Raw genomic sequence first — 72,089 nt, 5'->3', positions numbered from 1 at the left:
TATAAAACAAATTGTGACTTGTCCAAGAACGCGGAACCTTTTAGAAGTCCGGGGCATGATTTCCTGACATGAATTACAAAAAAAAAAAAGGACAAGATTCTCAGGGGGGTACGGCCCTGCTGCAGTATGGATGAACTCTTCAAACCAGAAGTACAGAAAGTCTACATCTGGCTTGTCCAATGTTGACCTGACAGGAGGGCGGGATGTAGGTCAGTGATGGGTCGCGGTTTGTTTTTCTCGTTCCAACCAGTAGAAAGGCCGTAGCCTAGATGCTGTCCTAACGCCTGTGCGTGTAATGGATCGCTTATTGTGTTTTCGAAGGAGCCTGTGTGATAGCAGCTTTCTCTGTCTCGTTCTCTCCCCTCTTCTTGCTCTCTCTCTCTCTTCTTCTCTCTCTCTCTCTCTCTCTCTCTCTTCTCCTCTCTCTCTCTCTCTCTCCTCTCTCTCTGTCTCTCGGTCTTCTCTTTTCTCTCTCCTCTCTTCTCTCTTCTCTCCGTCTCTCTCTCTCTCTTCTCTCTTTCTCTCTCTCTCTCTCTCTCTCTCTCTCTCTCTCTCTCTCTCTCTCTCTCTCTCTCTCTCTCTCTCTCTTCTCTCTCTTGTCTCTCCTCTCTCTCTCCCTGCTCTCCTCTCTCTCTCTCTCCCTCTCATCTCTGTGTAACTCCCCCTGCTATCTATATCTCAGTCCTCTCTCATCTCTCTTTACCCCTATATCTATTCCCCATACCCCCTCATTCGCTCGTTTTGTACACGAGGGGCTACATACACTTTAAACCCCTATCTCGTGTCCCCTTCTTTTCTGTACTGCCTGTCCGTCATTACAAACACACGGAGAGTTATCTTCTGCCCGGTACTGCCCTGACACCTGCCCACCCAGTGATTTACTGCCAAGCAGATTGCTTTGTCAAATACTACATTGTTACTGCATTACTGCTCTGTCTGTCGCTATGAGCGGTCACTCCTGGGTCACGGGTCATTGACCTGGATGTTCGTGACGCACAGTCAGATATATGGATTAATCGATCAATCATTTGAAGGTTCAAGCACGTTTGTCGTGGAATCACTTTCCGATTTGTCGGGAAAGGTGGACTTATCGCAGAGGGAATGTTCGCGGGCTACAAAGGTTAATGCATTTGCAATTGTGTCTTTCTTTGCCTCTGAAACCTTTTTTGTGTGTGTGTGTGTGTGTGTGTGTGTGTGTGTGGGGGGGGGGTGATGGTGGTGGAAACATTCGTCAGTTATAGGTAGCACTATACTACAGAACCCACTGCAGGGTCAAAGTTCGAACATCCTGCCCAGGTATTGGTAGTAAACGTGTCTTTATCTGTAGTCCCTTGTCGGCGGACCTATTGGGTTATTTCTCGTTCCAGCCAGTGCACCACGACTGGTATATCAAAAGCCGTGCCATGTGCTATTCTGTCCGTGGGATAGCGCATATAAAAACTATATTTAAAAATGACCAAATGTTTAACATCCAATAGCCGATGATTAATAAATCAATGTGCGAGCTGTTTAACATCCAATAGACGATGATTAATAAATCAATGTGCGAGCTGTTTAACATCCAATAGCCGATGATTAATAAATCAATGTGCGAGCTGTTTAACATCCAACAGCCGATGATTAATAAATCAATGTGCGAGCTGTTTGACATCCAACAGCCGATGATTAATAAATCAATGTGCGAGCTGTTTAACATCCAATAGCCGATGGTTAATAAATCAATGTGCGAGCTGTTTGACATCCAATAGCCGATGATTAATAAATCAATGTGCGAGCTGTTTAACATCCAATAGCCGATGATTAATAAATCAATGTGCGAGCTGTTTGACAATTAGCCAGCGAGCCAATAGTTAGGAATAAATTAATAAAACAAAATACATATTTTAAATCAATATAAAAAAATACATTTAAAAAACCCAAAATAAAAATATAATAATAAAAATATATATCAATAAAAAAAAAAAAATAATAATAAACTATAATAATAATAATTTTAAAATGAAAAAGAAAGAAAATATGTTATTCAAGTAATTTTTCAACATTTATGTTTACTAGTTAGTACCAGCTGTATACCTATGCTTTGTGCATCTAGGGATGAGACGTAGCCCAGTGGTTAAGCGCTCGCTTGATGCGCTGTCGGTTTGGGATCGACCCCCGTCGATGGGCCCATTGGGCTATTTCTCGTTCCAGCCAGATCATCACGACTGGTACATCAAAGGCCGTGGTATGTGCTATGTTGTCTATGGGATGGTTCATATAAAAGATCCCTTGCTGCTCATCGAAAAGAGTAGCCCATGACACTTGACAAAACTCAAGAAAGAAAGAAGTGGCATATACGGCTTTTACATACCCTGTATAAGCTATTTGCTGGAGCCAACATTGGCAGGTACTCTGAAAATTAAATGGTTGGGTGGACCAATATGGGTTTGCCTTGATGTTACAGGACTAATCGATGCTGAGTGAATTTGTATGGGCCTACATGTATATCTGAACAATCTTACCACGTATGGTACATGTATGTTGTCTTCATTGCACGAGAAGGTGCGGGATCCAGCCTATGCCTCACAACTGATATATATTAAAACATGGTAGTTTTGTGCTGTCTTTGCAAACGTGGATATAAACGATCCGCTGTTGCTACTGGAAAAATACAGCAGGTTCCTACTAAGACTAAAGTTCACAATTATCAAGTGTTTGACATCCAGTAGCCATTGATTAATAAATCAGTGTGCTCTAGTGGTGTCACTGAACAAAACAAACTTAGCTTTAAGTTTCGTTGCTTGAAAGATAAAAGATACCCTCAAGGGTTAGGGTCATGTTTAGAGGAGATTAGTCAGAATATCTGCAAAACATTATATTTTTTTACGTTCAAGTATGAACCACAAAACCATTTGTACACCGGCCTCGGTGGCGTCGTGGTTAAGCCATCGGACATAAGGCTGGTAGGTACAGGGTTCGCAGCCTGGTACCAGCTCCCAACCAGAGCGAGTTTTAACGACTCAATGGGTAGGTGTAAGGCCACTAAACCCTCTTCTCTCTCACTAACCACTAACAACTAACTCACTGCCCTGGACAGACAGCCCAAGTAGCTTAGGTGTATGCCCAGGTCAGCGTGCTTGAACCTTGATTGGATATAAGCCTGAACATAAGTTGAAATGAATGAAATGTATACAAACCATGAATGAACAGATTCGCGTTAAATTGCTACGCCTTTCATGCTGTGTACAAAACGATTCAGTGTACTTCTAGGAACGGCAAAAATTATAACGTTGACTCTTTTTATATTTTTAATTAATGTTTACATTTCATTTTCAAAATACAAAATGCTACGTTTTCAAAAGAAAAAGAATGTTTCATCATCTGCAAACACAAAGAACCAGTCTACACCTCACTATCTGTTATTCCGATGGATTCACGTGTCTGTGCAACAACATTCTGTGCGTAAACCCTCTCGGTTTTTGTGGACTCTTCCAGGACAAAATAAACACGATCTTGCTGGTTCTGACTACACTCTGGATCACCGCAAACGCTAGAGACGGAAGTAAGAGCAGGTAACTCTTCTTGGGTGATTTTCTTAAAATCGTCTACGTCATCCACAGTCCAGTATTCAACGTCGTCGACGTCTTCATCTTTTGCAATCAAGTGATTGGCTAGACAGGTCACGTGGTCGGACGGACCCGACTGTTTCGTCACGTGATTGGTGGGTGTGGTTTGCGAGGTACTACTATCGTCGTTATGTTCTCTGAAAACCGGGATTTCATAGAGATCATCGTCCGTGGGCATGGTGACGTCCTCTATCTGTGTGTAGATTTGGCCTTGTGTGAGATGGCGGGAATCAAGTGTTTCACGTCTGTCGGGTACCGCGAGTTCATATCCCTGTTGATCGAGATAAGGTCCAAACTCACCATTCACCTTCTTGTCACGCCCCCACAAGTCTCTACAATAGACAAATAGTACAATGTTATAGTACACGATATTAAAGTTGAACGCTATTATGTCATCATTTACTGAATGCAAATACAAACGTCTAACGCCATCTTCTCACTCCAGAGTGTTACATGATGGAACAGTGGCCATTTTTATCGTTTGGTCCATTTAATTTTTGTTTTACAACAACGTCTAACGCCATCTTCTCACTCCAGAGTGTTACATGATGGAACAGAGGCCATTTTTATCGTTTGGTCCATTTAATTTTTGTTTTACAACAACGTCTAACGCCATCTTCTCACTCCAGAGTGTTACATGATGGAACAATGGCCATTTTTATCGTTTGGTCCATTTAATTTTTGTTTTACAACAACGTCTAACGCCATCTTCTCACTCCAGAGTGTTACATGATGGAACACAGGCCATTTTTATCGTTTGGTCCATTTAATTTTTGTTTTACAACATCATATGCTACTATTTCGGTAGAGGTCTTACATGTGAAGGTAACGGATTCCACCCGCCACTTCCGCAGCTCTCTCTCTCTCTCTCTCTCTCTCTCTCTCTCTCTCTCCCTCACTCTATCTCACTCTCTCGCTCAAAATCTCTCTCTCTCTCTCTCTCTCTCTCTCTCTCTCTCTCTCTCTCTTCCTCACTCTATCTCTCTCTCGCTCAAAATCTCTCTCTCTCTCTCTCTCTCTCTCTCTCTCTCTCTCTCTCTCTCTCTCTCTCTCTCTCTCTCTCTCTCTCTCTCTCTCTCTCTCTCTCTCTCTCTCTCTCTCTCTCTCTCTCTCTCTCTCTCTCTCTCTCTCTCTCTCTCTCTCTGTCCCTCACTCTATCTCACTCTCGCTCAAAATCTCTCTCTCTCTCTCTCTCTCTCTCTCTCTCTCTCTCTCTCTCTCTCTCTCTCTCTCTGTCCCTCACTCTATCTCACTCTCGCTCAAAATCTCTCTCTCTCTCTCTCTCTCTCTCTCTCTCTCTCTCTCTGTGTGTGTGTGTGTGGGGGGGGGGGGGGGGTTCTGTTAAATACGAATAATAACCGTGTATGAGACAACATAGTTTAGATGTTACACAAACATTTCAAGTTTTACCTGTGTATTCCACTGTATCTGGACGTGGTGTTTTTATAGTAAACATCTTTTCCTTGCTTCGTGTCGCGAGACTGGTGTTCAGCTTCGTCAGTGACATAAAACGCTCTGTTGTCTACTCCTACTACTCCAACGGCGCCATCCTTGTTTTCTACGCAATTTCCCGATCTCGCTCCACCCTTCGTGACAGTCGCGTTTCGGTACGCTTCGGCTTCGTTGTCGCTCGTAGCTCTTTCGGCAGTTTCCGTATTTTGGTACACTCCGGCGTAATGGCCGGTGATGTCGTAGTCCGGATTGGTGACGTCATACTCTGAAGTGAAGCTAGAATCGTCGTTAGATTCGTAGCACAGCCCTGAATCTAGGGATTGGTTGTCGTATTCCGGTTCTTTCGTCTGCTTCGGCTGTTTGAAAGACGTGAATTTCTGTACGACGAACACCAGTTTATTTTTCCTGAAAATAGGTTGCAAGAAAATGGCATCATTAACACAGTTTATGATCTACGACATTGTATGTACCAAAAGAATAAAAATAAATAAATAATACAAAATAATAATAATAAATATTTAAAAAAAAAAAAAAAAAAAAAAAAAAATATCTGATATGCTCCTCAGATGTTTACAGCAGTTAGGAGCATATCAGATTTTTTTTTAAATTTTTTTTTAAATATTTATTATTATGATGATGATGATGATGGTGGTCATGATTATAATGATGATGGTGATGATGATGATGATGACGACGACGATGATGATGATGATGTTGGCTGTAGTAACAGTGATGATGATGATGCTGATCAAGGATATTTCGCTGTAAGAGTCAACTTTAAATTTGCTCTTCCCTTTCATGGGTTGGACAAGCTTAAAAAAAGGAGAAGCATTTTTGTATATGATAACTATTCCGGTAGAAACAAAAAAATGGGTGGGCCTTGAACATCTGATAGGTCAAGAAAAACAAAGTAGAAAGGCATTTGCCCATAGAACAAATGCCTGTTGTAACTTAATTTGGAACCTTGGCCACAGATTTTCGAAGCTATCTTAGCGTTACGATATAGTAAAACCGTCGTAAGTTATGACATCACAACTTCGCTTGTCATACCCTACGACGGTTTTACGATATCGTAGCGCTAAGATAGCTTCGAAAATCTGGGCCCTGGATTATATTTTCTCGATTGGCTAATCCTCAGAAGGAAAAAAAAAAATATATATATATATATATATATACATTTGGTTAATCTTTGGAGAGTTCGAGAACCGTTTTGCATGGTGTATGTTTACTAAGTACTAGTATTTACGTATGTAGGATAAAAGAACCTGGACATTTTATTTTCCGGTTAGCAAGTTTTACCACTCATTTTTCTTTCTTTCGTTCTTTCTTTCTTTTCGGGGTTTTTTTTTTTTTTTTTTTTTTTTTTTATGTCAAGCAAACTGAAATTATAAACAAAATCGACGTGTAGTATTGGGTAGGGCAGGCTATAAATGAATAATTGAGATTTACCTTTTAAAATAGCAGACGAGAATCGTTCCAACAGCTAAAGCTAACAGTATTGCAATGACAGGAACGGTAACAGCCACGATGTCTGGAAAATAAGACAGGAGAAACAGGAACAGCAATAATAAAACTAAGTAGATGCGGATGATAAGGTCAATATATACATGTTTCCGAGATCCCAACCCTACTTAGAAAAGAAAAACATTTTTTTTTCTCCTTTTTTTTCGATATACACTTTTATGTTCGAGTATTTATTATAGTCCGTTTGCATCAAAAAGGAACCGATGAATCGGCTTATAACTCTATAACGAAGAAAAAAATCTAATGTAAATAATAAAAAAACGTTTCTTATTGCAACCGTCATTGTAATGAATTGCACGTGCAGCCCAGCCTTTAGCCTGCATACCAAGGGCCTAATTCACTAAACTATCGCAACTTTGCGACCTCGCATTGCAATGCTAAAGAATGTTTTGTTGTCTAGCAGAGCCTAAAATACCTTTGTGAATTAGGCCCCTGGGGTCCCGCGGAGTATACGTGAACATGGGAGGAGGGAGCACTGTTATGTCGATGGCTCGGAGGTGGGACTTTGAGGGCCCGAAGGGTCTAAAGTTGTTCTGGAGGATGGGGGTGTTTCTCCACCGAGAAAATGTCCCAGCATTCTGAACATAGTAACTGGAAAAGATGGGGGGTGGGGATGCCCCCGCGGCTCCCTTGTCCCGTGGCCCTTGAATACTTCGTATCGATTACGTAAAAGAAATAATTTTTAATGTTTATGACTTTTTCAAAGTTGAGAATGAACTTGGAAGACCATTCTGTCTTTTGACAAAATTGAAATTATTATTTTGTTTTCACGTTCCATGAAAAACAAATTTTTTGCCCTTATTATTTCTTTTTAATCTACATGTGTATTCCATTTATTATTATTATTATTATTATTATTATTATTATTTGATTGGTTTCTTGTATCACCATTACGCTAATGCTGCAATGTCCCGTGATAACGTTAAGGTTATCCGTGCATCTCTGTTTGACACCCAGTTTTAGTAAGAGTTGCTTCCCTTTCCTTACGGACTAACCACACGGTAAATTACAGTGACTGGCATCATTTACCTCGAAGAGATTCAGTGTGCGTGCGTGTGGGTTTTGGCGTGGTTTTGTATACATGTATGTATGTGCGTGCTTGTATGTGAGTTGTGATTTTGTCTCTGTATGTGCAGTTATGGAAGAGCGTGTGCAGGTATTTACGCGGGGGTGGGGGTGGGGGGGGGTGGGGTGGGGGTGGAGTAGGACCGTTTCCCCAGGAAAACCGGTAACCGATAGCGTCAAAACCGGAAACCGGTAGCATCAAAACCGGAAACAGGTAGCGTTAAAAGCGGTACCCGGTAGCTGTATCGGTCATTACCGGTTTTGTTGTTCTCCGACTGTTGTTGCTGTGATATCGATCTGGTTGACACTGACGTCATAGTTGTTGTTGTTGATGACGTAATTGTACTGGCTGGAGTACTTGTAGGTGGTTTTGCTTTAAGTATTTAGAAATAAATAATAAACAAAAAATCTACAAAAAAAATCGATAAATCAATAAATTGATGATACTAATAGAAAGGAAGGGTCGAGTTAATGGAAGAGAGAATAGATTGAACATAAACTAATTGAAGAAGAAATAAAAAATAACATGAACAAAAGGCCCCTCCAAAATGATTGAATAAGAAATATAATTACATAGATAATTATATGTGTGATTACAGGAGTACATGCAAAAGGAACGGATGAATAAGTAACTAAATGAATAAGCAAATGAATGAATAAATAAAAAATTAATAATCAATCAATCATTCAATGCATGAATGCACGAATGTATGAAAGAATGATTGAATCAATGAATGAATACAAAGCGATTCTCTGGTAAAAAGTTCACCTGTTGTGTGTGCGACTTTCTTTATTTCACAAATGGCCCGTAGAGTCCAATCACAGGGACTGGCTTCTGTTCGAGTGAGATTCAACCCGAGAACGTACTCGTTCAAACACGCCCTGTCGTCACTGTCAGCGAGCCGAACAGCATTTAACACAGGTGTGCCTGTCGAGGTAAAATAACACAGGTGTTTTTAGAGTCGCAATTAACACAGGTGTCCCTGCCAAGGCAAATAACACAGGTGTTTTAGAGTCGCATTTAACACAGGTGTGCCTGTCGAGGTAAATAGCACATGTGTTTTTAGATTCACATTTAACTCAGGTGAGCCTGTCGAGGTAAATAACACAGGTGTTTTTAAAGTCACATTTATCACAGGTGAGCCTGTCGATGTAATAACACAGGTATTTCAGAGTCGCATTTCACACAGGTGTGCCTGTCAAGGTAAATAGTACAGGTGTTTTTAGAGTCGCATTTAACTCAGGTGTTTTTAGAGTCGCATTTAACACAGGTGTGCCTGTCAAGGTCGTAGCACATCTGTTTTTAGAGTCACATTTAACATAGGTGAGCCTGTCGAGGTAAATAACACAGGTGTTTTTAGTGTCACATTTAACATAGGTGTGCCTGCCGAAGTAAATAACACAGGTGTTTTAGTCACATTTAACATAGGTGTGCCTGTCGAGGTAAATAACACGTGTTTTTAGAGTCGCATTTAACGTGTGCCTGTCGAGGTAGATAACACAGGTGTTTTTAGAGTCACATTTAACACAGGTGTGTCTGTCGAGGCAAATAACGCAGGTGTTTTAGAGTCGCATTTAACACAGGTGTGCCTGTCGAGGTAAATAACACAGGTGTTTTAGAGTCGTATTTCACACAGGTGTGCCTGTCGAGGTAAATAACACAGGTGTGCCTGTCAAGGTAATTAACACAGGTGTTTTTAGAGTCGCATTTAACACAGGTGTGCCTGTCGAGGTAAATAACAGGTGTTTTAGAGTCGCATTTAACACAGGTGTGCCTGTCGAGGTAAATAACACAGGTGTTTTAGAGTCGTATTTCACACAGGTGTGCCTGTCGAGGTAAATAACACAGGTGTGCCTGTCAAGGTAATTAACACAGGTGTTTTTAGAGTCGCACTTAACACAGGTGTGCCTGTCGAGGTAAATAATAGGTGTTTTAGAGTCGTATTTCACACAGGTGTGCCTGTCGAGGTAAATAACAGGTGTTTTAGAGTCGCATTTAACACAGGTGTGCCTGTCGAGGTAAATAACAGGTGTTTTAGAGTCGCATTTAACACAGGTGTGGCACTATCTATATTTATATCTATTCCTAGTGGGGTTTTTTTTCTGTTTTTGAATTGTGTCGAGGTTTTGTTTTAGAGTCGCATTTGTGTGCTGTTTTGTATTTGTGTGGGTGGGGGTTTTTTTTGTTTTGAATTTGTTTGTTTGTTTGTTGTTGTTTTTTTTGTGGGTGGGGTTTTTTGGGGGTTTGTTTGTTTTGGGGTTTTTTGTGGGGGGGGGGGGGGTTGGGTTGGGGGGTTTTTTGGGGGGGGGGGGTTCTTCTTTTTATTACGGTGTGTGTGCTTGTTTGGTTGGCTGCTTGTGTGCCTTTTTGTTGTTATTGTTGTTTTTTTTACGTGAGGGGGTCTTCTTTTGTTGTTTGTTTGTTTCTGTATTGTTTTAATTTCAATTTGTGGGGATTCTTTTGTGTGTGCTTTGGTTGTTTGTTTTTTGTTTTTGTTTTTGTTTTGTTTTGTTGTTGTTGTAAGAACTCGTAGCAGCGGACTTACCGTCCCTCCATAGTAATTCGCTGTCTCGACTAAGTCCCACCCAGTAAGCATAGCTCTGCCAGCTTTGACCTATAATATTTTTGATGGACGTCATTCTTTCTGGCGTAAGCTTCAGAAGACGGCACGATTGGTTGGCCTGAAACCAGGTCTTCTGACTTCTTCCAGAGCAAACATCCCCACTGCAGTCTGTAACACAGTGTAACAACTGGCAACAGTTTAACTGTTGTCAATAGAGCAGCATCTAATTAAGTTAATTTGTACACCCCCGTTTATTAGTCGCGGATACAGCAGGGCTCCGAAGCTCCCAACGACACTAGTTTTGGTCAGGTGCTACCCAAATGCATCACGTTAATGTGCTGACAAAATAAGTTTCAAAACTTGGCAGTTGCAGAACATTTTTTAATTGATTTGGATCCGTGATTTACTACATTCATATGAAGGGTATAAGATATTATTACTGTGTCAGTTGCAAACATGTCACTTCCAAACATGTCACTTCCAAACGTGTAATATTAAAATTCTCTCTCTGTCTTTCTGTGTTTCTGTCTCTGTGTGTCTGTCTGTCTGTCTGTCTGTCTCTCTCTCTCTCTCTCTCTCTCTCTCTCTCTCTCTCTCTCTCTCTCTCTCTCTCTCTCTCTCTCTCTCTCTCTCTCTCTCTTTATGTTCTTCTCTTTACCTTCCATGTGTATGTGTGGTGTGTATTCACAACAATATCTGTCCTTACCTTTTCCTTCCATGTGTATGTGTGGTGTGTATTCACACAGATATCTGTTCGTCTACTTACCTTCCATGTATATGGGTGGTGTGTATTCACAGAGATATCTGTTCCTCTTTTTACCTTCCATGTATATGTGTGGTGTGTATTCACACAGATGTCTATCCCTCTACTTACCTTCCGTGTATATGTGTGGTGTGTATTCATACAGATATCTGTTCCTCTAGTTACCTTCCATGTATATGTGTGGTGTGTATTCACACAGATATCTGTTCCTCTAGTTACCTTCCATGTATATGTGTGGCGTGTATTCACACATATATCTGTTCCTCTAGTTACCTTCCATGTATATGTGTGATGTGTATTCACACAGATATCTGTCTCTCTCTTTACCTTCCATGTATATGTGTGGTGTGTATTGACACATATATCTGTCCCTCTCTTTACCTTTCATGTATATGTGTGGTGTGTATTCACACAGATATCTGTCCCTCTCTTTACCTTCCATGTATATGTTTGGTGTTTATTCACACAGATGTCGGTTCGTCTACTTACCTTCCGTGTATATGTATGGCGTGTATTCACACAAATATATGTCCCTCTCTTTACCTTCCATGTATATGTGCGGTGTGTATTCACACAGATATCTGTCCCTCACTTTACCTTCCGTGTATATGTGTGGTGTGTATTCACACAGATATCTATCCCTCTATATATATGTCCCTCTCTTTACCTTCCATGTATATGTGTGGTGTGTATTCACACAGATATCTATCCCTCTATATATATGTCCCTCTCTTTACCTTCCATTTACATGTGTGGTGTGTATTCACACAGATATCTGTCCCTCTATTTACCTTCCATGTACATGGTTGGTGTGTATTCACACAGATATCTGTTCCTCTCTTTACCTTTCATGTATATGTGTGGTGTGTATTCACAGAGATATCTGTCCCTCTATATATCTGTCCTTCTCTTTACCTTGCATGTACATGTGTGGTGTGTATTCACACAGATGTCTGTCCCTATCTTTACCGTGCATGTATATGTGTGCCGTGTATTCACACATATATCTGTCCCTCTCTTTACCTTCCATGTACATGTGTATATCTGTGGTGAGTATTCACAGAGATACCTATTCCTCTATTTACCTTCCGTGTATATGTGTAGTGTGTATTCACACAGATATCTGTCCCTTTCTTTACCTTACGTGTATATGAGTGGTGTGTATTCACACAGATATCTGTCCCTCTCTTTGCCTTCCGTTTACATGTTTATATCTGTTGTGTGTATTCACACAGATATATGTTCCTCTATTTACCTTCCGTGTATATGTGTGGTGTGTATTCACAGATATATCTGTTCCTCTCTTTACCTTCCATATATATGTGTGGTGTGTATTTACACAGATATCTGTCCCTCTATTTACCTTCCATATATATGTGTGGTGTGTATTCACACAGATATCTGTCCCTCTATTTACCTTCCATGCACATGGTTGGTGTGTATTCACACATATATCTGTTCCTCTCTTTACCTTCCATGTATATATGTGACGTGTATTCACACAGATATCTGTTCCTTTCTTTACAGTTGGCGACCAGAGACACGTCCAGGTCGGAAGTCCAGTAACGCATGCGCACTGAGGCGCATCTAGCCTGTAGGTTTAACGTCCACTCAGATGAGACGTCGAGTTCTGGAAAAAGAAATGTTTTATTTAACGACGCACTCAACACATTTTATTTACGGTTATATGGCGTCAGACATATTGGTAATGACCACACATATACTGAGGGAGGAAACCCACTGTCGCCACTACATGAGTCAGAGAGAGAGAGAGAGAGAGAGAGAGAGAGAGAGAGAGAGAGAGGGGGGGGGGGGGTGGGGGGGGGGGGGGGGGGAGGGGGGAGGAGGAAGAGGAAGAAGACAGACGGAGATATAGAGAGATGAGGAAACCTTTTATTTTCAGTAACAAATTTAAACTACCCTTGACCGTAACTTCAGTCTGCCGTGGAATCAAGATTTAATTCACATTACGTGATCCTGGTGAGTACGCAAGTGCTCTACTGATGTGGTTAAACGAAATAAACTGTTAACTTTTTTGTCGTTAATTCGGAAGCACTATATGATTTAATTCATTGGCTAGAATCAAGTCTAACATACTTGGCTCGCGGAGTGTACTTGACGGGAGTGTGTGTGTGTGTATGGGGGGGGGGGGGGGAGGCACTGTTAGTACGATAGACTGCATGATGAACATATACGTATTTGATAGCTTGAATCTGTTGGAGGGTTGGTGTTGGGGGTATGCATCCCAAGAAACGTGTGAGTATCAGGTGTTAAAATACAGCTTTTCCAATCGTTTGAACAGTAACAGGGAAACGTAAGGGGGGGGGGGGGGGGGGGGGGGGGGGAATTACCTCCGCAGCCACGCTGCTTTGCCGCCCATGATCTGTCTTCTTTTTCTGTCTTAACATATCGAGTATGACATCAAGAGTACCAGCTCTATATTCAAAGGTTATTTGGTAATTTTTAGGTATAGTCTTAGAAAGTTAACTCGCTATAGTTTTTCATTAGTAGCAAGGGATCTGTTATATTCACCATCCCACAGACAGGATAGCATATATCACGACCTTTGATATACCGGTCCTGGCTAAACCAATATAATTCAGCCGTAGTGCACTGGCTGGAACGAGAAATAGTCCAATGGGCCCACAGACGGGGATCGATCCTAGACCGACCGTGCATGAGGTAAGCATTTTACCACTGGGTTGGAGTACTACATACCAAGTCATCTTCAAGTGAACTGACCTTCAGGCGTTTTGTAGACAGAGATGCCGGCTGAATCACCACAGAACTCGTGGAAGGTCCCTCGACACCTCTGTTCCTGAGTTCCTGGTGTACTTAGCAAACTTTGGTCGAGATTCTCAAGACAGAGGTATGTACTGCCCTGCAAAATTAGACAGATTATAAGAACCCGTATTGATTTTGAAGAAAGTCAATAATTCTAATACGTTGATTTATTTCCAGACTACTTTCTTCATCTGCTTCTCAGAGTCTAACATTTTCTTCCAGACCGAAATATAAGAAGCAAATACTGTTTCCCATTCCACGAAATGAATTTTCGAAACGACTGCCTTCAGAGATCGTATATCATGGCAATACAATTACATTATATTTACCCAGTTATACACCCTATTTAGCAGCGATATGACGTATTTAGAAGTGATATGACGTATTTAAAAGTGATATGACAAATACAGCAGTAATAAGACGTATTTAATAGCGACGTCACATGACATATTCAGCAGCGACATGACGTATGTAGTAGTGATATGACTTATTAATCAGTGATGTGACGGATTTTGCTGTGATATGTCGTATTTAGCAGCATCAGAATATAAAATTAATGGACTACCTTGAGTCCCAGGAAATCGCTTTCACATCTTCTGTGTGCCGTGTAGACGTCGTTCCATTCACTGGTGTAGCCCTCGGCATTTTCCGTCATATTCGCACGGAGATAGCCGATGTAGGTATACAGACTGGAGCCGTCTAAAACAAGAAGGGAAATGAGAACAAATTAGTGGATTCAAGTCCTATGTTTTGGTGTGGTGTTAAGTTTGATAATTAAGAGGTCATATGATAGCCTATCTTATATGCATATATTGTTCGCTATCGGTAGATCTATATGGATTTGTAAATGCAATGTGTGCGATACGTGCGCAATGAAATAATCGTATATGGTGTATATGCCCAAAACTCAAACGCCAGACGCATCAGACGCAACAACTGGGCCGCACACACGCGCCGCGTCCAACTATATACGCCTTAAAAAAAAGACACCCCCCCCCCCCTTCCCCCCAAAAAAAACAACAACAACAAACAAACAAAACAAAACAACAACAACAAAAAAACCCCACACCGAACAAACGAATAAACACAACAAACCAAAATGAAACAAAAACAAACTATTTTAGAATCCCAATAATTCGTTTAAAATGTTTAAACTTCCCCCAGGGTAACAAATTAACAAAGTGCAACGAGACTAAAACGATGGCCAAACTGTGAATTCAAAGGAATTATTTTAGTCGTGACTGGATTACTAAAACACTAGCCGGCGACTCTGGTGTATGTAATGGTTAAATCATTAAGACTTACGTCTGGTAGGTACACTGTACAAGAGTCAAATTCCTGTACCGTTCCCCATCCAGGATGACTTTCAACGACTCACTGGGAAGAGGTAAGACCAAGACACTAAAGATATACCGGGGGGGGGGGGGGGGGGGGGGGGGGGGGGCACGCTCGTCCACAATCAAACTCTTTTTACCCACCATCTTTTATAGTTTTATAACACGACTCCACCCACACCCTCATAGCCCAGTGGTAATGCATTCGCTTGATGCGCAGTTGGTCTAGGATCGAACCCCGTCGGTGGACCCATTAGGCTATTTTTCGTTCCAGCCAGTGCTCCACAACTGGTGTAACAAAGGCCGTGGTATGTACTATCCTGTCTGTGGGATGGCACATATAAAAGATCCCTTGCTGCTAATCGAAAAGAGTAGCCCATGAAGTGGCGACAGCGGGTTTCCTCTCTCAATATCTGTGTGGTCCTTAACCATATGTCTGACGCCATATAACCGTCAATAAAATGTGTTGAGTGCGTCGTTAAATAAAACCTTTCCTTTCCTTTCCACCCCCACCATGTCCTCCAATGTGGGAGACTCGCCAATATAAAATCCTGGCTGCACCAATATAAGCCACTGTAATGGACGGGTAACCAAGATACATAAAGTTTGCGCCAAACAAGCCTAAGCATGAATAATTAGTAAACTTTAGTAACATTATACCGTAATAATTGATAAACCTTAAAACTTTATAACATAATGCGTAAACAGAATACTTCCAACGTTTCGGCAGTTTCCCGTTGCCTTCATCAGTCAGCTGCAATTCACAGTAACTACGTAATGCCCAATTCTGGTATACCGAGAAACGATCATTTCTAAGTATACCAGAATGCCGAAACACTGGGAGTATTTTGTAACGTATTTGATAAGATATAACTAATTTTCCCTCGGTTTGGGAGTTTCGTGCTGTATCTTATAATTTAAGAATTAAAACAAAATTAATAACCTTGTATGTATAGGTACCTAAATCAAGGTTGATGTTGTTGTTTTGTTGGGAGTTTTTTTTGGTTGTTGTTTGTTTGTTTGTTTCTTTTTTGTTTTGTTTGAAGGAAGGAAGGAAATGTTTTATTTAACGACGCACTCAACACATTTTATTTACAGTTATATGGCGCCGGACATATGGTTAAGGTCCATACATATATTGAGAGAGGAAACCTGCTGTCGCCACTTCATAGGTTACTCTTTTCGATTAGCAGCAAGGGATCTTCTATATGCACCATCCCTCAGTCAGGATGGCACATACCACGGCCTTTGGTACACCAGTTGTAGATCACTAGTTCAAGTTCAAGTTCAAGTTCTTTATTGCGTTAAGTTTTCCAACTTATCAGCATTATAACAATGAAATACAATATTATGTACAATAGTGCGGAACAATGGTGGAGAATGACTTACATGAATACATACACATATACCGATAAAACAATCCATCTATATCTATATATAAACAATCGGCAATATGGGTTACACAAATATAGATATATTAAGTTGTTTGTAGTAATAGCATATCCCTCATTTTGTTCGCCTGTATTAAGTATTTGCCAAGGTTATTTATCTCCTTATTGTTTGTAGTTGACAATAGCTGTATTAGTTTAAAAACACTGGAACCAGTGTTTTGTTTTGTTTTGTTTTTTAATGAATAAAGTATTTAAGTTGCGAGTCGTGTACAACGTTTGTCTGTAATTAAAGTCTGGTTCCTATAAAAGCTGCAATACGCCAGTGATTGACGCAGATCCACGCAGACAAAAGAACATGGCGGGACGTAGCGCAGTGGTAACGCGTTCGGCTGATGCGCGGTCGGTCTAGGATCGATCCCCGTCAGTGGATACATTTCGGTTATTTCTCGTTTCAGCCAGTGCACCACGACTGGTATATCAAATGCCGTGGTATGTGCTATGTGGTGGGTTTCCTCTCTAAGATTATATGTCATAATTACCAAACGTTTGACATCCAATAGCCGATTATTAATAAATCATTCTGCTCTAGTGATGTCGTTAAACAAAACAAACAAAAGAACATGTTTACAAAACACTTCCACAGATCTAACACAGACGTATGTCATTGTGTTCCTATAGAATTTGTTTGTTTGGGTTGTGTTTTTTTTTTGGGGGGGGGGGGGGGGGGGGGGGGGGGGTGGGGGGGGGGGTGGGAGTGGGGAGTCAGTCTTCGTCATTCTGCGTCGATCATTGATGTGTTGCAGAGTGTATGGAAACAGTCTTTAGAAATATCAAATATCATAATACGTCATACTGCTCGTTTAATGCGCGGTTGGTTTGAGATCGATCCCCGTCGGTGGGCCCATTGGGCTATTTATCGTTCCAGCCAGTGCACCACAACTGGTATATCAAAGATTCATTGCTAATAATGGAAAAAATTTAGTGGGTTTTCTCTCTATGACCAAATATTTGACATTCATTAGCCGATGATTAATAAATCAATGTGTTCTAGTGGTGTCGTTAAACAAAACAAACTCTGTGTTATCTTTTGATTCTTGCTTCTTTCTTTTTGTTTCGTCATCATCTATACTATTTACAGACTCACTTTCGTGTCTTCAAGCTTTACGAAATATGAAGCTGGACCATCACTTAATTGGGATGGTGATACGAACATGTGTCTTTTTAACTATTGCCAATAAAGACATTGTAATTTGTTGGGTACCCAGCCATGTTGGCATCAGGGGTAATGAAAAGGCAGATTTAGCTGCCAAGTCTGCTTTGGATTTTAAATATTGTATCAACCAATTTATCTTTTCGACTTGGCAACGTGATTGGAACGGTGCGGTTGCGAACAAGCTCCCTGTTATCAAGCCGGTCTTTGGAGAGTGGCAGTCCTTGTATAGACAGTGCAGGAAGGATGAGGTAGTCTTGTGTCGTGCCCGCATTGGTCATACCTATTTGACCCATTCATTTATTTTGAAGAAGGATCCTCCACCTCAGTGTGAGCACTGTCAGTGTACTCTGACTGTACGCCACATTTTGGTGGAGTGTACCCAGCTGAAAGAAATTCGAAAAGATGTATTTGTACCACGAACTGTGATGGAATCCTTTCGATTCCATCCAGAACTTATTTTACAATTTTTACGTGATACTGAATTTTATTCTAAATTTTAATTATATATATCTGTGATATTTGTATTTTTACACATTCCTTTACACTGTGTTTTTATTTAACTGTTGAATTTTTATATTGATGATGATCATCACATTGTGTTTACATTTACCGTAGTTTAATTCCTAATAGCCGATGCATTTTTCGTGCTGGGGTGTCGTTAAACATGCATTCATTCATTCATCTATACTAAGAGATGAGATAAACTAATATTAAAAATCTCTGTTTCGCTTTCATTTCATTCACACTCATTTTCGTAATTATCTACACCTAAGGTTCAAGTATGCTGTTCTGGAGACACACCTCAACTATCTGAGTAGTTAGTGAGAGAGAAGTCTGTGTAGTGGTCACAAAGCTACCCACTGAATCGTTAAACTGGTATCGGTTGGTAACCGGTATCGGGGAGTGAACCAAAAACCTTCCAATCTGTAGTCTGACGGCTCAACCACTACTCCACGGAGCCACAGGCGCATTGGGGAGGGACTGGGAGATCGAAACCTCTCTCAGCTAAAGCAAATTTCTTTCTTTTTTTCTCAATTTATTTTTCGACCCCACCATAAACATCGGTCAACCCAGTCTAGTTCCGCCCCCCCCACCCCCCCCCCCCCCCACCCACCCACCCACCCACACACCGCTAAAAATCCAGCACACGCGCCTGGAAGCATATGAGACCGCTTTGAGATAATTTTACGACATACCCGTCCACTTCCAGGATGTATAGTATTCATGCGCGTCGAGCCAGTAACTTTGCCCAGGAACCAGTCGTTGTTTAACAACCGCCTCAACATCCTGGCTCTTGTGTGTGTAGAGGTGTCCGTTATAAACAGACTCACACGACTGGACTGCATCGTGCCACGACAGAGACTGATTTAGCAGTTGATACTCCACCGGCCCTTCTTCACCGGAAGTTGTTCTTGGTAGGTTTACACCTAAAAATAGTTCCCTGTCTTGTAAATCATAAAATATGTAACGCGTCATGTATTATCAAAAGAATTCATTCATTTTTTTTACAAAAAAAGACTTATAAATATAATAACTTCTTTATTGCTGCGATTATGCAATATATGTTTTGATTTTGTTGAACACATACCTTTAATTTAATACCATACAGTCATAGGTAAAGGAATGTATATATAACTTAAAAAAAAGTTCGAATATTGACCCATGTGTATTTAGCTTAGTCGCCATCTTGAATTAAAGATGGCTCCCAAAATTGTGAAGAAAAAAATGCCAACAACGGATTTCTGTTTCTTTGGGATATAAATAATAAAAAATACAGTTATTCCAAATGTAGGGGAAAAAAATGCAAACCCCAAAATCATGACATAACAGTCCAGACTAGTAGATCGTCGCAGATTGTCCGTCTATAGGTAGTACCAAACCAAATAACTTCCGGCTGGGTCAAAGTTTGAGGTGCACCCAACTTTTGATAGAGAAGTGAACATCACAAGTCCTGTGATTGGTGATACATGTCAGTGTGTTGGTTGTAACAAAACAAAAAACGTTTTATCTGGGCAACAAAATGTATGCAATTTTATTTCATCTAGTACCACTGTGTCAAGTAGCCTTGTGCTTGAAACATGTATAGGGTACCTGTAAAAAAAAAAGTACTCGAATTTTGTGCGGAACTAGGGTAGTCATAGACGCTACCCGTTAACTCAGAAACAAGTAGCTTGACCCCCATTTTTTTCTGATTCACTTTAAGTGTGAGGGGTTGTAGCATTTATATCCGTGGCGTTTATGTTGATTGATACGCTGCAGGTAGGAGTTTTAGCCACACATGTTACTCTTGCCGTCTATGGGATTTGATTTAGTAGTATACACCCTTTAATCATAGTGTTTATGCGAAACATAGGCGTACGGGCTCCCATTTTAGTAGGAGAGGGGGTGGGGGCAGGTTGGTGTTTGCCTGAATTAAATGAAAACGCCCGAATCTGAATAACAATATTTATTTACTGCCAAACAGCTATATATGGTTGCGTAGGAATCACTGCATATTTTGCGTGGACTACAACTAATATTGTTGTTAGAATTACGAAAATACGTGGTGAAAACGTTTCAATCCACCTCATTTTGACTGAATATCTCTATTGGTTTTGCCCGAATTTGAAGGGATGGGGGGGGGGGGGGGGGGGGCAGATAGTTGCCTTCCCTCTGTCTCGTGCATTTGTGATTCGACGATAGAAGACATATTTTCCTTGTAAATCAGGGATCTATTATAATTCACAAAGCTCCCTTAAGCTCGCTTTAGCAATAGCGCGTCGTGTTTAATTTGCAAGTCTTTTTGCACTGCACTGAGAGGGTGCAAAGTTGCGAGAGGTTTATAACCCTAACCAACTCCTATACCTTCCCGCACTGGACTATCATCATTAGGATTGGATGACGCACTTGCAAATACTCACCATATTGAGGTTTACTTGTTTCACCGAGTGCTAAATACACACATTGAATACACATCCAGATACACACCATCAATGCTTTTTGAGATGACACTTTCATACTCATAATAGCGATTATAAAACTGTCAGTGGTTTCCATACGAACGACCGTGAGTGTATTGTCAAGTCCTCTGCATTATGCCGTTTCTTCAACGCTATATGATTTTCGAGATGATGTTTTCAAACTCATAGTAATCATCATATAATTGTCAGCGCTTTTCAAAGAGCTAAGCGAGTCCTTTTTTTTTTCTTTTTTTTTCGTAAGTGCTCTGTATTAGACCAACTCTTCAACGCTAAATGATTTTCGAGATTCTGTTTTCGGTTTGATAATAATTACATCACTGTCAGAGCCTTCCATATAGATATACATAAGTTGTGGCTCATTTATATTGGCTAGTCGTCTGGTGTTATGCGCCAACGTTAAATAATCTACGAGATGCTGTTTTCAGTTTCACAATAACAATGAATTTTATGTTTGTCTGTGGTTTTCATCGGCTGGGCGCAAGTTGTAATGGTAAATCCTCTCTATTAGGCAGACACGTCAACGTTATATGATTTTCAAGATGACGTTATCAGATTCAGACTACTAAATGATGTTTTCGAGATGATGTTTTCGGTTTAACAATTATTCTAGTCCTGTTGGTGGTTCCAATATAGCTGGGCGAGTCTTTGTGACAAGAATACGAATCAAGACAAATCTTCATTCAATCTTACTGGCAAATCCAGAGCTCTCCAACGTTAAATTATTTTCTAAATGTCATTTTTGATTCCACAATAATGATGATATTACTCTTGGTTCCCAGACAGCTGAGCACAATTCCTACTGGCAAGTTCTTGGAACTGGAACATACTCTGTACGCACGCAATACACACACGGGAATATTGATTCGGTGAATCACGGGATAAACGTTATCTGATTTATAGACGCTTTCGAATCACCGTTATTGGATTAGGAGTAAGTGACAGTTACAAGTTCACAAAGTTTAAAGAACGTGTACGAGGTAAGCTGTTCATAGAGTCTGGATATTACTGTATGGTAGTCTATAATTAATTAGGAACAAATCCGACGGGTGGGGTGGGGGTGGGGGGGGGGGGGGGGTGGTGATTCGCGTCACGACACCCTGATCAAAGCGATGCTTTATATCTTAAATATATTTTCCGAGGAACATGCTCGCCTCAGTTTTAGACTTTCCTCCAGGTATAATGTCCTTCACACCCGTCTGTTAATTCGCCTTCAACGATGACCATTGGTTTATTTTTCATTCCACACAATGCACCAATAATAGAAATATCAAAGGCCGTGGTATGTACTATCCTGAGGATAGTATCCTCTCTGTTGGATGATGTAAATAAACTAACCCTTGCTACCAACAGAAAACTGTAGCGGGTTTACTATTCTAAGACTTTAATTATCAAATGTTTGACACCCAATAGCCGATGATAAATAATTCAATGTGCTCTAGTGGTGTAGTTTAACTTTCCAACGATTGAGATGTATTACCACCTAACAGCCCCACCCACTCCACCACACCCCGCTTCAGACGCCAACATGTGTTTATGATAAAATGCTCTGTATTCTATCGATAACATTCTGAACGAAAACACATCTTGTGGTCTTAATACATCACGCTGTCATAATCTGTCTGATAGCGAGTGGCAATATAATCTGTTTCTTCGTGTACAGCACGGTAGTATTGACATATCTTCTGAATCTTCCTATACGGCAGTGCAAGACGTTGAAAAGTCTTTAACAACAATATTGCACATGGACTGTCGGTGCCAATAAACCACGATAGACGCCATTTTGAAAGAAAACTCGGTAAATCACTTCCACACACACACGCAGCTGGTAGTACAGAACAATATTTTTAAAGGCGAATATAGAGTGGATGCGGTGCGTGCGTGCGATCCAACTGTTGCGTCTGGTGCGTCTGCGGCTTGCGTCTTGGGCATATACACCATATTACCGACCTCGGTGGCGTCGTGGTTAGGCCATCGGTCTACAGGTTGGTAGGTACTGGGTTCGTATCCCAGTCGAGGCATTAGATTTTTAATCCAGATACCGACTCCAAACCCTGAGTGAGTGCTCCGCAAGGCTCAATGGGTAGGTGTAAACCACTTGCACCGACCAGTGATCCATAACTAGTTCAACAAAGGCCATGATTTGTGCTATCCTGCCTGTGGGAAGCGCAAAAAAAGATCCCTTGCTGCCTGTCGTAAAAGAGTAGCCTATGTGGCGACAGCGGGTTTTCTCTATAAAAAAAAACAGTGTCAGAATGACCATATGTTTGACATACAATAGCCGATGATAAGATAAAAATCAATATGCTCTAGTGGCGTCGTTAAATAAAACAAACGTTACTTTTACTTTTTATACCCCATATTATACGATTATTTCATTGCTGCTGGCCGCTTGCGTTTGTAGACGCACACATCGCACGCATCCAGTATGGACGCTCTCGTTGATTTGTTGTAGCCGAACCGCACGCACGCACCGCATCCAGTCAATATGAGCCTTAAGGGATAATAACAATCTCCTTGTTTACAAAGGCCAGTTTTTGTCGTGGATATATTTAGTGGGTTTATTATATGATGACTGGGAAGAGACTGACGAAAGAAATCCTGAAAGCGTTAGTTAAAGTCTGTATTGTTTAACAACACACCTAGAACACATTTTCTCGTAAATCATCGAATACTGGGTGTGAAACATATGATAATTCTAACACACAGTCTTCAGTTAAAGTCTGTTTTGTTGAATGACACCACTAGAGCACATTGATTTATTAATAATCGGCTACTGTATGCTAAACGTTCGTACATTTTGACGTATAGTCTACAGTTAAAGTATGTTTGTTTTGTTTAGCGACACAACTAGAGCATGTTAATTTATTAATCTCCAACTATTAGATGTAAAACACTTCATAATTTTGGCATGTAGTCACCAGAAGAAGCCTTCCACGTGTTCTTTTTTTTTTTTTTTTTTTTTCTTTTTGTTCATCACCAGCAAGGGATCGTCTATATGCACCATCCCAGACAGGACAGCATGTACCACGACCGTTGATATCAGAGGCGGATCTAGGGGGGGGGGGGGGCCCAGGGCCCGCCCCCCCCTAAATTTTGCGACAGTTATAATTATATTATATATTAATTTTCATTTATTACGATCTCCTCCAAACCTCCACCAAAGTTCCATTGGCATTCCACCTCATGTCATTGCCCCCCCTCCCCCACCCAAAAAAAAAGAAAAAAAAAGAAAAGAAGAAAAAAAAAGAAGAACAAAAAAAGGATTTACGAGTCGTGGTGCACTTGTTGGGACGTGTGAAAACCCATCTAAAGAATAGGTCTACAGACTATCGAGGAGGTTTGATCCTGCGACCAAAGCCCGTCAGGCAGGTTAGACTAAGTGGTTAGGTACTAAACATATTACACACATAGGATCTTTAATCAGAGCCTATAAATTATGACAGACGTCACGATTCTTGTAGCCGGCAAACAAAATCCACTGACAGCTTGAGACCAACCCAGCAACACAGGTTCATTTGTCAGATAAGGTTAGTTACACGCGTACAATAAAAAAAATAAAAAAAAATAAAGTGAAACAGAAAAAAAAATTAAATTAAAAAACCTAGGATTTTTAAAAATAGATATTATGGTACATTGCAAAAATAAATAAATAAAAACTATGTTAGTTTTACAGGTTGTGTTGGTCCATTTCAATTCCCATTGCCGATAATGCTAACTGGAAGGAAGGAAGGAAATGTTTTGTTTAACGACGCACTCAACACATTTTATTTACGGTTATATGCCGTCAGACACACAGATATTGAGGGAGGAAACCCGATGTCGCCACTTCAAGGGCTACTCTTTTCGATTAGCAGCAGGGGATCTTTTATATGCACCATCCCACAGCCAGGGTAGTACATACCACGGCCTTTGATATACCAGTCGGGGTGCACTGGCTGGAACGAGAAATATAATGCTGTTTCCAGTCATGGGGCGGGACGTAGCTCAGTGGTACAGCGCTCGCTCGATGCGCGGTCGGTCTGGGATCGATTCCCGTCGGTGGGTCCATTGGGCTATTTCTCGTCACAGCCAGTGCACCACGACTTGGAATATCAAAGGCCGTGGTATGTGCTATCCTGTCTGTAGGATGGTGCATATAAACGATCCCTTGCTGCTAATCGGAAAGAGTAGCCCATGAAGTGGCGACAGCGGATTTCCTGTCAATATCTGTGTGGTCCTTAACCATATGTCTGACGCCATATAACCGTAATTAAAATGTGTTGAGTGCGTCGTTAAATAAAACATTTCTTTCTTTCTTTCTTTCGTTTCCGGTCATATTGGTACATTATATTTATTATGATAATATTCCGAATTTGTAGCCATTTTAAAAGGTTTTAGGCAAATAAAATATGTTTATATGATTAAAATTAAAATTTACTGACATTTTATTGCTAAGAATATGAATATCTTTATAACGAATGCCGTACGTACACATTTATTACTTGTTCCAACAGCCAAACGAAATTTCAAATAATTCTACTAAAGGTCCTTGCAAATGTATTTCTCCGTATGATGCTTTATATGTAAATACGTCACGGTAAAATGGGATTGTGGAGGTGCCCGGAACAAACAGACGTCTTGCTGGGGCTGGTACTACTCCCTTGAAGTAGCGTATGATCAGAACTAGAGAAATAGACCAATGGCCCCACAGACGGGGATCGACTGCGCATCAGACGAGCGCTCTACCCCTGGACTACGTCCCGCTCCTCATACACAAAGAACTGCAACCCCCCCCCCACATACCCCCCCCCCCCCCCATTTACTTTGTCCGCTAAGTACAGCACTGCTACTAGTTATGTTTACACAATAAACGTCCGACAATTCTTTCTGCGGGTGTTCCACCGCCTGGCCCGTAACCGGCTGTGTGTGTGTGTGGGGGGGGGGGGGGGGGGGGGGGTCTTCTCCAAGTGGACAAGTAATGCGGATCCAGTGCCCCATACACCCCTACCCATCATTTACTAGCTAGTTAGTTCCTGCTCTTCTAATACTGAATACGTCACGGGTGAGTAGCTCGGTACTCGACATTTATCTTTCAGGACATCGTTGTTTTCAATGATTTAAGTCGTGACACCGTATCCAGGTCAGTGGCACAATGTCATGTATATGGATAGGTTTTCTTTGTAAGGTCGTGGCTACTTAGGGCGGTTCTAGAAATTATCACTGATGATTGGAGAGAGAGATGGGGGAGTAGAGAACGAAAGAAGTGAGAGAGCAATATAGAGAGACAAACACACACACGCACACACACACACACACACACAGAGAGAGAGAGAGAGAGAGAGAGAGAGAGAGAGAGAGAGAGAGAGAGAGAGAGAGAGAGAGGAAGGAAAGAACTGTTTTATTTAACGACACACTCAACATATTTTATTTATGGTTATGTGGCGTCAGACATATGGTTAAGGATCACACAGATATTGAGAGAGGAAACACGCTGTCGCCACTTCATGGGCTGCTCTTTCCGATTAACAGCAAGGGATCTTTTATATGCACCATCCCACAGACAGAACATTACATATCAAGGCCGTTGTTACACCAGTTGTGGAGCACTGGCTGGAACGAGAAATAACCCAATGGGCCCACTGAAGGGAATCGATCCCACACCGACCGTGCATCGAGCGAACGCTGTACCATTGGGTTACGTCCCGCCCCAGAGAGAAAAAGAGACAGAGACAGACAGACAGACAAACGCACGCACAGATAGATACATTTTATATAACACGAGTCGTAAACTTAGAACATGCGAAAATTGGTTACAACTGTAATTTATAATTTACCATTAATATCTGATATACACTAAGTAACTTGCCAAAAACCGCATGAAGCAGCGCCTACCCTTTAACATATTACAGAACCGCCGCTGCCCTGGAAACGGATCATTATTAATATGGCACTCTGTACACGCTTCGTTACGCACCATTGTGTACTTTTAGTTGAAAAAAAGAACATTCTCCGAGGTTGTACGATCGGGATTTTAGATCCTGACGAAACTCACTTCGGAGAAGACCGGCTGTTTTCGGCTACGTAATTCGATCAATATGTTTGTTTTTTTGCATATGGATGATATACACGTGTTCCGTTAGCCGGGCAGTAGGTAAGTGCAAGAACAAGTAAAGACCAGCAGTACATATGTACCGATGTTTTAAAGTTGATTCCTAGTTGATTCATTTCTTGATTTGTGTTTTGTTCGATATAGCTTAGCAGTAGGTCGCAAGAGGTGGCCCAGAATCAACAAGATCTTTTTCGTTCATCCTATATGATTTAGTGCGAAGAGTTGAACGTTTCATATATTTGCGTTTTGTAAAGCGGCGATTCGAATTATAAACATTGGAAACCTCCATAAAGGCGGATAACTCGCACCGAAAAACAATTGATGGCATGTGTTTAACGTTAGATATACATTCTGACCGATTTAGGGCGGAACAGGCGCGGGAAACGGTGGAGGTTATGGTAGGGGAAATGTTATACATAGACGCCGGGAGATGCCACCGACCCATTTATGGGGGGGGGGGGGGGAAGGGGGAGGTGTCAGTTATACAGTAATTTGCTTTCATTTGGGAGTGGGGGGGGGGGATACGTAATATTTTGAGTTGGAGACCAGTTCCTCCCACCCCCTCCCACACCCCACCCCACACCCAGATTTGGGCGCCGATGTTCCTACATTCGGTTTTGTAAAGACGCGGCTTCGTAGCGGGAGAAATTCGACCACAGACACCACTGACCTAGTTTCGTTTACGAGGTTCCCAGATGTGCTGATACCTGACGTGCAGTCAAACACCTACCTGTATTACTGGGGCGGAATTTGGCTCAGTTGGTTGAGCGCTCGACTGAGGTGCTAGGGTCACAGGATCGAACCACCCCAGTTGTTCCATTCAACTGACTGGGGTTACCGTTTTGTCTGATTCCAACCAGTGTACCACCCACAACTGGACGAAGGTCGTGTGTGATATCCTGTCTGCGAGAAAGTGTATATAAAAGATCCCATCTTACTAAAGGAAAAATGAAGCGGGTTTCCTCTAAACTATGAGTAAAAAAAAATACCAAATGTTTGACATCTAATAGCCAATGAATAATGCATCAGTGTGCTCTAGTGATGTCGTTAAACGAAAGAAACCTTTACCGATATTATGTTCGGTGTGTGGGTGGGTGATGGGGGGGGGGGATAGGAGGAGGCATGTCGTATCCAATTTTGATCAAATAGTTTATATATTTCGACCGCTTGAAACCGTTCTAACCCTACCCCCAATTGCCACTCTGGCCTAGCTACTTCCATCACCCCCCCCACACACACACACACACACACACACACACACACACACATTACCTCTTCCCTCCTCCTCCCGCCTCCTTTGTGATTATTACAAGTGCCATGCTGTATATCATATCCATAGCGATACTTTACATATCAGTCTTACGAAGGCGCGTGTCCAGGAACTTATGCACGTGTGTATGTGTGTGCGTGCGTGCGTGTGTATGTCTATGTGTGTGTGTGCGTGTATGTGTGTGTGTATGTCTATGTGTGTGTGTATGTGTGTGTGTATGTCTATGTGTGTGTGTGAGTGGTTGTAGCTTCGTCCCTCGATCCCCCCCCCCCCCCCCCCCCCCCCCCCCCCCCCCCCTTACACGCAGTCACATGTCTAGAAGATGTCTTGAGCGACGATTTTTTAAAATATATTCTTCTGGGAAGGATGACTTGATCTGCCTATAAACTTTGGTCGCCACAGTCTACACCCACCCCCACCCCCTTCACACACACACACACACACACACACACACACACTTAAACTGTCGTGCACAGCCGCTTGTTACGGGCCTAAATCCACCGACTTCTGAAACAACCCACTTGGATGTATAGTTATGAATATATTGACATGTCAGACGCTAGTAAACACCGACAGAACAAGACTGACCTAAAGATACACGACGGATAATACTCTCTCACACTACACGATGGATAATATTCTCAGACAGTGTCGGGTAACGCTAAATGTCGAAGACCTTTTGCTATGTATGGAACGACAAACTCTGGGTCGTTTCTGCACGTGTATTGGAATCGCTCCAGTAGAGCCCGATTGTTCGCAGAATTAGTGTTCGGTCCAAGTATTCGAATAGTGTTATCAATCGTTCGAATATCTGGGTGGCGGGCCCTAGCCCAGTTGTACAGCTCGCTCGATGCGCGGTCGATGTGGGATCGATCCACGTCGGTGGGTCCATTGGGCTATTTCTCATTCCAGCCAGTGCCAGACTGGTATATCAAAGGCCGTGGTATGTACTACCCTGTCTGTGGGAAGGTACATATAAACGATCCCTTGCTGCTAATCAAAACGAGTAGCCCATGAAGTGGCGACAGCGGGTTTCCTCTCTCTTTATCTGTGTGGTCCTTAACCATATGTCTGACGCCATATAACCGTAAATAAAAAATGTGTTGACTGCGTCGTTAAATAAAACATTTCTTTCTTTTTTTCTTTCGAATATCTGGTCGTTTTTTAATGCTTCATGGGAAATCTCTAAATGAGATGGATAATGCGGTTTCGTTGATTTATAAGATTGCTTGCCGCATGAATTTAGTCGGGAACACAACACGTGTCTCTAGTTTCATAATAGCATATTATGTCCCTCGTGAAATAATTTTCGTTTGTCACTCGCTAAAGCTCTTGACAAGTGGACATTATTTCACTCGAGACATAAATTTGATAATAGCAGGTAACGCGATTATTATCCTTTAGTTAGTAATGACGTCTGATATGAGTTGCTGCAATTCTTTAAAAAAACAACAACAAAAAAACAAACCATAAGACGGCACTGGGGTTTATCTACACTAATCAATAGATGAATTTCAAATCATATAAACAAGAATTAAAATGATTATTTCATAAAATAATGTTTTTTTCGGATGTTACAATCTGTTCTAGGGTCCAGTTTTATACATTTCATTACTCAAAATGAATGAATGAATGAATAAATGAATGAATGAATGTTTAACGACACCCCAGCACAAAAATACACATCGGCTATTGGGTGTCACAGATGTTAAGTATATGAAAATATTTATATATATTTATGTAAACCCAGTGTAAGGAGCTGTGTGTGGTGGTGGTGGTTGGGAGGGGGGGGGGGGGGGGGGGAGTATAATACAATACATAAAATCAAATACTCAAAATGAAAGTTTACTACGAAACCTATTTGACGAGATTATCCTACCATTCATTCATTTCAACTTATGTTCATGCTTGTATTCAATTAAGGTTCAAGCACGCTGTCCTGGGCACACACCTCAGCTATCTGGGCTAGTAGTTAGTGAGAAAGAAGAGGGTGTAGTGGTCTTACATCTACCCACTGAGTCGTTAAAAACTCGCTCTGGGTTAGAGCCGGCACCGGGCTGCGAACCCTGTACCTACCAGCCTGTAGTCCGATGACTTAACCACTGCACCACCGAGGCCGGTTATCCTATAGAAATAGATACTGGATAAGTAAATTGCGTACTCAGAATATCTTGTTACCATCTGGATAAAATATGTAATTAGTCCGATACGCCAGATGTATCGGATTAACGATAGATAATCACCTAACGAACAATTGGCTGCTATTTCAACGCATGCGCGGTGAAGAGTATCTAATTAAATACGTCAGGCCTTTTTAACAGTTTTCCGTCGTTCTGACCGCTTCTCCTATCTTGATGTGTACTGCCAACAACCGTGTACCTAACCATTAATATACTAGCCATATGGTTAAAAATATCTTGGTACATGTCAAAGTGCTACGTCCCATTTTCGCAAGGATCTTGTTGCGCTCATGCCCAATCGACTACCCAAGACACATATATTGCGAACGGAGATTAATTCCATAAATACAACCGCCATGGAGGTCGCCACATTTTGTTTTTACTTAAAAAAGAAGTAGCTATATATCCAGAGGCCGTGTATATAGCCTCGGTTAATAAGGATTGGCTATCTACACGGCTATCGTATTTCTGGGGTGAAGCCCTTCTAAACGTCCCCATGTGTGGCACTGGTTACATCTGGTTACTTTATATCTTTGGCAGGGAATCATTAAGAAACAACTCATTAGGGAGACACCCCAGCATAAACGAGGTCTTAACTATGAGCTACTCTCGGCCTACTAAACTCTAATCCTATACGTAGCTCCCTACCATTCACATTTAGAACGACCATCAAAATTGCGCCAAACTTCCTTCATTAAAATGCGCACCATTTCTCTTTGGCTTAATCCTACGAGACATTCCAAATTGCATAGCACCATACCACCTCCCGCCTGTTACCAACTACGGTTGGACTGCTGGTGCTCCCTTGCACCTGCCAGTGCAGGCGGTTCCTCCTTCACCTCCCCAACCTCTTCCTGTCCTGGACGGAGGAACCGGCCGAGGCTGGTACTTGTACCCTGGACAGGCGTGCGCTACAACAGCTTGCTCTGAATGTGCACGTTAACCTTTTTGGCATTGGCATTGGCATTTAATACCTATGGACCAGTTTAAATCACTTCTGTGTTCTGCCAACTTGGTTAAACCGTTGGCCGCTACTCTTTTAACCATGCTCAAGAGAAGAAAAAATACTTAGTGTTTAACAATTAAAATGTTTATGATTGCTTTTATTCACCAACCCAAATCAAATTTAGCATCAGTGTTATGTTTTATAACAAACACATTAAATTGTTTTACTTACAAGTTAGCAGAATGTGCCTTTAAATATTTTAGAATGTTTTAATGTTTGCAGTGTCTCGTAGGCTGTTGGCCTACACATATATTTATAATACATGATTTATGTACAGCATGTCGCACTATAATAAAATAGGTTTTCTTCTTCTTCTTTTCATACCCCCCCCCCCCCCCCCCCTCCCCCTCCTAAAATATTCAGGTTACTGGAGTCCGGGTCTATCTACACGTCAACCAGTTGAATCCCTTTTCTAACGATTGTAATCACATATCAAACATATTTTTCTGCATAAAATATTAGTGGTTGTATATTAAATGTGTTTGTGATCGTTCTAATATTTTTACAAGGTTAAATTTCATTTTATTTCCTAAAATATTATTTTTTCGTACGTAAGAAATTATTTGAAAACAAAATCCAGGCTCTTTACAAATATTAAGACGACCAGAAACACACTGAATGTACAGACACTGATATTCTAAACAAGAAAATATATTTAATATGTAAGTTTAATCGTAGAACTATTTTATTAGTCGGAAACATCTTATAATGCCGAAAACTCGGGAATGTCCCTTTAACTGATCATGATTGTAAGCATTTAACTGTTTCCGGATAAGATTTAATAATTTCAGTTTTGAGGGGCGGCCTTCGACAAATTAGTAGGTGATTATAAAATCAGAATTACATATATCAGGGCTTTTTATATGCCAGTCGTTGGATGGAGATCATATATCAGGGATTTTGATATGCCAGTCGTTGGATGGAGAACATATATCAGGGATTTTGATATGCCAGTCGTTGGGCGGAGACATGTATCAGGGTTTTTTATATGCCAGTCACTGGATGGAGATCATATATCAGGGATTTTGATATGCCAGTCGTTGGGCGAGACATATATCAGGGCTTTTTATATGCCAGTCGTTGGATGGAGATCATATATCAGGGCTTTGTATATGCCAGTCGTGGGACTCCATCGAGGTGTGTGGCTCCTACGGTCACAGAATTTGACAATCAGGCGAGCACTCTGCCAACTGAGCTAGGTACCACCCTTGTTTAAATACCAGGTACCAAGTAGCTTTTAAGATGAAGCGCGTCGAAATAGAGCTGTTATGTTAACAAAACAGGTTACATATTGTTCTATCAGCAGCAGTGTGCCTTGCATCGATATACACCATGAGCTTACGTTGATACGGCATCGCCGTCCCAAGGGCCAACTTATACCACACAACTGGTCCCACAATGGCCATATAAATCTGAATGACAAAACCTGATTCCATGATCAAAGTCGTATCTCTTTAAAAAAAAAACGTATTTCATTTCTAAACTCGTATCTCTGTAAAGACAACTGTATTACATAATCAAAATCGTATCTCTGTACAAGGAAACCGTATTACATGATCAGAATCGTACACGGCAGAGTCGAAAGGCAGTCTGGCGAAGTCACAATTGCTTGCTGGTAACAAGACAATGTAGCCAATTTCCTCTGAACTTTCGCCATGGCATAAGTCGCTAGTCATGCCAGAACCGGGACTTATGGTAGACATATCTGGACCTTCAATGGAATTGGGTGTATTACAGATGTGTGGACTTGGACTTGCCCTGAAGACCCTTTGTTGGATCTATCAACTGTTTGACACTCAGTCTTTCTAATACCTGCAAATGTTAGTTTTATCCGAAGACGTTAATCCCGAGTAAACAATGAAACGTTTGCGGGCATCAAACAGATAATAACACTCATTATAAACTAATGGTTAGTAGATATTTAATGTGATTGGTTAATTACTTTGTTTCGCGGGCATCAAACAGACACATGCAAAACAAAATAATTGACCAATCACATGACAGAATATACAATCAGTTTACAAGAGACAATGTCTATTTGATCGATATGCTCCAGTGATTCACGTAAACAAAACAAGCTTTCTGATCCAGCATTGATCAAACTCTGAGCTTGTTTGAAGAGACCGGCCTCGGTGGCGCAGTGGCTAAGCCATCGGACTACAGGCTGGTAGGTACCGGGTTCGCAGCCTGGTACCGGCTCCCGGACCCAGAACGAATTCTTAAGGGCTCAATGGGTAACCACTAACCACTAACTATACTGAACAAAAAAAGAAACTTCCAATTTGTACATATAGTATTTGTTGTGTTAAAGAATTCATTGTGTAATGAAATTATATAGGTAGTATTAGCCTTGAGCTGTATTATCAGGATTCATGAATTTTATCGATTATTTTTGCACTGTTAATCGTCGACAACGTGAAATTCAATTTGCACGTGCATGCATGGTTCGACATGTCCCGTGTAGTATTCGGTCAATTTGTTTTACTTGTCTTACTGACAGTGTTGTCAAGTGAACGAAAACGCTATAAAAAAGTTATACAAATTAACGTTTTTTACATTGTAGCATGTTTAGTATGCCAAGAATACCCAATAATTTACGCGAACGGCCGATTGGCATGCTTGATGCTGGTATGTCGACAGAAGACGTTGCAAGGCATGTTGGGAGTTCTAGTCGAGCGATACGAAATCTTCGCGTAAGATTTCGAACGACAGGAAGCACCAACGACTTGCCACGTCGTGGACGTCCGCGTGTTACAACGCGTGGTCAAGACCGCTATATCATGAACACGCATTTGCGCAATCGATTCCAAACTGCCACTGCTACTGCTGCTAACACACCTGGGCTTCATAATAACCGAATCAGTGGGCAAACTGTTCGTAATCGTCTGCGGGAGAACGGTTTATATGCACGACGTCCTTACGTCGGATGCGTTTTAACGCAACGTCATCGTCTAAATCGTGTTAATTGGGCACGTGTACACACTCGTTGGATACGGCAACGCTGGAATACCATTCTTTTTTCGGATGAATCCAGATTTTCTTTACAACGTGGTGACGGCAGGGTGCGCGTCTATCGTAGGAGAAATGAACGCTATGCTGGCTATTGTGTTATTGAACGAGATCGTTTCGGTGGTGGGGGTTCTGTCATGGTCTGGGCAGCCAATGCCCATGGTTATCGTTCACCACTAGTCGTCATTGATGGCAATTTAAATGCTCAACGTTACCGCGATGACATTCTCGCTCATCACGTCATTCCTCTGTTCCATAACAACGCCAACATCTCGATTTTTCAGCATGATAATGCCACCTCTCATACAGCTAGAGACACTGTAAATTTTCTTAGGACAAAACATTGATTTCATTGATGACTGGCCCGCTAAAAGTCCTGATCTCAACCCCATCGAGCATGTCTGGGATAGTCTGGACAGACGATTGAGGCGTCGTCCCAACCCACCCGTTAACGTCAACAAACTTTGTCAAGCGCTCATTCAGGAATGGAACAATATTCCACAGGCAGAAATCAACACTTTAGTCAATTCTATGCGTCTGCGATGCACTGCAGTGGTCAATTCAAGAGGTGGTCATACCCGTTATTAAGTGGGTTTTTTTTTTTTTTTTTAACCCCTACCACACTTGGTCAAAATTTCTCCCAGTTTCTGTTAACCTATGGCCATGATTTTTGCACCAAACGATGCATCATGGAACACTCTTTAAACGCATATATAACAAGTTATATTCAAGCAAAGTTAGCGGAAGTTTCTTATTTTGTTCAGTATATATATATCAGGGTATTCAAAAATACCCTCAGACCTTTTGGACCTTTCCGGTTAAATAAACACTCTCCTAACTCTTGGACTATAACCACTAACAACTAACCTACCGTTCTGGACAGAAAGCCCAGATAGCTAAGGTGTGTGCCCAGGACAGCGTGCTTGAACCTTAATTGTATATAAGCACGAACATAAGTTGAAAATGAAATGAAGAGATGTGCCTTGACCTTTTAAGTTTTTAAATGCTTTAGAGTTTTTGATCTAGACAAAAGAAGACGGAAATAAAGGAAGTGTGTGTTAACGACAGGTGAAAACAGTTTCAAACTGCCGTCGTTTGGGTGTGTAACGAATGCAATCTAATTGAAATTAGCTCCACTATTACATGTGGATCTAACAGCAGCCAGTTGGAGCTCATGTTCACCAATCAAAACCTTACTTGCAGAATCATGCCAGTGATTGAAAAATAATTTGAAAACATTCAGGATTATTCCGAGGGTATACGACGTATTTCGTGTGAATTACGAATGCCTTAAAACATGTTTTATTTTATAAAATGAATAATTTGTAAAACTGAAGACTGATTTAGTTGGGGTTTTTTTTAATAAATAAATAAATAATTTTTAATATAAAATTGAAGATTGATAACCCATCCTGTACGTATTAGTATGGTTCGCTGTACTGCGGCCACTAAAATAGACTCGCCCGATATTTTTAGAATTTGTATGCTCCCAAATAACGTTATAAAAGGCGAAGTGTGATTGGTCAATATTTAAATTATTATTTACAGACGAAATGTTACCTGGACATTGGAGACTACGCAATGTTGTTAGCAATCTGATTAAAATTAGTTCTACTGGTCTAAATAAGGCATTCGTAATTCACATGAAACATATCGTATACCCTCAGAATAATTCGGAATATGTTCAAATTATTTTCAAATCACTGGAATGATTCTGCAAGTAAGGTTTTGATTGGTGGACATGAGCTACAACTGGCTGCTGTTAGATCCACATGTAATAGTGGAGCTAATTTTAATTAGATTGTAACGAATGATTATTTCGACGTTTAGTCGCGAAAGACAGACAGAGAAGAAAGCCGTTGCTTCTACGGTGAAACATTTCTCGCTCCAGCCAGTGCACCACGACTGGTACACCAAAGGCCGTGGTATGCGCTATCCTGTCTGTGGGATGGTGCATATAAAAGATCCCTTGCTGCTAATCGAAAAGAGTAGCCCATGAAGTGGAGACAGCAGGTTTCTCTCTCAATATCTGGGTGGTCCTTAACCATATGTCTGTAGCCATATAACCGTAAATACAATGTGTTGAGTGCGTCGTTAAATAGAACATTTGCTTCCTTCTTCTATAGTGAAACCTCTCAAAACCGGACCCCCTATAAACCGGAATTACCTAAAACCCGGACATTTTTCACGGTTCTTTTTTAAAAATCAGTACTGAACTTAACCTCTCTAAACCGGATACCATTTAAAACCGGACATTTCACTTGGTCCCGAGCTGGTTTATTAACACGTCCTGCGTCGGTGGTGCAGTGGTTAAGCCATCGGACTTCAGGCTGGTTCTTTACTGGGTTCGGATCCTGGTAGCGGCTACCAGCCAGGTAATTCTAACATGTATTGCGACAATCTTGATTTGAGAAATATCTTTATCGTTGTACCGCCGTTAGTGGTGTAGTGGTTAAGCCATCGGACTTACGGCTGGTACATTCTGGGTTCGCATCAGTTCAATTAATTTCACAGTTTCTGTTTAATGCAATGTTATGCAGTTCTATTCAATTTTCTTTCATTTTTTAAAATTATTTTCCATTCATTTCACGTCAGTTCAATTCAGTTTAATTCAGTTCAAATTAAGTTTTTTTATAAATTGCATCCAATACATTGAGACCTTTGTCACTAGACTTAAAACTGGTATAGAATTAGCCAATTGTTGCTGGTAATAAGTGCTCGGTCTCCCTGTATTCGCTCATCACCCTATTTCGGGAGCTATTTCCACTTAACTAAGCGGCGTTTAACGGGACGTAATGGCCTCGTTCTCTCATTATGACCTTCGTGCGAGAAAGACCGCTATATACGACACAAGGCATGCACATTGTGGTATTGGTTGCATCACGTTCTTTGTTAGTAGACATTCCGCGATCTCAAACAAACAGATCGATAAGAGACGATTTCCTGGTGATCGGAGAAGACGATAGCTGGGAAAGGAGACGAATGTATGATAAACGGCATATCAGCATGTTTTTAAAACTACTGCTTCTTATAGGAGAGAGAGAGAGAGAGAGAGAGAGAGAGAGAGAGAGAGAGAGAGAGAGAGAGAGAGAGAGAGAGAGAGAGAGAGAGAGAGAGAGAGAAACGTATGAGGGTTAAGGATAATGTGTCATTTGTAACATCATGTTTTGGCTACTCTAAGTCAAAATGTTCATCGAAATACGTTATTGTCATTCGCTAAGTGATACCAGAGTAGTGGAAATATTAACCCATTAACCATTCCCGCTGAGAAGCGTACATTTCACATTAGCGCAAATTCAATTTGTCCGTAAACTGTATACGTATATGTCATCTATAATGCACAAACTGATCAGATACGAAGACGCATACGTAGACGCGTTCGGAGACGCATAAATGAAATCAAAACTATTTGGATAAAACGTATTCACCACAAAAAAACAAAACAAAACCCCCCAGAAAAAACCTCAAACAACCCTAGAGCAATGGAAAAGATCTTCATAGTTAATTGAAGAAATGAAAGTAATTAAGAATTTTTGCTTTTAAAAGACACGATAAATTATTGTGGAACCTGCCCCGACCTAACCTGCCCGTCCTAACCTGCCCCGAACTAACCTGCCCCGACCTAACCTGCCCGTCCTAACCTGCCCCTCCTAACCTGCCCCGACCTAACCTACCCCGACCTAACCTGCCCCGACCTAATCTGCCCGTCCTAACCTGCCCCGACTTAACCTGCCCCGACCTAACCTGCCCCGACCTAACCTGCCCGTCCTAACCTACCCCGACCTAACCTGCCCCGACTTAACCTGCCCCGACCTAACCTTCCCCGACCTAACCTGCCCCGACTTAACCTGCCCCGACATAACCTGCCCCAAGCACGGTACCTTCACAAAACACAAAATAAAAACACCACCTGCGCAGTCCATAGTCTAACTGCAGCTATTAATAATTTTAAGAATGTTTCTGCTATTCGTACTAAAAGAGATGAAATCACGATTTATAATTCCTTACGCGTAATCTGGAAAAAACAAGCACCTGACAAAAACCTTTTAATTTTAAAACGGAGTGGATCGCTGCTTGCATACACAGGCCGTTTCAGCTGTAACATATCAAATAGTGCCAGGGGTGCATCATAAACAGGCCGATTCAGCTGTAACATAAAAAATAGTGCCAGGGGTGCATCATACACAGGCCGAGTCAGCTGTAACATATCAAACAGTGCCAGGGTGCATAATACACAGGCCGATTCAGCTGTAACATATCAAACAGTGCCAGGGGTGCATCACGCACAGGCCGATTCAGCTGATCAAATAGTGCCAGGGATGCATCACGCACAGGCCGATTCAGCTGTAACATATCAAATAGTGCCAGGGGAGCATCACACACAGGCTGATTCAGCTGTAACAGATCAAATAGTGCCAGGGGAGCATCGGGGCGTCTGAAAACTAAAAACGGAATTAGCAACAGGAAAGGACCAGAAAAATGTCTTATGTGAGGAGTGACCAAACGTGCTCATTCGCTCAACGTTTGCCGGTCTGCTTACAGGGATGGGAACTCTTATTAACGTGCCCATATGCACTGAAGTTTCAGGCACGCCCATCCTGGATTTAACCTCCGACTTTGCCATTGACCATTTCCGGGACAGGAGGGTGTTCTGTGTTCGTAGGCCACTACAGATTGAGCGATCTTCGGTCCAGTAAACCTCTATATGTCTATATTATGAACACAGTCACAGCTGACAGAGCGATCTGAACTAAGCTTAGGCACGTATAATATTATACACGTTTCTATACTGTTCTATGTTAATATTGGTATGGGATGGGAACTTTATTAACGTACATATCCACTGAAGACTTAACCTCCGACTTCGCCAGTGACTAATTCCGGGAAGGGACGGGAAACTGGGCTTACGATGCTTTGTGAAATTGGACCCAGATATATTAGCTCGGAATCAGCACGGAATAAAAACACGCGAACGAGTGGGGTGTGGGTGTGGGTAATTTATGGCATGCTTCCATCAGAGAACTGTCGTGGGCACAACCTCTGTCGTGGGCACAACCTCTGACTTCGACAGAGTTCTGTCCATGAATGACAGGCACATGAACGAAATAAAAAAACCCTCACCTAAACAGGGTAACGAGGGAGATGATGTCTACAACAACTTGATTACCCGGGCGATCGATACCCTCCAATAATCAGCCATGCTTTGTCTTGCAGGTGAACACCCGAGGACTGGTTTACACGCCAGCGTTTTATTTTCCCTCCACCACCGTCTCGCCGTGCCGGACTCTCAAATCACCTAACATCACAGGACGTCCCTGGCCATTCTGACGTTAAGAAGACTCGATGAGCGACCAGCTTGAGGAGACGCGTCCCTGGATACCTGCACTTCAGCTGGCTCTTAACAGAGGCGCCGACAGCTGCCGTTTCTCGGTGCAGTAAGCCAGAGTGATCGATTTGTACGAACGGAACGAAGTGGATGTATGCCAGTGTATTGGAATTTCTCAGTGTGTTTGGAGCTTATACGACATTAGGCGCGCACGACGACCAGTGCGTTCGTAGTATACTCGTTTTAATCGAGAATGGTGTCGTAGGTAATGTCACGTTAGGTTTGTACGACATCAAGTGTGCGCATAGGGTATTAATTTTAATCGAGATATTGCGTCATGCGACATAAGGTTCGTACAACTACCAGTGTGTTCACAGTATACCCGCTTTAATCTCAGTGGTGTTCTCGATAATGCGATATTAGGTTCGTACGACAACCAGTGTGTTCATGGTATACTCATTTTAATTGGAACCTCGTTGGACCATGCGACATCAGGTTTGTACGACAATTGGTAAGTTCACAGAATAGTTCATAGTGTACTTATTTCAATCTCAGTCGTGTCTGGATCATACGACATTAGGTTCGTACGGCAACCAGTGTGTTCACAGTATATTCGTTTTAATCTGAACGCCGTTGGGTCTGCGACATCAGTGTGTTCACAGTATAGTTCAAAGTGTACTCATTTCGATCTCGGTGGTGTCTGGACCATACGACATCAGGTTCGTACGACAACCAGTGTGTTGACAGTATAGTTGATGTTAATCTGGATGTTGCATTATTACACGGTGGCAGTGCTCAATTGCCATGACGATTGTACATTTGAAACCAGTTCTTGTTGTTGTTGGGCTCCTCCTGGGTGAGGCGGTCTCGATGTACAGGAAAACTACAGACAATGGAACTGACAGTGTTCTCCATACGCAGTTAGTCTTCTTCCCAATGATATGGGAGGGAGTTATCGAGGCTGGGGAGCGTGCGCTGCGACAGGAGCGGAACAACGTGACGTCAAACAGCACGTGCGAGCAGCACCTCGCCATCTATGCAGAAGGTTTGGCGCAAAGGGCCACCTGGGCAGTAACAAGTAAGTTTATTTGTCTCTTTGTCTCTTTGTCTCTTTGTCTATATCAGGGGCGTAAATAGACTTTTGAAACTCAAGGAAACTAGCGAAACCACTCAAAATCGTCCCATTCAGTCACTAGTAATTCCAATCTGTAAAACTTATTTTCTCACAAACGCTTGTATTGGTCAAATTCGCATGACGTCATTACGACTGTCATATCTTCATGAAACCCAAGCTTTGAATGACGTTGGGGATTCCCCTAAAGTGGAGCGTTAATACATAACGTTGAGAATTTAGTGCAATTGTTGAAAAAAAAGTACTCAAATAGCTAAATTGCGTATAAGCAGAAACATTTTGTACTCAAATGAGTACATTGCGTACACGTAGTTACGCCCCTGTATATGTCTGTATGTATGCATGTCTCTCTACCTTTTCATCAGCTTCACATTTGAATAATAATAATAATAATAATAATATATTGTTTATAATAATATAATTGATAAAACACCATTTTGTTTTGATTCAGTGTACGACTCAACCGGTAAACAAGGACCCGGATTACTAGACGGTTGGGTCACGTGGCACGGAAATTTCTACCGGTGTATAAAGCTGAAGCACCAACTTCCAGAAACAGACGGTACACCGGAAAGCGAATATCTGTACGGGAGATACTGTTCTGCCATGTTCGAGGTGCCGGTTTGGCTGATCAAATTCATGAAAGAAAAGGTGGGTTGATTTGTTTTATTTCCCAGAAGACAACACTTGAATCGCGTTAATAATGATGAATGTCAGATTCTTCCATACACTTCCATACACTCAGACTTGCTTCAGATGCAGAGGCGCTAGAGAACATAAACGATGTAGTCCAATTATTTACTGATGTTCCAATGATCGATAGTCGGAATCGATAATAATAAAAAATTAATTGATTGACTATTTGGCGTCCCTAGGTTACTGATATTTGGCGTCTACCCCTCCCCACCTGCACCCCGCTCCCCGCCACGCCTCCAAAATAATAATAAAAAATAGATTCTACTAGGCTACTTAGTGAGAACAAGTAAAACATTATGCGCTGGTGAACAAGATCGGGGGGGGGGGGGGGGAGGGAGGGGAGGGGGGTTTGATTTATGGGGCAGCGGATGAATCTGGCATGAAGAGGTAGTACATTATAAATATTGTTTGTTTGTGTTTTCCAAGAGTTTGCTGCAATTTTTAAGATGTTATCGACTAACAAGAGACTTTTTAACGATTTTAATTATATATCAAATATATTTTTCTGCATAAAATATTAGTGGCTGTATACCTAAACGTGTTTCTGATCGTTCTAATATTTGTACTAGTTTAAATTTCATTTTATTTCCTAATTATTATTTGTTTCATACGTACGAAATTATTTGAAGAGAAAATCCAGTTTGGGCTTCTTACAAATATTAAGACGACCAGAAACACATTGAATATATAGACACTGATATTCTAAACAAGAAACTATATTTAATATGTAAGTTTAATCGTAGAAATATTTTATCAGTCGGAAACATCTTAAAATGCAGCAAACTCGGGAATGTCCCTTTAATACGGCGCCGGGTTGAGCTCTTGAGTGTACAGATTGATTATAAAATGTCTTAGTGGCTTGTAGCGGATAATATTAACTGTAATTGTTCCGACATTGTCACATTATAGATGATGGAGTTGATTTAAACACCCTGGTGCTGTTTGTTTGCACGTGTACATAAATAAAACTAATATTGAACAAGCGTTAAAGGTGACCGACCAGTGATCCATAACTGGTTCAATAAAGGCCATGGTTTGTGCTATCCTGCCTGTGGGAAACGCAAATAAAAGATCCCTTGCTGCTAATCGGAAAGAGTAGCCCATGTAGTGGCGACAGCGGGTTTCCTCTCAAAATCTGTGTGGTCCTTAACCATATGTCTGACGCCATATAACCGTAAATAAAATGTGTTGAGTGCGTCGTTAAATAAAACATTTCTTTCTTTCTTTGCGTTAAAGGTAACATAATAATTTGTAGTGTTTATTCAGACGAGGACGGCAATCGATGGACTATCATCCTAATTTAAATCCTTCTCAAGGTCATAGCTTTGTGACTGATTGTGTAATCATGCCGAATTGTGCCTTAATTAAACGAAAATGCCCGAATCTGGATAACAGTATTTATTCACAATAACATTACTACCAAACAGCTATATAGGGATGCCAGCCGATCATTACATATTTTTACATGGATTACAACTAATATTGTGAGTGAAATAATGGAAATACATGGTGAAAAAGTTTAAAGCAAGTTCATTTCGTCAAAATATCTCTATCTGTTTTACCCGAAACATATTAAACTTAATGTGCAGTATTTACAACCCAGGACTGTGCAAAACACTGCTAAAGCCATATTACTGTTCGAAACCAAGAACTTTATGCAAATTATGTCTAAAATAAAGTTACTGTGTTTTTTCCCCACCAGGATCTCCCGTTCAATGTGCCGCTACCGTCGATGACGGTGGATCTGTGTGTTCCGTCTGGATGCGTCGAGGAAGACCTTGAGACGGTCATCAAGGCCTGTAAGAACCAGTTTAGTCTATGTGTGTCGGAGGGGCTGGGGTGTGGCGGGGCGGTGGGAGGTCACTGGTAGAGTGTCCGACTCAAGGGCGGACACAAGAACTAATTTATTTAATGTGGGGACCAAGGGCAATGGACACCACATTCTTGAAAAGAGCACTTTATTAATTTCATTTTAACTTATATTAGGCGCTTATGTCCCATTAAGGTTCAAGCACGCTGTCCTGGGCACACACCTCAGCTATCTGGGTTGTCTGTCCAGGACAGTGGGTTAGTTGTTAGTTGGTTAGTGGTTAGTGAGAAAGAAGAAGTTGTAGTGGCCTTATACCTACCCTTAAGAACTCACTCTGGGTTGGAGCCTGTACCGGGCTGCGATCACTGTACCTACCAGCCTGTAGTCCGATGGTTTAACCACTGCGCCACCGAGGCCGTTAGGGCATTTGATTGAATATTGTAAACTAATTATTTGTTGTGTCCTGCTTCCTATAACCATTGTACAAATGTACACAGTTCCACGTGTGTTAAGACCAGCACAGACTTTGTAAATTCAATAAAACATTACATGCTAATAATTAGCCCAATTTATCGGTTGTGTGGAGTGGCAGTCCTCTTTCGCGATGCAAGTGAGATAAAATATCCAGTAAAGGATCTCTTCAGGAGTGGCTGTCCTCCTATAGTCCAGGCACTAGAAAGAGATTCGCGGAATCAACAACTATTTTTTTTTCTCTCAAATGATCACTAGACTCTGCCCTGTGCCGAGACACGGCCCTGATCATGCATCTCGGATTTGATATTCACGTTTGATGTAAAGCACAAACGGACTACAGATACATTTTCATACATTGTGTTTCCTAAGGCGCGAATTGAAAAACTGTGTGAAATGTTTACTATAAATAAGTAATGGTATTCATCACTGAAAGATGCGGGATTCTAAGTTAGCCGAACGATTTTGAAGACGTAGACCAGGCGCGTGTTTAAGGAGGTGGGGGTTGGGGTGGGGGTTCGGTGGTCGACCCCCCCCCCCTCTGCTTAAGCGAATTTTCTTTTCTTTTTTTAAAAATATGTTTACCATGAGAGCGTCATTCGACCTCCTAGAAACATCGCTCCATACAGTAAATTGTTTATATCCCATACACACACACACACACACACACACACACTGCTTAAATTCATGTAGGTCTCAACTGCATCCTAAAGCATCATAAAGAAGCCATTCGATCAGTTTGAAGTGACGGGGGGTGGGGGGTGGGGGGTGGGGGGGGGGGGGGGGGGTGGGGGAGTCGATTTGTATGGGAAAAGCCGCCACTGCTCTCTAAAGATGCAACTTCTGCAGAAATGCAGAATGTCTTAGAATTCTAAAATGGCTTTGCGTGTATTTCGCTGTTTTCGCGCGCTCTTTTCAGTAAAATTGTCAGATCGAAATCTGGGTATTTTTAGAGCATTACACTCTATGACGCATGAGTACAGGGATGATTTAAATGTCGTTAAGATTGTCCTCTCCGGAGAATACTATTTTTAACTACGAAAAGGAAACTGTCTCTGACATTTACTCCCAAGTCACTCTGATTTTTTCTGTACTTATTTTAATTCTTGTATCCAGTTAAGGTTTCAAGCTCGCTGTGCTGGGCACCTCCCCCCCCCCCCCCCCCCCCCCCACACACCGATCCGTGCCACTGACAATCACTGTCACAGTACTGACACCGAGTTTAAAGGGACAGTCCTGAATTTACAACCATTGTAAAATGTTTCCGACCAACTTAGCCTTTTCGATGACGTAACATACAAAATAAATGCATTTTCTTATATAAAATATAAGTGTCTATATTTACAAGGTGTTTGTTGTTGTCCTAATTCAGAGTTTATCTTCCAATAATGTCGTACGTATGAACAATTTTTTATCACGAATTAAAGTAAAACGTGACTGCTACAAACATTACTATTCGACCGCAAACACATTCGATATACAGACACTGGTATTTTAAACAACAAAATGTATTTAGTATGCAATAGTAGTGACCATCAAGGCTCTGTTATCGCAAACATCTTACAATGGCTGCAAACTCAGGACTGTCCTTTTAACAAACCATCTTTATATTTCAACCAGGTATAGCCAAGTACCTGGCAGTAAAATAAATATAGTATCAATACCACGTGTTCCCTTGTTTGTTTCCCAAGCTACTAATGGGAAAATAAAGAATCTTCGACCACCGACTACTATATCAAAGGCCGTGGTATGTGATATCCTGCCTGTGGGATGGTGCGTATAAAATATCCCTTGCTACTAATGGAAAAATGTAGCGGGTTTTCTATCTAAGGTTATATGTCAAAATTAGCAAATGTTTGGCATCCAGTAGCCAATGATTGAAAGTCAGTGTGCTCAAGCGGTATCGTTAAACAAAATAAACTTTGGTTTGTTGTTTGGCAGAAATACTAATATGAATAGATATTCGGGCTCATATGTTTTGTAAGGTGGGCAGGCTGGTGCCGAATCTGGATAACAGCTATGTTCACATGGACTAATGATGGGGAGTAGAATGATGGAAATACACGATGAAACGGGTTCAAGCCAGCTCATTTTCCATGAATGTCCCCATCGTTTTTACCTGTTTTCGAATATTTGTAGTTACCATCTCTCAACACCCCCCCCCCCCCCCCCCCCCCCACCCACCCACCCGACTCCAACACCTGTCTATTGATATTGACCTTTCTAGTAACCGGCGTCTTCTGATGCGTTTGACTTTCAGATACATTTTACTTTTGTTTTTAATGTGATTTATCTAGTCTAGTTTAAAATGCTAGTGCATGTACATGAATAATATATTATCTTTGATTTGTAGACCTTGAAGAGAAAAGCACAGGGGCGGTCCACACTTTGTATGACGTCACGTGTCACAAGAATATCTACATCGCCGACGACACTGCCGCTGTTATTTCACTGTAAGTTTCGTAAATGTTCGTCATCACAATCGTTAGTTTTCGTTTCTTATTTCGTTAGATTTCGTCACCTTGATTCATAATTCGTTACTTTTCTTCAGCACGATTTTTGGTTTCATTAGTTTTCGTAAGCACAATTATTTGTTCGTTAATTTTCGTCAGCACCATTGGTCACTTCGACTCCAACATTTGTAATTCGTTAGTTTTCGTCACCACGATGTTTGACGAAGACTGACGAAAATATGCAGTGATATGTCCCGACTTTAATCAACATTATACACTCTGTTCTATTGTCTAACACCTTGACCGATTTCACTAACTTACTTCTTGTTGGTGAAATGTTAGTCATTAGTCAGAATCTTGTTAAAGGGACTGTCTTGAGTTTCCTGCATTGTAAGATGTTTCCGGTGTAATAAAATATTTCTACGATTAAACTTACATATCAAATATATTTTCTTGTTTAAAATATCAGTGTCTGTATATTAAATGTGTTTCTGGTCGTCTTAATATTTGTAAGATGCCCAAACTGGATTTTGTCTTCAAATAATTTCTTACGTACGAAAGACATCTTTTTAATAATGAATGAATGAATGAATGTTTAACGACACCCCAGCACGAAAAATACATCGGCTATTGGGTGTCAAACTATGGTAATGCAAATAAATAAAGTGATGATCAACATCAATATAAAAATTCAAGGTTTAAACAAAAACAGTGTAAAGAACTGTGCCAAAAATACAAATACAAATATCACAGAATTTTACGGACACCGAATTTTACTCTAAACTTCAATTTGTGCTGTATTGGCCATTCTCAAAGAGAATGTTACATCCCTGCACCACGGTGAGGTTACAGCACGCGCAGGGGAGACATCTTTTTAAGAAAATAAAATGAAATTTAAGCTAGTACAAATACTAGAACGATCAGAAACACGTTTAATATACAGTCATTGATATTTTATGCTGACACATATATTTGATATGTAATTACAGTCGATAATATCTTTAAAATTGCAGCAAACTGAGGAATGTCCCTTTAAAATAAAGGTGTATTTTGCACACGCATTGCATTTTATCGTTCATGTAATAAGCTAATACATATACAGAACTTCACATACGTTGTTTTTGCTGTCGAGTTTACTTTGCAGAAGATTATATACCACGCGACAGTATGTCCTTGCACAAAATAAACAATTGTAATAAATGTGAAGTTCTGTATTTATTACATACTTTCTTTTATTTTTCTACAAAAATGTTTTTTAATGAAACGTCTGTTGGGGCCCATTTTACAAAATGGGTAGTTTATTACAAAATGGGCCCCAACAAACGTCATAACTACACTTTCTTAAATCTGTTAATAAATCCTCCGTTCAGGGATCTACTTAACGTTAAGAATCATACTCTGCGGCAATCTTGTGTAATGTTTCAAATACTAAATGACGTAATATGTAAATCATACATGCCACCAGTAACAAAAAGACGCTAACTGCAGTGTTAAAAAGGGAATTCGCCATTAACAACTTCCGGTCCAAATCTCACATATGTGTGATACGAGATAAATTTATCACACGGTTTGAAAATGTCGTTATCAATATAGTAAGATTGAATAGGTATGCAATAAATACAGGATATCAAGTACCAAGGCCTTTGATATACCAGTCGTGGTGCACTGGCTAGAATAAAAAAATAGGAATACGTGATCAGGGCCGTATCTTTCATTTCATTTCAACTTATTTTCGTGCTTATATCCAATTAAGGTTCAAGCACGCTGTCCTGGGCACACACCTCAGCTATCTGGGCTGTCTGTCCAGGACAGTAGGTTAATTGTTAGTTGGTTAGTAGTTAGTGAGAGAGAAGAGGGTGTAGTGGCCTTACACCTACCCATTGAGCCCTTAAGAACTCGCTCTGGGTTGGAGCCGGTACCGGGCTGCGAACCTGTACCTACCAGCCTGTAGTCCGATGGCTTAACCACTACGCCACCGAGGCCGGTGGGCCGTATCTCTTTACAATGGAGAGTCAAATGGGCATACGGCAAATGGGGCCCTGCACGCGCATGATGTAGAATTTTAGCTCATATGTAAAGCGGTCACCGAAGATGCAATCACCCTCCTTGGACGTGACCACGATTCTTGATTTGTCAGTTTCCGTCAAGACTTTTTGTCACTATGACTCTTAATACGTTGTTTTGTCACCACGATGTTTCACGGAGACTGACAAATGTATGTGCTTGTACGCGATGCCCCCCCCCCCCCCCCCAACCAATTACCCATTATGACTGGTATGTCACAGGTCTCTCTCTATCTCTCTCTCTCTCTCTCTCTCTCTCTGCTTAAAAACTATTGCAATAACCATACGTTAGACACCAAATAGCTGTAGCCTAGAATGGCAATGTCCTGAGATGTCGATACACAAATATTTCTTTTCTCGCTGTATAAATGCCGGGAACCTGGAACAGATATGAGACTGAGCATCGATTTCTACTAATCTATACGTCATGTTATACCATGTTTGTCTCTGTCTCTCTCTGTCTCTCATTATCTGATTGTCTGTCTGTCTGTCTGTCTCTGTCTGTCTGTCTGTCTCTGTCTCTCTCTCTCCCTCCCTTTCTCCCTCGCTCCCTCCCTCCCTCTCTCTCTCTCTCTCTCTCTCTCTCTCTCTCTCTCTCTCTCTCTCTCTCTCTCTCTCTCCCCTGTCTGTCTCTGTCTCTCTCTCTCCCTCCCTTTCTCCCTCTCTCTCTCTCTCTCTCTCTCTCTCTCTCTCTCTCTCTCTCCCTGTGTCTGTCTCTGTCTCTCTCTCTCCCTCCTTTCTTTCTCTCTCTCTCTCTCTCTCTCTCTCTCTCTCTCTCTCTCTCTCTCTCTCTCTCTCCCCTGTCTGTCTCTCTCTCTCTCTCTCCTCTCCCTCTCTCCCTCTCTCTCTCTCTCTCTCTCTCTCTCTCTCTCTCTCTCTCTCTCTCTCTCTCTCTCTCTCTCTCTCTCTCTCTCTCTCTCTCTCTCTCCCCTGTCTGTCTCTGTCTCTCTCTCTCCCTCCCTTTCTCCCTCTCTCTCTCTCTCTCTCTCTCTCTCTCTCTCTCTCTCTCTCTCTCTCTCTCTCTCTCTCTCTCTCTCTCTCTCTCTCCCCCTGTCTGTCTCTGTCTCTGTAGGCTACATGTCTGAAGAACATTAGCAGTGTCTAAGAGAAGATAACTAGTGCTATAAATCACATCTGAAGTATATAGCTGTTGAGGAATTAAACAAACTTTAAAATGTCCTGAGAAGCCATTAAATATCATTTCGTTTCTTCGATAGTGTTGATTTGTTTGTGTGTGCGTCACGTCAGACACTAAAATCACCATGATCAAAACAAAAACATGTGCTGAAACTAACACTGACACGTCATAACATTCTGGGGACATTAAAATCGGTTTTAAAATATATATCCTGACACGTTTTTAAACATTCCTTTCCTTTCTGTCCTGCAGGTCTATTTTAATTTCAATCTTTGTGTGCGTCATCATCGGATCCGTCATCGACGTGTTCCTCGTACTGCACACGCACGACGTGCAGGAGACTTCCGTCCAGACGATAGGAGTTCGGGATCGGGCGGGTAGCCTCCTGTCTCGGGCTGGCAGCATCTTCTCCAGACAGGGCAGCATCTTCTCCAGACAGGGCAGCACACTGTCCAGACAGGGCAGCATATTATCCAGACAGAGCAGCATATTCTCCGGGCAGGGCGGCAACAGGTCGAAGATATTCCGGCGACGCGGCCACCTGCCGTCCTGTACCAGGGAGACCATCATCCCCACCGTGGAGGTGGGCTCTCAGGAAAACATCATCCAGTCCGGGGACGGCGATATCAACATGTCGACATCGCCCACGTCGACGACCTTCCAAGACGACGTTTTGTCGTACATCATCAGTCACGATGCTCCGGCGGCGACGGCAGCGAAGTCGAACGAGAATGACATCACTCGGGTTGCCGGGCAACGGAACGATTCGGTTTCTCCGAAGATTCTCGACGAAGCCGAAGCTAAAGCGATAGTGATGAGGTTGAAAGAAGCTAGTGCGTCGCCGCCAAGGAGGAATTATCTCAAAGAAGAGCACGCGCATGGGCACCAGACGTCGCTGGAGCCAATCAACGAGCTGCACAATCTGTGCAGCACGCCTCCCTCTGAACCAGGGCCGGAACAGGAAACTCCAGTTACACGGAGTGTAGGTATGACGTCAGCTAGTGAAAAGTAATTCTAAAAATAACTTAACGGTCTCCATTAAAGATGCACTACCTGCCATGGACAGAACTCTGTCGAAGTCAGAGGTTGTGCCCACGACAGGCGTGCTTGAACAGTTCTCTGATGGAAGCATGCCAAAAATTACCCACACCCACACATAAAGATGCATGCTTGTTTTTTGTTTTGTTTTTTTTGGGTTTTTTTGGGGGTGGGTGGGGAGGGTTTTTTTGTTTTTTGTTGTTCAATAAATATATGATTGTCTTCAGATAATTGGAAAATATGTTTTTTCACCCATCACCCATTTACATAAAATGTGTGTTTGTGTATGCGCGCGCGCGTGTGTGTGTGTGTGTGTGTGTGTGTGTGTATGCGTGTGTGTGTGTGTGTATGTATGTGTGTGTGTGTTTGTATATATATATATATATATTCTTATCCAGATGAAATGTGTAAATAAGTGCATGTTTCGATGGCCCATTTGGCCTATTTCTCCTTTGAGACATTTCACAACGACTCGTATATCAATGGCCGTGGTATGTACTGTTCTGTTTCATGGATGGTGCACGTAAAAGATTCCGTGCTACTAATGACATTTTTTGTGTGGATTTCCTCTTTAAGACTAAATGTCAATTCTAATTCATTCTTATGAGTTTTTTGAAAATGATATCGTTTTACCTCGTATTTCCATAAGTAATGTATCAATAAAGAGTTGATCATTTATTATAAACTAAATTTCATCTGTTGGAATTAGTTCAAAATTTTCTTTATTATATATTGGGACTGTATACTGATATTTAATTTGGTCGGTTATTTATTTTACTTTTTTAACATACTCTTTACTTGCTAACATAGAATTAGTAAATTTCCATAGTCCATATCCTTTTTTAATTTGCTTGAGCTTTAAACTTAATACGACCCCAGCATGATCTGAACGATAGCTATTTTCAACCGTTACCTTTTTAGCGGTGTGCATTAAGCTGTGTCCTAACCGGATGCGAGCGATTATTTTAGAAATAATTGATTTCAATTGCCGCATCTTAATCTCACGCGTACGACGCGACAGATTTATATGTCGCGCCGTACGCGTGCGGTTAGGATACGCTGATTGAAATCAATGCTTTCTAAAATAATCGCTCGCAACGCTCGCGTCGCTCGCAACCAGTTAGGATACAGCTTTAGATTATTTGAAACAAGGAAAAAGTCTAGTCTAGCTAGTTTGGGTGGAGTTCTTTTTCTCCAAGTTTATATAAACAAATTTTATGTGCTAAATTCTCCCAACATGTTTGTGTGTGTTTTCTAGGTCATACCATCTTTGAAATCTTTCTGTGTTTTTCCTTTCAACGAAACCTGAAGCGAGTCTTGGGAGAAGGCAGCGCCAACTACCTGTTCTGTCTGAACGGAGTGCGCGTGCTCAGTATCACGTGGATCGTGATGGGCAACACGGTCAGCTTCCTGTACAAGGCCCCGGATGTTGTAGGTAAGACCATCTCCATGGAAACAGCGTTACTCAGAAAAGGCACAGCTCCATGCACTAAAACAGGATTATCCCCAAAAGATGGGGCTAGACGCATAGACTTACGACGGGTGCGCTCAAATTAACAACTAATCGACTGTAGGAGAATCGAGTTGTAAGAGCGCTCAGACTAGCAACTGGACAGTCGTAAAAGTTGAGAGATCGACGAGTTGGCAAACTCCGTCGTGACAGTCGGTATTCTGACACTAGCATTAAACTCATTGCGACCAGTCGGATAATTCCTCTGTTGTTACCTTTGCCTGATCGGCGGCTATATTCTCGAAGCCATCGTTGTGTGTAAAGACATAGTTAACAAGTCGTTGATCAATTTTCATGTTCCCAAAGGTGTCTTTATGACTACCGTTAGCCAGCGGTATCTCGCCATATTAACAACAATTCCAACACTATCGTTAGTTGTTACCAGTGTCGTTTATAGCATGTCTGTTGTGTTCAATCATTGCAAGGAGGGACGAGTCTGAAAAATGTACGCTATATATCATGGTGAAGTTTTTGGAATTAATAATAATAATAATTTTTTTCTGAATACTTTTCACTCTGGTAATTTTCAAAATGGAGACCTTTCAATATTAGTTTTTGTTGTTGATTTTGATTTTGTTTTTGTTCGCGATTATTGTCTATTTTTTAACTTTTGCTTGTTTAGTGGTGTGGGGTTTTTTTTTGGGGGGGAGGGGGGGGGGTTGTGGTGTTTGTGTGGGTGTTTTGTTTGGGGTATTTTTGAGAAGAGGTTCTTTTTTTGTTGTTGTATCTGTTTGTTTATTTGTTGGTTGGTTTAAGGGTTTTGAAAATAAACCACCAGATATAGCACAAGAGATATGTTATAATGTTACTTATCTTTCAGCAAACATCGTCGTCATGGTTGCCGCCTGCCAATCATTCGTGATGCAAGCTATCATCAACGCCACCTTCGCGGCTGACACTTTCTTTGTTCTCAGGTACTCGTGTGTCCTGCATACACATCACTCTGTTAGGGCTCATACAGACTGGGTACGACGCGTGCGTGCGGTCCGGCTAAAATAAAATATACTCTTAAAAAAAGTAGGGGAACTCTAATAGGAATTTACAATTACCTCGGTGGCGTCGTGGTTAGCCATCGGTCTACAGGCTGGTAGGTCATGGGTTCGGATCCCAGTCGAGGCATGGGGTTTTTAATCCAGATACCGACTCCAAACCCTGAGTGAGTGCTCCGCAAGGCTGAATGGGTAAGTGTAAACCACTTGCACCGACCAGTTATCCATAACTGGTTCAACAAAGGCCATGGTTTGTGCTATCCTGCCTGTGGGAAGCGCAAATAAAAGATCTCTTGCTGCCTGTCGTAAAAGAGTAGTCTATGTGGCGACAGCGGGTTTCCTTTAAAAACAGTGTCAGAATGACCATATGTTTGACGTCCAATAGCCGATGATAAGATAAAAAAAAATCAATGTGCTCTCGTGGCGTCGTTAAATAAAACAAACTTTACTTTACTTTACTCTGTACCGGTCACTGTAGATCAGTAATTTATGTATAGAGATGCATACAGTTGAAAGGGTCTGTTCCGAGAGAGCTGCCATTGTAACATCTTTAGTTTTTAACATCATTTAAAATATTTTTAAAGGCGAAAAATAGACATATACGATCGACAAATCATCATCATAGATATGGCCGTTTGTTTGATACATTAATCTCCCTTTTTTTCTGTACGAAACTAAATTTTAAAATGGCTCAAGATGGTGAAGACAAAACGCTGTATATATAATAATAATACAGAGTACTAGGCTTAGATATAATTGTTATATTACACACGTTTTAGCTTTAAAATTACTTGCAATAAACAAGAGTATTTCAGGTATGTGAAATGGTTCGTTAATAAACAAGGTGTGACTTTTATAAATTAAAGTGTTTAACACCAAATCAAATGCCATAGACAACATTAGTAACATGTGGCTAAAACTGACACACGAAGCGTTTCAATGAACGTATACCTGGTGTGTGAGCAGGAACTTTAGTAGGAGTAAGGTTAGACTGCGTCGAGCCTAGTTTATACAGGGGGTAGGGTGGGGTGGGGTGGGGTGGGGTGTCGCTTCACGTTTCCCCTGGGAAATATATTGAGAAAAAAAGAACATTTGCGCCTGTATACATCACGGATATGAATATTATCTTCTTTTTTTTTTTTTTTTTTTTTTCTTGTATTTGTGAATATTATCACCACTCCCCGTTAAAGTGAAAAAAGAAGGAAACATTGGTTAACTACTTGTTCCAGGCAACGGAAAACGTCTTTGACTATTCTAGTTCAACACAGAAATTGTCTTCCTGTTTTCAGTAGAATTTCGCACGTGTTTCAAGCATAATGTTCCAATTAAACTACAGGAATTTACTGGTCAGCATTTTATAATAACAAACACGGTCACATTTATCACCAATGACAGGACTGGTAGCGTTAACTGTAGGATGAAAAGTTGGGTGCACCTCGAACTTTGACCCTGTGAGATACTATTTGGTGTAGTGCTACCCAAAACAAGGACATTTAAAATGAAATAATTTGATGTTACAGCGGCACGCTACTCGCCTACAACTGGATGATTGAAGACCAGAAGGAGAAACTAAAACGCGGAAAGGCGAGAATGACGATAAAATCTCTCCTTATTCTTTACTTCCATCGATTTATCAGGTGAGTAAACAGAACTGTTAACGTTCGTTTTGTATAACGAAACCCAGCATATTGCTTATTGCATGTCAAACCTTTAATAATTCTGACACGTAGTCTTCTGGGGGAAATCTCCCTACATTTGTTTTACCATTAACAACAAGGGAATCTTTATATACACTTCAGTGGCGGCAGCGGGTTTCTTCTCCTTATTTTGACAAAATGTTAAAATAACCATGTTAGACATCAAATATCTGTAGTTTAATACCCGTTGATGGTTAAACAAAAAAATCCTTTCCTTCTTGACAAAGTGTTGAAATAACCATATGTTTAAAATGTGCTGAGGTGTCGTTAAACAAGCATTCCTTTCAGTCTGTCTCTGTCTGTCTGTCTCTGTCTGTCTCTCTCTCTCTCTCTCTCTCTCTCTCTCTCTCTCTCTCTCTCTCTCTCTCTCTCTAAAAATTGTTGCAACAACCATATGTTATACACCAAATAGCTGTATTCTAGAATGTCCTGAGATGTCGATACATAAATATTTCATTCCTTTCTCGCTGTATAAATGCCGGGAAATGGGGGCAGATAGGAGTCTGGGAATCGATTTTGACTAATCTATACGTAATGTTTTTTTACACGCTTCGTTTGATTTTGCATTAAACTGTTATCCTATTCACTTTGAAACGATTTAAAGATACTCCAGAGAAAAACAAGAAAAAGAAAATTCAAAGGCATATTTGTCAATGCACTTTAAACTTTACATTTGATTAAATCTTAGGAAAATCAAACAGGATTTTGGGGGGTATTTTCCCAGACACGTCCCTTGATATAGCAGCTGTAAGTTGTTGGCTGGGGTAGGAATAAACCAAGTGCATCGTGGGTAATCGATCGGTTATGTCAGCGCTCCCCTGACACCCCCTCCCCCTCACTCCGCCCGTTTGGTGTGACCTTTTTAATGACCTTTTTCGTGTGTGTGAATGCAGGTTTTTTTTTTTTTTCTTCTTTTTTAATTCGTCATCCACAAAATTCAACACTAAACTTCCCTGAAAACGCGTTTCTGAGCATCTGTATTGCTATGACTTCTAGGAAGCATGCCCAGAACCACGTACAGATCTCGTACCCTTGGAAGCTCGTCCCACGTCCACATTTTCACCTTCTCAGGTGTACACTTTCTATGTCGCGTGTCTCTTTCTCGTACTAACCAGTACACCATGACTGGTATATCAAAGACGGTGGTATTTACTTTATTGTCTGTGTGATGGTTCATATAAAAGATCCCTTGCTACTAATGTAAAAATGTCGATGATTAATACACCAAAGCGCTCTAGTGGTGTCGTTAAATTTTTTTTTTAAATTATTCTTTTAATTATGGAGGCATAATATGATCGAGACAAAAACCAACAACAACATCTTGTCACTACAAAATATTTAGTTCCATGTTCTTCGCATGTCGTCGTATAACGGTTTGAGCGAAGTAAAGATCTGCATCAGGGCTGCATTCAGCCACATCGAGCAGAAACACGTCCGCTAGACTGGCTTATGCGCTTCACGTTAAACTAAATGGAAAAGTCGGGAACCAATCAAGTAGTTCGCTAACGTTAGCGAAACGTTCGCTTGTTGAACTTAGGGCTATTGTTTTCAGTTCTGTCCATTGATGTTTTGCGTTTCCGGATAGATCCGTGTTGCTATATCCTGATGCTGACGCTGATGTTTTGCGTTTCAGGATAGCTACGTGTTGCTATATCCTGATGCTGACGTTGATGTTTTGCGTTTCCGGATAGATCCGTGTTGCTATATCCTGATGCTGACGTTGATGTTTTGCGTTTCAGGATAGCTCCGTGTTGCTATATCCTGATGCTGACGTTGATGTTTTGCGTTTCAGGATGGCTCCGTGTTGCTATATCCTGACGTTGATGTTTTGCTTTTCAGGATAGCTCCGTGTTGCTATATCCTGATGCTGACGTTGATGTTTTGCGTTTCAGGATAGCTCCGTGTTGCTATATCCTGATGCTGACGTTGATGTTTTGCGTTTCAGGATAGCTCCGTGTTACTGTATGCTGATAGTGACGTTGATGTTTTGCGTTTCAGGATAGCTCCGTGTTACTATATCCTGATACTGACGTTCACAAATCTGCTTCCCTATTTCGGAAAAGGACCTCGGTGGAAGTACGTCAGTGACACGATCCACCAGTGTAAGGACCACTGGTGGGCCAACGCCCTCTTCATCAGCAATTTCTACAAGGCAGGCGACATGGTAAGTTAATTAGTAGGGTGTCCGTGTCCGAGTGGGTGTGTGTGTGTGTGGGGGGGGGGGGGGGGGTCTGTGTGTATGTGTATAATATTCTCTCAATCTCTTTCTCTCTCCGTTTGTCTCTCTGTATTTCTCTTTCTTTCTTTCTCACCCTCTACCTCTCCTCCTCTATCTTTCTATCTATCTATCTATCTATCTATCTTTCTATCTTTCTATCTTTCTATCTTTCTTTCTATCTATCTATCTATCTAATCATACAATTTTTACTACCTGGTTTTTTTTTCAATCTTTCTTTCTTTCAGTGCATGTCATGGACATATTACTTGGTAAACGACTTTCAGTTCTACCTCATTTCACCAATAATTCTCATTCCACTCGCCAAGTAAGTAGACTTTATTCCTAATGTAACGTAAATTGTTCTTTAATTAGAATGGCAGGATTGTGTGTCTGTTTACCTGTTACAATGAGTGGCGGGACGTAGCCCAGTGGTAAAGCACTCGCTCGATGCGCGGTCGGTCTGGGATCGATCCCTGTCGGTGGGCCCATTGGGCTATTTCTCGTTCCAGCCAGCGCACCACGACTGGTATGTCAAAGGCTGTGGTATGTACTACCCTGTTTGTGGGATGGAGCATATAAAAGATACTTTGCTGCTAATCGAAAAGAGTAGCCCATGAAGTGGCGACATGCGGGTTTTCTCTCTCAATATCTGTGTGGTCCTTAACCATATGTCTGACGCCATATAACCGTAAATACAATGTGTTGAGTGCGTCGTTAAATAAAACATTTCTTTCTTTCTTGTTAATACATGAAGCCACATTTTGATGAAGTTGTTACTACAATAGAATTCTACAGAAATAGCGAAAAATATATTTACTCAGAACATGAAGGCCGCTTCACAAATAAATGGGTGTATTTTACAATTATAATATCCATTATTGTATTAAATTAATTTTATAGGTGGCTTTTTTTTCAAATTATTATTTGGTTATTACAGAAATAGAACACAAATATAGACCCTAGAAACCCTTCCTTTTTTCTGTTTACTTCTGACTAAAGTGTGTATCCTCCATGAATTTGTAGTTGCTACATTGTAATTGCATAAACGTTTGTAAATGTGAATTAAAAATGTTACCAATTATACTCATGCCACGTGAATATAAAGCAAATGTAAATGTGGCAATTATTTTTCATGGAATAAACTCTTTAAAATAAAAGAAGAAAACCCCCCCAACTAAATTGTGTTTTTGTGTTTTTTGTTTTAAATGTTGAAATCTGTTGTTGTTGTTTTTTTAAATCATGATTTCAAAAAAAGAATTTAATTTTTTTTTTTTATCACTAGTCTAAACCATGTTTACTTACAGGTATCCACCCATAGGCTACATTCTGTTATTGCTACTTGTCGCTATCCAGATAGTATCCACCAGTGTTTTAAACGACGACATCAATGGCAACATTCTCAGGTATGTAACACGACTTGTTTCAAAAATAAACTTTAATTCTGACAATTAGTGCAACAATAGATTGTTATCTTGACAGTTAAAGTGGTCTTGGTATGATATAATATAATATAATATTATGTATGTATGTATCTATGTATTAATATATGAATATCTATCTATCTATATCTATCTATCTATCTATCTATCTATATATATATATATATATATATATATATATATATATATATATATATATATATATTGTATGTATGTCGAGGTTGACTATTACATACATAGTTATTAACGAACTGGCGTAGAGGATAATTAAATCCTTTCTGGCCTCACAAATTGACCCATGCCGTTGCGGAGACTCGAACCTGTGGCAGGACTAACCACGATGTGTTCTGAGCTCTTCATACATCCATAAAAAGGATGATGTTTAACTCAACCACATTTAGACTGGCGATGGTAGTTTACAGACGGGATCGAGTAATTCTGACCCTGAAAATATATTGAGAAAAAAGAAAATTTTCTTGAGCAATGAAGGGTTTCGTTCCCCCTGAACACGAACCTGCTCCCGTGTAGCATGTGAATGAAAAAGTATTACAATATAATTGAATAGTGTTTAAACACAAATGTAATATCTTAAATGGTTTCTCCTAGTTTTAGTTAGGAGTCAATGAATCACTGCCCTCAGCGGGGTCTATAATGTGTCTTGTTTTAGAATTGGCATTGTACTGCAGTTGTGACATTGATTTGTGTGGACGTCTTGGTCGTGTTCGTGTCTTGGTGTATTCTAGAATAGGTTACATGTTCGTGTCTTGGTGTATTCTAGAATGGGTTACATGTTCGTGTCTTGGTGTATTCTAGAATGGGTTACATGTTCGTGTCTTGAAGTATTCTAGAATGGGTACATGTTCGTGTCTTGTTGTATTCTTGAATGGGTTACATGTATAACTCTTGTGTTTTTTTCGTCTTTTTCTTTTCTTTTCTTTTTGCATGTTCCGTCCTAGAATGGGTTACATGTTCGTGTCTTGTTGTATTCTAGAATGGGTTACATGTTCGTGTCTTGCTGTATTCTAGAATGGATTACATGTTCGTGTCTTGTTGTATTCTAGAATGGGTTACATGTTCGTGTCTTGTTGTATTCTAGAATGGGTTACATGTTCGTGTCTTGTTGTATTCTAGAATGGGGGTTACATGTTCGTGTCTTGTATTCTAGAATGGGTTACATGTTCGTGTCTTGTTGTATTCTAGAATGGGTTACATGTTCGTGTCTTGCTGTATTCTAGAATGGGTTACATGTTCGTGTCTTGCTGTATTCTAGAATGGGTTACATGTTCGTGTCTTGTTGTATTCTAGAATGGGTTACATGTTGATGTCTTGCTGTATTCTAGAATGGGTTACATGTATAACTCTTGTGTTTTTTCGTCTTTTTCTTTTCTTTTCTTTTTGCATGTTCCGTCCTAGAATGGGTTACATGTTCGTGTCTTGTTGTATTCTAGAATGGGTTACATGTTCGTTTCTTGCTGTATTCTAGAATGGGTTACATGTTCGTGTCTTGTTGTATTCTAGAATGGGTTACATGTTCGTGTCTTGTTGTATTCTAGAACGGGTTACACGTTGATGTCTTGCTGTATTCTAGAATGGGTTACATGTTGATGTCTTGCTGTATTCTGGAATGGGTTACATGTTCGTGTCTTGAATTCTAGAATGGGTTACATGTCCGTGTCTTGTATTCAAGAAAGGGCTACATGTCCGTGTCTTTTTGTATTCTAGAATGAATTACATGTTGATGTCTTGCTGTATTCTAGCATTTCATTTTCCATTCTAGAATAGTTACATGTCAGCCTCTTGTTCCAATCTAGAATGGTTACATTTTCACTTCAAATCCCAAAGAGGGATGGGTTACGTATAGTAACGTTTCGTTCAATTTCAGGATGGGAGGAGGGTATTTTGCCAACGTCTATGCAAAGCCTTATTGCCGGGTAGGGGTGTTTGCTATTGGCATCGCCTTAGGATACGCCCTCTTCAAGGCAGGGCGGAGAGTTTACTTCAGAAAGGTAAGTCACTGTTATTATACAGGGCGTTAGATCTGATTATTAGTGTCCTACCGGTCTAACCATAGGGGACTTATAGGACATTAAACAAGCTTCCATTTCCTATCATGTTTATGCACCGAATGAAATAATTTCCAGTTTTGACACGAATGACAATGAACATTATTTCACGAGGGACATAAACACGATACGAAATGGTGGCGAGTTTTATATCCTGTTTATACCCATAACCGATCTTATTTATATCACTTAACTCGTTTGACTGACGTCGCTGTAAGGTTGTAGTGCGCCGATCGTATGACGTCATCGTGTGACGTCACGGAGTGTTACGTCCCACTTGGCGTTCTACAGGGATGTATCACTGAACCATGACATCTTTAGCCATATTATATGGGTAATATTATCAGTTTTGTCTCCTCTCATCTTTCCCACATGTCGTTTTTGGACTCTTTTTTCACAATTCCTCAATATATTGAGCTGAGATTTTGTGTGTAAGTTTTATTATGTTTGACTTTCATGGCAGTTTATTAAAGGTACATAACTGTCAAAAACTGAATTTATCCATGTTTGACAGAGTTGTCGCCCTTGAACTTAAGTGATTGGTCTGGCCCGTGTACTGCTTTAGAATGTTTATTTAAAGGAAAGAAAGAAATGTTTTTATTTAACGACGCACTCAACACATTTTATTTACGGTTATATGACGTCAGACATATGGTTAAGGACCACACAGGTTTTGAGAGGAAACCCGCTGTCGCCACTTCATGGGCCACTCTTTCCGATTAAGTAGCAAGGGATCTTTTATTTGCGCTTCCCACAGGCAGGATAGCACAGACCATGGCCTTTGTTGACCAGTTATGGATCACTGGTCGGTGCAAGTGGTTTACACCTACCCATTGAGCCTTGCGGAGCACTCACTCAGCGTTTGGAGTCGATATCTGGATTAAAAATCCCATGCCTCGACTGGGATCCGAACCCCGTACCTGCCAGCCTGTTGACCGATGGCTTAACCACTACGCCACCGAGGCCGGTTTTATTTAAAGGCGCAGACACTAGTTTCAGCCCGTGAAAATGGACACTACGTTTTGTTATCTACAAACACATTTGGACAAGGTTTTAACAGAGAGAAGCTGAAGTATGTGGTGTTTTAGCGGGGGAATACCGTCTAAAACTAACTAGAGCTTGTCTCAGACGAACGTGCGTTTTTAGCATTATGAAAAATGTATTTCGGGGTATTACAAAAACATGAATGACCAGAACCACTTCAAGTGTACGAAAATAAATATTGTAAGTAATAAAATGTAAGTATTTCTAATTTAAATTATCAAAAACGGCTTTAATAGTAAAAACTAATTCGTCGTGTTTTTCTTTAAAAAAAACCCCCAAAACAACTAGGGTCTGTCACTTTAAGAATTGAACATGATAATTGTTGACATTTGTACTAAAGTAATACGCGCCACAAGGGGAATCCCCATTCTATGGTTCGGATTTTTCCCGTCAACAACTGGGAGATTTATACGACATTTTAAATATTCTGTATCTTTTTTATCAATTAACATTAACATTTACAGTTATTTTATTAATTTTAAACAGCTGTTTAGTTCAGTATTTTCAGATTGGAACTATAGTGTTATAAACATAGTAAACTACTTTAAGCCACTAATAAAGAACTGTAAAAATAAAAAAGGTAAGTTAATATTATGGTACTATAAACCAAGTCAATAATTTCATTACATACCTATTCAACCTTACTATAGTGATAAAGACATTTTAAACCGTGTCATAAATGTACTAGTATATTGCATCACACATGTGTGCGATCTGTAACTTGTAAATGGGGAATTTCCTTTTTATTTTTACTGGAGTTGGCGCCATTTTGTTACTGGCTATTGGATGTCAAACATATGGTAATTTTGACACAGCCATAGACAGGGTAGCACATACCACGGCCTTTGATATACCAGTCGTGGTACACTGGCTAGAGCGAGAAATAGCCTAGAAATATAGATGCACAGAAACGCGTATTCATGGCAGTTTAGTGTTGAATATTGTGGAATAAGTCATAAAAAATTACATTTCAAATAGGAGGGGTGGGTGTGGGAGAGGGTGGGTCTCTGAAGCCTCGCATCAAGTGAGTGCTTTACCACTGGGTTACGTCCCGCCCCGTATTCCAAACATTACACAAGGCTGCCGTAGAGTATGATTCTTAACGTTAAGTAAATCCATGAAAGGAGGTTTGATCATAGAACATATAAAAGAAGGTATGTAATAAAAACATAACCTGACATACGTTGGTTTCGCTTCCTATGTATTGTACTCATTTATTTTGCATAAGAACATACCAAGTGGTATATATTCTTGCACAAAATAAACTCGTGTAATAAATAGGAAGCAATAACAACGTATGTGAGGTTCTCTTTATTTATATATTAGGTGTACATTCTTCAGTTTTGTAGATTACACACACACACACACACACACACACACACACACACAGAGAGAGAGAGAGAGAGAGAGAGAGAGAGAGAGAGAGAGAGAGAGAGAGAGAGAGAGAGATTTTTTAAAGTTCACCTTTTGATAAAAGTAATTACTCTTATCATTACTGTATGTTTTTGTTAATATCCTAACCCCAAACTTAACACATTTTCTTCTGGGGGAGGCTCCCCATACCCCCTGTTGAATGCGGTTGCATTCAATTCCATAGAACCATACCCAAAACACTGACACGCACTGTGTGCGTGTCTGTGTGTGTGTCAATATAACTTTACGTCAGACACCAAATACTCGTATGGTTAAACAAACACTACTAGTTCTCCATTCCAGACTCCCCTGCTGTTTGGTTGGTGCGTGTCTCTGATGACGTTGTCGCTGGTGGTGTTCATCACGTACAGTGAGAACCGCGTGGACGGTGTACACTGGACGTCGTCGCAGTCGGCGATGTACGAGGCGTTGTCTCGTCCCGCCTGGGCGCTGGCCGTGTCGTGGATTATCTTCTGTTGCTGCATCGGACAAGGAGGTCAGTTTAACTCTTAAAGGGACAGACCCTACGTTCAGCCCATGAAAATGCACACTACGTTTAGCTAATGTACAAACCTGTAACACATTTGGATAAAGTTACAACTCAGTGAAACATGAGTATGCGACTTTGAAATGGTGAAATAGCCTCTAAAAATAGACTTAAACTCGACTCCATAACTGTTACTTTTCAGACGCACGTGCGTTTTTAAAAATATGAGAAATGTATTTTGTGATATTAAAAACACCAGGATGACCAAAAACACTTCAAATGTACGTAAATTGATAACCTAAACCACAAAATCTAAGTAGCGTATGATTTCAGTTATCAAAAACGGCTCTAATAGTCAAAAATATACCTTAGTTTGTAAAGGAACAGTCCTCAGTTTGCTGCAATTTTTAACAGTAAAGTTTGTTTTTATTTAACGTCGCCACTAGAGCACATTGATCTTTTATCTTATCATCGGCTAGTGGACGTCAAACATATGGTCATCCAGACACTGTTTTTAGAGGAAACCCGCTGTCGCCACATAGGCTACTCTTTTACGACAGGCAGCAAGGTATCTTTTATTTGCGCTTCCCACAGGCAGGATAGCACAAACCATGGCCTTTGTTGAACCAGTTATGGATCACTGGTCGGTGCAAGTGGTTTACACCTCCCACTGAGCCTTGCGGAGCACTCACTCAGGGTTTGGAGTCGGAACGTTTTGTCCAATCTGATTAAAATTAGCTCTACTGGTCTACCAATCGACCAATTATACTTCGCATTTTATAGCATTATTCGGGAGCATACGAATTCTAAAAATATTGGGCGAGACTGTTTATGCAATAGGCGAACTTGTTTGTCTATTTCAACATTAAAAAATAGGAGGAAATGTGCAGTAATAAACTCTGGGTTGTATACTAGTATAAACAGATTTTATGGCTATACCATCACGGGGTTTTGTTTTCGTCTTGAAACGAATGTTATATACAATTTTGTATTGAAATTAGTTTCCGGCATACTTCGTAATTCACCCGCATAATCCTGAATGTTTTCAAATTCTTTTCAAATCACTGGCATCATTTTGCAAGTAAGGTTTTGATTGGCCGAATGAAAAGTCAGCTGGACATGAGCTCCAACGGGGTACTGTTAGATCCACACGTAATAATAATTAACCAGTGAAGCTAATTTTAATTAGATTGGGTTTTGTCTGTATTTGTCTTCTTTGTTTTTTTTAGGTTACTTGGAGGTTTCTGTCTTTGTTTATGTTTTGTTTATGGCATTGTCACCCTATGTACGTGCCTTTAGCAATTTAATGCTCAGGCATGTCTGTCCTTGGCAATACTTGTGACATTGCCAGTGGCTGGATCTAGAACGATTAGTGTTTTCGATGTTTTCCCAGACTTCACTTCTTAGACAATATTCTATCTCTGTTCACGGTGTTTTCGTTGTTGTCTAGGTTTCGTACAAATGTTTCTATTTTTGCGGTGTTTTCGTTGTTTTCCAATGTTCGTAATAGCCATTTCTATTTTTTGTCTACTGTATTTTCGTGTTTTTTTCAGGTTTTATAGTCGTTTCTCTCTCTGTGTGGGGTGCTTTCATTATCTTCATTTAAGTTGTTTTCGTTACCTTCCAGGTTTCATAGACACGTTTCTATTTGTTTACAATGTTTACGTTCTTTTTCCAGGTTTCACAGAGACGTTTCTATTTTTGTTTAATGTATTTTCCTTGTTCTCGAGGTTCAGAATGTTCTATCTTTGTTTAATATGTTTCCTTGTTTTCCAGGTTCAGAAAGTTCTATCTTTGTTTAATGTGTTTTCCTTGTTCTCGAGGTTCAGAATGTTCTATCTTTGTTTAATGTGTTTTCCTTGTTCTCGAGGTTCAGAATGTTCTATCTTTGTTTAATGTGTTTTCCTTGTTTTCCAGGTTCAGAATGTTCTATCTTTGTTTAATGTGTTTCCTTGTTTTCCAGGTTCAGAATGTTCTATCTTTGTTTAATGTGTTTGCCTTGTTTTCCAGGTTCAGAATGTTCTATCTTTGTTTAATCTGTTTGCCTTATTTTCCAGGTTCAGAATGTTCTATCTTTGTTTAATGTGTTTTCCTTGTTTTCCAGGTTCAGAATGTTCTATCTTTGTTTAATGTGTTTTCCAGGTTCAGAATGTTCTATTTTTGTTTAATATGTTTTCCAGGTTCAGAATGTTCTATCTTTGTTTAATGTGTTTTCCTTGGTTTTCCAGGTTCAGAATGTTCTATCTTTGTTTAATGTGTTTTCCAGGTTCAGAATGTTCTATCTTTGTTTCATGCGTTTCCTTGTTTTTTGCAGGTTCAGAATGTTCTAACTTTGTTTAATGTGTTTTCCTTGTTTTCCAGGGTTCATAGATAGGTTTCTACCTTTGTGTAGTGTGTTTTTTCAGGTTTCATAGAGACGTTTCTGTCGTGGAACTTCTTCCTGCCTCTGTGTAGGATTACATATGGGATCTACCTGATTCACCCCCTCATCATCGTCGTCATCGTGGACTCGTCCGAACATCTCATACATATCGGATCTGGAAGCGTGGTATGTCGGTCTGTTTGGCTCTTTCTATGTCGGTATATTTGGCTCTTTCTATGTCTGTCTGTTTGGTGTTTTCTATGTCTGTCTGTTTGACTTTTCTATGTCGGTCTGTTGGACGTTTTCTATGTCTGTCGGTTTGGCGTTTTCTGTATCCGTCTGTTTGACGTTTTCTACGTCTGTCTGTTTGACGTCTTCTATGTCTGTCGGTTTGACGTCTTCTATGTCTGTCTGTTTGACGTTTTCTATGTCTATCTGTTTGGCGTTTTCTGTGTCTTTCTGTTTCGCGTTTTTATGTCTATTTTGCGTTTTTCATGTCGGTCTGTTTGCCGTTTTCTATGTCTGTTTGGCTTTTTCTATGTCTGTCTTGTTTGGCGTTTTCTATGTCTGTCTGTCTGGCTTTTTCTATGTCTGTCTGTCTGGCTTTTTCTATGTCTGTCTGTTTGGCTTTTTCTGTGTCGGTCTGGCGTTTTCTGGCGCTTTCTATATCTGTCTGTCTGACGTTTTCTATGTCTGTCTATTTGATGTTTTCTATGTCTGTCTGTTTGACGTTTTCTATGTCTGTCTGTTTGGCGTTTTCTATGTTGGTCTGTTTGACGTTTTCTATGTCTGTCTGTCTGGAGTTTTCTATGTGTTTTTGGCGTTTTCTATGTTTGTCAGACGTTTTCTATGTCTGTCTGTCTGGCGTTTTCTATGTCTGTCTATTTGGCTTTTTCTGTGTCTGTCTGTTTGGCGTTTTCTATGTCTGTCTGGCTTTTGCTATGTATGTCTGTTTGACGTTATTTATGTCTGTCTGTTTGACGTTTTCTATGTCTGTCTGTTTGACGTTTTCTATGTCTGTCTGTTTGACATTTTCCATGTCGGTCTGTTTGGCGTTTTCTGTGTCTGTCTGTTTGGCGTTTTCTATATATGTCTGGCTTTTTCTGTGTCTGTCTGTTTAGCGTTTTCTGTGTCTGTCTGTTTGGCGTTTTCTATGTATGTCTGGCTTTTTCTTTGTCCATCTGCCTGACGTTTTCTATGTCTGTTTGGCGTTTTCTATGTCTGTCTGTTTGGCGTCGTTTTCTATGTCAGTCTGTTTGGCATTTTTTATGTCCGTCTGTCTGGCGTTTTCTATGTCGGTCTGTTTGGCGTTTTTTATGTCGGTCTGTCTGGCGTTTTCTATGTCGGTCTGTTTGGCGTTTTCTATGTCGGTCTGTTTGGCGTTTTCTATGTCTGTCTGTATGGCGTTTTCTATGTCTGTCTGTTTGGCGTTTTCTATGTCGGTCTGTTTGGCGATGGCGTTTTCTATGTCTGTTTGTTTGGCGTTTTCTATGTCTGTCTGTATGGCGTTTTCTATGTCGGTCTGTTTGGCGTTTTCTATGTCGGTCTGTATGGCGTTTTCTATGTCTGTCTGTATGGCAGTACGTCTGTTTCTCTATGTCGGTCTGTTTGGCGTTTTTTATGTCGGTCTGTTTGGCTTTTTCAATGTCTGTCTGTATGGCGTTTTCTTTGTCTGTCTGTTTGGCGTTTTCTATGTCTGTCTGTATGGCGTTTTCTATGTCTGTCTGTTTGGCGTTTTCTATGTATGTCTGTATGGCGTTTTCTATGTCGGTCTGTTTGGCGTTTTCTATGTCTTTCTGTTTGGCATTTTCTGTCTGTATGGCGTTTTCTATGTCGGTCTGTTTGGCGATTTCTATGTCTGTCTGTATGGCGTTTTTTATGCCTGTCTGTTTGGCGTTTTCTGTGTCTTGATGTTTGGCGTTTTCTGTGTCTGTGTGTATGGCGTTTTCTGTGTCTGTTTGGCGTTTTCTGTGTCTGTCTGTATGGCGTTTTCTGTGTCTGTCTGTATGACAGTACGTCTGTTTCTCTATGTCTGTCTGTATGGCAGTACGTCTGTTTCTCTATGTCTGTCTGTATGACAGTACGTCTGTTTCTCTATGTCTGTCTGTATGGCAGTACGTCTGTTTCTCTATGTCTGTCTGTATGGCAGTACGTCTGTTTTTCTATGTCTGTCTGTATGGCAGTACGTCTGTTTCTCTATGTCTGTCTGTATGGCAGTCCGTCTGTTTCTCTGTCTGTGTACTCGACCTAATCCTAAAGTTACACACACATGTACATTTTGTTAATATTATTGTTAGTTGTTGTTGCTTGGGTGTTTTGGGGGTGGTGGTGTTTGTGGTGGTGTTTTTTGTTTTGTTTGTTTTGGGGTTGTTTTTTTTTTGTTTTTTTTTTTTTTGGGGGGGGGGGGGGGGGTTAGTGTGTGTGTGTGTTATTTTCTTAACTACATTGTGTGTGTGTGTGTGTGTGTGTATGTGTGTGTGTGTGTGTGCGTTAGTTTCCTAACTACATTGTGTGGTGTGTGTGTTATTTTCTATCGTCTCTCTCTCTCTCTCTCTCTCTCTCTCTCTCTCTCTCTCTCTCTCTCTCTCACTTTGACCCAGCCGGAGGTGTTTTGGTTTAGTACTACCTATAACTACTTAATAGGTAGGTGTCAGGTTATTACACTTTCTTCTCTCTCTCTCTCTCTCTCTCTCTCTCTCTCTCTCTCTCTCTCTCTCTCTCTCTCTGTCTCATCTATCCCTTTTTTCTTTCCATCCTTCTTTTTTGTCTCCACCTTCTCTCATATTTTCCTATATCTTCTCTTTCCTTTTTCTCACTCTCTCCATCCTTTGTTTACCGTCTCCCTTTCTCTCCCTGAACTCTCCCCCCCCCCCCTCTCTGTGTGTGTGTGTGTGTGTGTGCGCGTTTGTTTGAGTTATTTTCCTAACTACATTGTGGGTGTGTGCGTGTGTGCGTATGTGTGTTTCTTTGGGGGATTTGTTATTTTGTTGTCAGTTGTGTCGTGTTTGCCTACTCCATTTTCCTAACTGTCTTGTGTTTTATTTCAGGTGTCACTGTTCATTTACGTGTTGGTGTCGTCGATCGCCTCAGCTCTCGTTCTTATCACGTTCGTCGAGGGGCCTTTCATCAAACTCGAGAAAGTCATTCGCTCCCTGGTGCCGCGATAACACCCCCAATTCCGCCCCTCGTAGAACCCAGGGGCGGATACCTGAATGTTTGCTTAGCAACACCTCAGCACATTGTAAGGTGCGGTACTTAGACCCTTGGAATTCACGTCATCTTTCGGCGGCAATTTATACAAGTAATAATGTAAATACCCGATAATAAAACAAAAATGTCGTTGCAGATCAATTTTGATTTTTGCGCCGTCACGAAGTACAAGGACTGAGACAATACGTTGTGGAGAGAGAGAGAGAGAGAGAGAGAGAGAGAGAGAGAGAGAGAGAGAGAGAGAGAGAGAGAGAGAGAGAGAGAGAGAGAGAGAGAGAGAGAGAGAGGGGAGGAGAGAGTTCAGGGAGGGAAATGAGAGAAAGGGAGAGAGTAAACAAAGGATGGAGAGAGTGAGAAAAAGGAAAGAAGATATAGGAAAATATGAGAGAAGGTGAATACAAAAAAGAGGGATGGAAAGAAAAAAGGGATAGATGAGACACAGAGAGAGAGAGAGAGAGAGAGAGAGAAGGGATGGGGATATAGAAGAGAGAGATGGAGAGAGAAAAATGAGCGAGAGAAATGAGAGAGAGAGAGATAGAAAGAGAGTAAAAAGAGGGATGGAGAGTGAGTAAAAGAGAAAATATAGAAAAATATGAGAGAAGGGGATGGAGAGAAAAAAGGGATATATATATATATATATATATAGAGAGAGAGAGAGAGAGAGAGAGAGAGAGAGAGAGACGGAGGGAGGTACACATAACAATGTGCTTTGGTGTCATATATTCCCCTCTTCTCAGTGATTGTTAATAACCCAGTGACGTCTTAAACATTGTTATTTTTTTTTTTTAAATCTGTTTTGATTTTGTATATATTTCATTATTACGGGATGTCTTTGAGGTGTGTTACAAACAAACTGAAACGTCAGTAACATATAGGAAGAGTTTATATACTAGTATCTTGAAACATTTTTCATTATAACCGGATGTATCAGGTGTGTTACAAACAAACTGAAGCATGTATCAGATGTTTACATATGCAGGTCAGGTCAGGTCAGGTCAGGTCAGGTCATAGGGTTAACGTGCAGATTCAGAGCAAGCTGGTTTAACGCACACCAGTGATGGGCACAGGTGCCGGTTTTGGCCAGCTCATCCCTCCGTCCAGGACAGGGAAGGGGTGGGGTGGGTGGGAGAAATGACCACCTGCACTGGCAGGTGCAAGAGAGCACCAGCAGCCCGACAGGAATCGGTCACATGGGAGGGGGGGGGGACGTATGTAGGATATAGGAAGAGTTTATATACTGGGTATCACTATATGTATAGTATGTAGGATATAGGAAGGGTTTATACACCGGGTATCGCCATCTATATAGGATATAGGAAGAGTTTATATACTGGGTATCGCCATCTATATAGCATGTAGGATATAGGAAGAGTTTATACACCAGGTATCGCCATCTATATAGTATGTAGGATATAGGAAGAGTTTATATACTGGGTATCGCCATCTATATAGCATGTAGGATGTAGGAAGAGTTTATATACTGGGTATCGCCATCTATAGAGCATGTAGGATATAGGAAGATTTATATACTGGGTATCGCCATCTATATAGTATGCAGGATATAGGAAGAGTTTATACACTGGGTATCGCCATCTATATAGCATGTAGGATATAGGAAGAGTTTATATACTGGGTATCGCCATCTAATAGCATGTAGGATATAGGAAGAGTTTATATACCGGGTATCGCCATCTATATAGCAGGATATAGGAAGAGTTTATACTCCGGGTATCGCCATCTATATAGTATGTAGGATATAGGAAGAGTTTATATACTGGGTATCGCCATCTATAGAGCATGTAGGATATAGGAAGATTTATATACTGGGTATCGCCATCTATATAGTATGCAGGATATAGGAAGAGTTTTTATACTGGGTATCACTATCTAGTATCTATATAGTATCAGTTGACCAGACACGGCTTTGACTGGCTCTATGCGCGCGGGTATCCCACTGTAGTCTGTGATTTCTGTATTATGCAAAGCACAATATATTTTATTTCTCGTAATGGTGTCACTTTTTTGTATTACATATGTCTGTCCAAATGTCTATTGATATACATCGATCCCTGTCGGTGGGCCCATGGGGCTATTACTCGTACTAGCCAGTGCACCACGACTGGTATACCAAAGGCCGTGGTATTTACTAACATGTCTATGGGATAGTGCACATACGAGATCCCTTGTTGCTAATCGAAAAGAGTAACCCATGAAGTGGCGATAGCGAGTTTCCTCTCTCAATATCGGTGTGGTCCTTAACCATATGTCTGACGCCATATACCCGTAAATAAAATGTGTTGAGAGCGTCGTTAAATAAAATCTTTCTTTCTATATCTATCTGCCTGCATGTGTTTTTATGTGCGTATGTGTGTGCGCGCGTGCGTTTCAGGTTATCAGGTGCATCTGCATGAATACGATTTCCTGGGTCAAAACCTGCTCAAGCACATTTTATCTTTGTTTTTCAATATATATTTTCCGGACAAAGCATAACTCGACCCCCTGTAAACTTCGTTCGCCATCGTCTAGACCCCATCCCTGCTAAACTTTCTGCACATGTGCCTGGAAATTCATTAAAAGAACAACCAATATTTCGAAGTTTATAAGCGTAGTCATCAGAGGAAACCTGCTACATTGTTCCTAATGCAGCAAGGGATGTTTTATATTCACTTTCCCACAGACAGGAAAGCACATATCACGGTCAGTTGTGGTACACTGGTTGGAAGGAGAAAAAACCCAAAGCGTGAAATGTATATTTACTTTTAGAAATGTATTGTTAAAAAAAAGACAAGAAACGCCTTGAAAATGGTCAAACTAAGCCCACAGCTAAAGCTGATGGGTAATTGACAGGTGTATGGCACGGATAGCCACAAGACACAAGCACATTAGCAGTTAGAGAGACAAAGACTGATATGTGGATAGCGAAACAGGTTGAAAGACAGAGGGAGTCGTCAGACCATGGAAGAATTGAAATGGAAAAAAAAGGGATATAAAGGAAGGGGAGCTGGGTTGGGGTTTTTTGGTTGTTGTTTTTTTTTTTTTTTTTTTTTTTTTTTTTGGGGGGGGGGGGGGGGGGGGGGGGGGGGGGGGGGGGTCTGTATATGCGTGTATACATACACATACAGCAGGTTTCAAATTTTTTATTTTCTAGAGGAACAGGAAGTGTTGTCTTCCGTTTAGTAACAAAATGTTGGGCACAAGGTTAAGTTATAGAGGTACCAAGAAGAAGAAGCTTGTTTTGTTTAACGACACCACTAGAGCACATTGATTTATTAATCATCGGCTATTGGATGTCAAACATATGGCCATTTCGACACAGTCATCG

The 72,089-nt window shown here is 40.8% G+C and overlaps 2 protein-coding genes across 2 annotated transcripts; one reads left to right on the top strand and one right to left on the bottom strand.

Annotated features, from left to right (window-relative positions):
- Window positions 1-3,381: 3,381 nt before the first annotated feature.
- On the bottom strand, window positions 3,382-10,983 carry LOC121367251. The gene is made up of 7 exons (XM_041491361.1): window positions 10,977-10,983; window positions 10,193-10,378; window positions 8,416-8,574; window positions 7,903-8,019; window positions 6,507-6,588; window positions 5,016-5,462; window positions 3,382-3,937 (listed from the first exon to the last, which is right to left on the bottom strand). The coding sequence occupies exons 1-7, from the start codon at window positions 10,981-10,983 to the stop codon at window positions 3,382-3,384; spliced, it is 1,554 nt and encodes a 517-aa protein (XP_041347295.1).
- Window positions 10,984-39,436: 28,453 nt separating this feature from the next.
- Window positions 39,437-68,902, top strand: LOC121367246. Its single transcript, XM_041491355.1, has 15 exons — window positions 39,437-40,612; window positions 41,118-41,317; window positions 43,065-43,161; window positions 45,997-46,096; window positions 49,550-50,283; window positions 51,594-51,770; window positions 52,666-52,759; window positions 54,355-54,471; window positions 56,530-56,695; window positions 56,995-57,074; window positions 58,054-58,152; window positions 60,071-60,194; window positions 63,012-63,204; window positions 65,601-65,743; window positions 68,605-68,902. The coding sequence occupies exons 1-15, from the start codon at window positions 40,339-40,341 to the stop codon at window positions 68,722-68,724; spliced, it is 2,718 nt and encodes a 905-aa protein (XP_041347289.1). The 5' UTR covers window positions 39,437-40,338; the 3' UTR covers window positions 68,725-68,902.
- Window positions 68,903-72,089: the final 3,187 nt, after the last annotated feature.

This window comes from Gigantopelta aegis, unplaced genomic scaffold (assembly GCF_016097555.1).
Source record: "Gigantopelta aegis isolate Gae_Host unplaced genomic scaffold, Gae_host_genome scaffold72, whole genome shotgun sequence".
NCBI classification, from domain to species: Eukaryota; Metazoa; Mollusca; class Gastropoda; order Neomphalida; family Peltospiridae; genus Gigantopelta; species Gigantopelta aegis.
The sequence above is the reverse complement of the archived record's forward strand: the minus strand, read 5'-3'. Positions and strand labels throughout refer to the sequence as shown.

Excerpts from the sequence above, each read along its gene's own strand:
- LOC121367246 (XM_041491355.1), top strand. The coding sequence starts at position 40,339 with ATGACGATTGTACATTTGAAACCAGTTCTTGTTGTTGTTGGGCTCCTC. Across the intron at positions 40,613-41,117 it reads GGCCACCTGGGCAGTAACAA|TGTACGACTCAACCGGTAAA; the intron begins GTAAGTTTATTT and ends GTTTTGATTCAG. Across the intron at positions 65,744-68,604 it reads ATATCGGATCTGGAAGCGTG|GTGTCACTGTTCATTTACGT; the intron begins GTATGTCGGTCT and ends GTTTTATTTCAG.
- LOC121367251 (XM_041491361.1), bottom strand. Across the intron at positions 8,575-10,192 it reads CGAATTACTATGGAGGGACG|GCACACCTGTGTTAAATGCT; the intron begins GTAAGTCCGCTG and ends TTACCTCGACAG. Across the intron at positions 5,463-6,506 it reads CTCGTCTGCTATTTTAAAAG|GAAAAATAAACTGGTGTTCG; the intron begins GTAAATCTCAAT and ends ACCTATTTTCAG.